The 72089-nt window shown below is 37.9% G+C and overlaps 1 protein-coding gene across 2 annotated transcripts; it reads left to right on the top strand.

Moving 5' to 3' along the window:
- The first annotated feature begins 27821 nt into the window (after positions 1 to 27821).
- PEX2 (peroxisomal biogenesis factor 2) lies at positions 27822 to 48010 on the top strand. 2 transcript variants are annotated; one of them, XM_049633230.1, is made up of 3 exons: positions 27822 to 28105; positions 30390 to 30420; positions 42633 to 48010. In XM_049633230.1, the coding sequence occupies exon 3, from the start codon at positions 42650 to 42652 to the stop codon at positions 43565 to 43567; it is 918 nt and encodes a 305-aa protein (XP_049489187.1). In that variant the 5' UTR covers positions 27822 to 28105; positions 30390 to 30420; positions 42633 to 42649; the 3' UTR covers positions 43568 to 48010. The 2 variants fall into 2 exon arrangements, with proteins under 2 accessions (XP_049489187.1, XP_049489186.1); XM_049633229.1 differs by lacking the exon at positions 30390 to 30420.
- Positions 48011 to 72089: the final 24079 nt, after the last annotated feature.

Raw genomic sequence — 72089 nt, forward strand, 5'->3', positions numbered from 1 at the left:
TCAGAATCATTTTGTTAGGATTTTAATTAGAATTGCAATTAATATATATGTTAATTGGAATATAGTGTTACAGTTGTAACACTAGATATTGTCATCCAGAATAAGGCACACATACCCACTTATTCAAATCACATTCTGCATTTAGGAACTGCATATTTCTTGTTACATTTATTCTGATGTATTTGGCTTATTATTTGCAATGATATTTTTATTATTTGTAATGACAATAGGAATACTTTCCCCCAAGTCACATTTTTGCTTATGGGTTTATCAAAGTTGCTTTACATATTTCATGACCAGTCACGCCTGAATCTTCTATTCTTTCTAATAGTACTTTTTCCTATCGATTCTCTTGGGTTTTTCAATTATGCAACCACATCATCTATAAATAATGTTAATATTTCCCCTTCTTTTCCAATGTATATAATCATTATTTCACTCCTTTGTCTAATTTAATTATCTGTAGCATTTCTAGCAAATATTAAATAATAATGGGGAAACTAGGCACATCTGCCTTATTCCTGAGTTTACTGGAGATGCTTGAAGTGTTTCATTGCCAAGAACGGTGCCAGCAACTGGTTTAAGAAATATGTATAATTTTTCTTACAGTAGTATCATTCTCTTCCTATTTTTTAACATATTTTTCTTCTTTGACCTGTACTCAATTGTACAAGAGATTTCATATTATTAAACATTCTTGCCTTCTTGAAATAAACCCCACTTGGTCATGGCATATTGTAGTATAGTGCTAGATTTTATTTACCGTTTTGCATTAATATTCATAAGTGAGATGATTCATCATTTTCTACTTTGTGATATCTTTGTCAGATTTTGGAGTTAATATCATACTAGTTTGGGTTTATTTTTTTAAGAATTGGAATGCTCTATTTTCTATGCCTGAAACAATTTAAATTGCATAGGAATTACCTGTTCTTTGAAGGTCTGAAAACATTCATCCATGAAATTCTTTCATATTTTCGCATGCAAGGCCCTAACTTAACAACATAATTAATTCCTTCCATGATCATTGTTTTATTTAGTATATCTATATATTTTCAGTCAATTTTGGTTATTTGCTATTCTTTGGAAAATTTAGAAATGTGTTCCTGACTTTTTAAGTTGGCTACATATTGTGTAATATTGGTGTAAAAAAGTGGAAATTCAATATTTTTTCCAAAAAGGTTTTATAAAGGAGATATTCTTAAAAGTATGTTTCAAGGATGTTAATAGAATAATATAAAAAGAGGATCCATGATCAATATAACTGGGAAATGCTTTAAAACAAATTTTCTTTTCTATGGGACTTCTCAGAGTCCTTAATATTATTATGAGCATTTTCTTTTTAAACGAGGCATTGGGCATAATGTATACAACACTGTCCATACTTAACTGTGTAACCTTCCCCCCTCCCTCACTATTTTCTTTCAAAGAGAATCTCATGAGACTTCTGTTCTCTGGTCTCACTTTGGGAAAGAAGTCTAAAGAAATCCAAATAACAAGTTTATTATTGTAGAAATATTTTCAGGACCTATGAGACTAGAATGTTCTGGAACACAATCCCTTATAGAAAACACATAACAATACAATAAAAATATATAAAGTTCAATGGCTCAGAAAGACTCTAGTTTTTATTTGACTCAAACATTTTTCATGGTCATACCTTTGCTTGCAAAGCACTCTGAGAATTTCTGAAGACCTTAAATACTATGTAAAAGATGAAGCTGCAACTATTTGAATATTTTTAAATATTCAAATAAACTTAGCTTAAGTAATGAGGGATTCTGCACAATTTTTATATATATTAACTAAAATATTTATTTAAGCAGGGGGTATTTTACATATCATAGATATTGGCCATAAAATCAAGGTTGTTTCCACAATGTTATGCTGTCTCCAACTTACAGATGAGGCAATGTCTTATTCTATCTAAGCAAAGCCTTTGTGTAACTCTTCAGGGACTTGATCTTTAGGAACAAGCCTATAATGACATCTGGAAAATTTTCAAAAAGCTGAAGAAAGAAAAGTAAGCGCTAATGTGTGACTGACTACACCTTGTCAATTACAGATGCACGTTCAAACCAGCACATGCTCAGAGACTGATTCTTCCTCCTTTTCTGAGACCTATCAAGGAAAACAGAATATGGGCCCCAATTTAAGAGCTATACTTAAGCAGTCAAGAAACAGAATGGATCGGTAAAGCATTCTTGCATTTGGAAATTTTAACATTATTTTTATAAAATTATTACAACCTCAGGCCTCATTAGCAATAAACAATCTTGAACTCCATTGCCTATAATTGCTTGAGGAAATTCACAGAGAGAAAACAAGACAGTATATACAGTTAAAGCAATCTGCCTCACTTATAATGGCTCCTTTTATCATTTTGTTAAAAGTATCTAAATCAAAACAGTAAGTAAGCTTCTCCTGGAAATCTACAGAAGCATAAGAGTCTGGCAGTGGTGTGCTAGAGCTGGCTTGTATAGCTCTCAAGAGCCAATTGTGCACGTCCTTCCTAACTCTGCATTTGGTAATCCCACATTGTGGTAGGATGGGGAAGCATTTACATCATGAGAATTGACAAACTTTAAAATCAGAACTTTTTTCCCCAGAAAGTTGGTTACGAAACATTTACCAGCATAGTACTGTTAATTATCCAAAACATATTAATAATGTCAATATCAGTAACTGAATTATGCGGTTTGTGATAAATATGAAATATACAATAAACCATGAATTCACTCATTCTAAGAGTTTCAAAAAATTACATGTGCACACCATACATTTTATTAGTTTAACATACTGCAAATTCTACTACAATTGATACATATTGTAATTATGATAGATAATGTTATAGACTTGTTTCATTATTATTTATAAAACTTTGAAACAGATTCTAATATTTAACATAAATAGCTAGCTGTCTTTGGTGTGAAAACCAAATTTATCAAACGTTAGGACTTATGTGACTGGTTTGGCACATGTTTTTTATTTATTCTTTTTCCTTATGGTAATGAATTTGCACATCTCAATTTTTCCCAAGTTTCCCAGTGATCTAGTTCACAGAACTTAGACTTCAGAGTTTAGCACATTTGATTTATTATTTGATCTAGATGTTTATTTAGATATTTATAGGAGCTATAGATGATGTTTCTGTCAAGAAAATTAAAGTTTACAGAATTAAATATTATAATTATTCAAGATACTCACATTTCTGTACACTGATTTTAATTACAAATTTCAAAAAGGATAAAATGTGTTCTCTCGGTGCTATAATGATCTTTCTTTTGTGTAAAAACTTTCTTACAGATGTAATGGTAATATTAGTTATTTTGCACCATGTTAGAAAACTTTGGTAATCTGATATGCCTGTAAGTATCAAAAAGTGTCAAGGAAGATATTGTTATTTTTGAAATAGTGCCTGTTGAAATAATTTATCTACCTCTTTCTATACACACACACACACACACACACACACACAATTTAGTTTTAAAAATCACATAATCTGAAGTTAATAATGTAAACTCAAGATACAGGAAGATAAATACATCAAACACACCAACAATGAGGGTAAGTATAGCTAAAAACTTTTGTTCTCATACTTGACCCTGCCCTTCCCAATAGCCAAAGAAAAAGGCAGAGAGAAGGCATGAAAGTTGTGTGTGCCTTACGATTGGAAAAATTAAAATTTTACTTTTTCCAGAGAGACAGTACTTTCTCCTGCTTAATTCATTTAATAAATTCATCCAATAAATATTGATTAATTGCCGACTACATGTTAGGCACTACACTGAAGCTGAGCATACAGAAATTAAGCAGCTGTGGAGGTGGATATAAAAATCAAATAAGTAGAAATAAGTATAATGTGTGCCTTGCTGTAATGGATGTAGAACACTGTGGGGCACCAAACGAGTAATATATTTAATCTAGGGGGGTGACCATAAAAGTTTTCACAGAGACTTTTCCCAGAAAGATTTTAAAATTAAATGTATCTTTGTATGACAGGCATTTCAAGTAGAGAGTGTCACAAGCAAAGGAACAAAAACCCATAACAGCAGGGCACATTCAGGGAACTTCCAGTACTTTTAGTTCTGTTGGAGTATAGAGTTTGGGGAGACGGAGAGAGATTGAAGGTCACGGCGCACAGAGAGTAACGGATAATAGGAGAAGAGAATTGGGGATATTGACAGTGTCTACTCTGAGAGAAAATAAGCCTAAACCATAGGCGGTAAAGAAGGGAGGCTAATAGGGCGAAAGAAGAGATTTCTAGACAGAGTTCTCCATGAGTGAGTTAGGAAACAGAGACAGTGGTGAGAATGTGATAGTATAAGTAGACTTTCAGAAGTAGAGAAATTCGAAATTCTTCCAGACTCAGAGAATTTCTGCGGAGTGGGATGACCCTGATAAAATAGGAGTGATGGTAACTGGAAATGAGGAGCTCAAGAAATTGAGAGTCTAAGATCTGGTTCAAATACCCAATTTAATGGTAGGAACTGGATAAAATAGGAACTGGGAAATAGGAAGCCATAACCTACCTACCTATGCTTCTTCTGACATTTAAAATATTGCAAATTATTTACTATTTAAATTCTTTAACTCCCCCCTCCCCCACCCCTGTCCCAGGCATTTTTGCATAACAATGGTGCTGGAGGATGGTGTGCCTTATTTATCTTTTTACTTATCATTTATGACAAATTGTCACATCCCCTTGGGTGTACATACATGTATGTATGATGTGTGCATGTGTGTGTGTGTGTGTGTGTGTGTGTGTGTGTGGTGGCATGCTCCAGCTTGAGATATACAAAGTATGGATAGAAGAAAAAAGGGTGGCATTTGCAATCAGCAGTGTTCATTATTTTCCAGGAATGGGTTTAGATCCAATTATTATCACTGTTTTTCTGGTAAGGAAACTAAGACTTAGTAAGCTTAAATAAATCAGTAAGAAGCAGAACTGTGACTCAAATCTACACTATCTGACAAAGCCTCCATTCTCCGTATTATACTGGGCTAATTAATTAATCATTTAAATAGGAATAACATCTACCTCATAGAGATAGATAAAAGATTAAAAGTAGAGATTCAAAGTGGTTGCGTTGTTAACTCCTTTTGCCTGGAAGTAAGATTTGTTTATGAATGTGTGCATGTGTTTATGTTTTTATGTAGTGATTTCCCAGCCCATTCAGAAAAAACTCCATAAGTGTTCAATGAGTATGTAGTACATTGAACTACAATAACTGAATTTGATAATGCATAGGCACAAAAATAATTATATTCAGAAATATACACTTTCAAAAATATTTTATTCAAAAAACCAGCACTTTTTATGTATAGAGCAAAGTTCTAAGTAGATCATCTGTGACTTCATTAACTAATTACTATTCATTTTAATATTATTAACATTAACATTACCAAAGAATCAATCAATATGAACAATAATGACCCCTGAGCTTTTTTCATAAGAATTTTCTCTACTATTTACCTGGAGTATTACGGCTGACAATAAGTGGAATGAAGAGAGAATGTGAAAGTTGGGCTTGCTAATTGTTAGTGGATATTTCTACATCATGGAAGAAGAGTTATGGAAAAGGAGGAATACATTGTGCTGATAAAAATTATTCAATGTTTAACAAGATCTAATACAGCAAACAATGTCCAATCAATATCTCATTTTTTGCAACATTCCAAAGTTAGACAATCAGGTTTCAACTGTATCTATTTTCTTTTAATTACATGAGTCTTTTAAAAATTCCTTTTAGGTTTTTTATCTAATGTAGTGGGCTACAAAGCCACTGTTTTTGTCTATGTAGAACAATTTCCCCACATTGCCCTTATTCTGGTAGCAGATAGGCTTTCCTGGTTAAAGAGATTGGACATGTAAGCCATGCCTGGCCAATCATGATCCCTAAACATTTTGGCTAACTGATAACATAGTATACAAACAACAAGAAATTGCTTTATTTTCAAGTTTTTCATGAAGTTGGTAAGCCAGGAACACATGGCTCTGTGGCTACTTATGAACATCTTTATCAGCAGCATGAAAGAGGGTAGTTTCCATTGAAAGAAAACAGGCCACCAAAGAGAGAAGCTGATTCTGGAGATGGAGAAAGAAAGACAGTTCAATGAAACTAAAACTATTGGTATTCACAGATCAAGCATTAATTGCAATCTACCCACTTATTAATGCCATGAAATCCTGAATTGTTTTCTGTTTCTTAGTATTCAAAAGGTCATGGCTAATACTACAGACTTAGATCAAAAGCTGGTTTCTAATTCCAACTAGTTGGACAATCTTGGGGAAATCACATTGTGGCTTATTTCTTTTCCCCCTGGGTGTGAGACTCCTTACTTAATGATTGATATGAACTTAATCCTTTGGTCTTTGTTCTAATTTTCCATGATTCTATGACCTAAAGATACTATTAAATTAAAATGACTCTTTCACACTCTATCCTAGTTTTGCTCATATATCATTCCTTCTATAACCATTTCTCTGATTCCTACCCTGTATTAGTCCTACATAGTGGAACTGAAAGAGAAGAGAGTACAAAAAGAAAGTGTAACCAGTGGTATTTTGCAGGGTTTAATTTTTGATTTGGCACTGTTTTCATGAATTGTATGATCTACAATATGAACTGTAGATAAGTTACTTAAATGAAAATTATTCATTCTCTATGGAAATAATCCAAATATGTTTATGTTTATTACTAAATATTTTATGTTAGAACTTATAATCTAAACTTAAAACCATAATAAAGTCTATACTAATCAGATTTTATTCAGAAAAGTTTATTAGACACTTTGAAAAAATGAAAAAGTACTTTACATATCACCCAAACTGGGTCTCTTTGGGTCTCATGCTTAGCGCTTTGCTCTGCACATTAAACACTCAATAAATGTTTGTAAATTAAATTAAATTAAAGGAGTTGCTTTTACTGCAGCTCACATGCCCTCCCATGATTAATGAATCATCACTAAGTGAGAAATTAATGAGTATGCTTTGTGCATCAGGAAAGAAAAAATGTGTTCTGTTTTAGAGAGGGACAAAATTTCACAGCAGGGGAAGAAGAGAAGCAACTCCAGGAATTAACAAGAAAGAAGCTTGCAATTATAGCTACTGACATGTGGATAAACTCAAAATAGGTACTAACATCACTACCTATGAGCTGACATACACACTACTTCATATTAATCAAGACTTGACAAATCTCTTCCCCATCCAATTCGGAAAGAACAGAAGGCGGAAGAATCTACCCAGGAGAGCTTCAAACAGAAACAACTCCAAAGTTAAGATTTCTCATGGCTGCCTACATCTTTCTACCTATTTCCCATAATCAAAGAACCAGAACACACAGGGACGATCAGACAGTAAAACTAGGCAACCCGAATGAAAAGAGAAAGCCAGCGGGGATGGACCCCAAAACAGGAAAAGGGGGTAATTCTGAATCCACGTGTAGGTATGTTAGAGAACTGCAGCAAATACAGAAATCTAAGCTGTCAGGCAGACAACTAGTATCTGGAAGATCCCTGTAGAGAGCAGCTGATCCTGAAGGTGGAACATAATCATCAATGGAGAACAGCAACAGGCAATAAGAAGTCTGAATAAGCAAGCAAACAGGAAAGGATGCAAAGGCATGGAGGAGCCTGGGGTTAGGTAAAATTGGGCAAGATTCAGGGTTCAGGAGAGCAAGTCATGTAGAAAGTAAGTAGGAGACAGGGAAAGGTCACATTTTTGGTCAAAGGCTTGACAACACCACTTACTGCAACTGGGGCATAAGCAAGGGGCATCCCTTACAAAGGGATGGCCTGATGTTGAGTCAGCAAGTTATTGTCCCAAGGCCCATTAATATTTCTCAACTATGAACTGAATTGGTCTTGGGCCTGGACCAGCAGTAAATTGGTTGAGATAGCTTATGCCAAGTGTCAAACAGAAAAGAAACACTTCACTAACACCTTTTCCTTTTTAATTTTCTTTCAATTATTTTATTTTGGGGCCAGAAACAGAAAAATCACACAACTAAAATACTCACTCTACCTCTGCAATGTATACTCAGTCCCATCACCATCTGAACACTGGGATTCTTAGCATAACACTTCTATTATTTGTTTTACTGCTACTGATAGCACTATGCTCTTATGAAATAGTATGTGTTGTGAACAGAGGTAATGCAAGGAAGAAATAAGCAAGAGAATCTTGCCAGGATTTCAGAATCCTGGCGAAGTAGAGGGGTGCCAGGGTAGCTCAGTGGGTTAAGCATCTGACTTTGGCTCAGGTCATGATCTCGCAGTTGGTGGGTTTGAGCCCCGTGTTGGGCTCTGTGCTGACAGCTCAGAGCCTGAAGCCTCCTTCAGATTCTGTCTTCCTCTCTCTCTGCCCCTCCCCTGCTCATGCTCTCTCTCCCTCTCTCTCTGTCAAAAAATAAACATTAAAAAAGTAAAAAAAAAAAAAAAAAAAAAAAAGAATCCTGGCAAAGTAGCTTCAGGCCCTCTCAGTACATTTAAGGATCTCCACATGCAGGAAGCAGCCCACCATTACTTCTCATGAACTCCACAATGGCTGCTGAGTGTGGTTATTGGAAATGAAACACTGGTTTTCATTCAGAATTACTTGCTGATGTATATAGATAAGGAGAGTAAAAGAACTGATTAGAAAATTATACCAGTGTTTCCTTTATGACTATTCAATTCCAAAATTTTTGTATCAAAACCCTACTTCCCTCCCTCCCTTTTAGATCTGATAAAATATAACACTAAATAATTTCCTCTAGAATTCTGTAGTCACTTGATATCAGTACCCAATAAATACAAGTGGTTGCATTTTTTGGTTAAGAGATGTATGGGGGTGGACTATAGTTTTCAGATTTGACACTGACTAACATTGACATTGCAGTATAATAGCAATTAAGCATAATTCTGAAAAATAGAGAGAATAATGATCTACTGAAACAAATTCCTCCTACCCTTGTCAATTAATTCTAGTCTAACAAGTTTCTCCCTTGCTACAAAGTTATATCCACCCACAGTAATCTTCACATAGCTATAGAGTTTTCAGTATTTGAAAGTTTAGAAATTCATGTGAACTAGTTTTCTTCAAATATATTGGGATTTACTTATCGTTTCTAGTAAGATGCACTCACCAAAACATTTTTAAAAGCTATCTTTATTCTTTACTGACTAGGAACTTGATTTGGTTAAAATTATTATGACATATGTTAATTTTATGCCCCTCAACTAAAAATGATACAGAAATTTAAATCTATACTTTTTTAAAAATACAGACTTGATATGTGATGAAAGAAAACTTATTAAATTTTACATCAAAATAACTGCTAAAAAGAAACTATGAACACATTTAATATAGGACGTTGTAACAATTAGTGTTCACTCCTGCCAACAGGTTATTTTCTCCATTTATGATTTTAGGTTTTACAATGTAATCATCAGGCCAATAATAGCTAATCATGGCATAAAATAAAGTTAAAATGTTTTCCCAGTCTTATAAACATTTGCGCTCCTAGACTTTTCACTAGTTGAAAGCAAGGAGACAGCCTGTTAGGTAGCTGAATATAGAGTATATTGGAATTGCGCCATATGCTGTTTCAAAGAAACATCTGACTTAGCTAAGAACATGCTTTTGATTTATTAGTTGACTTCTGTGCAGACATATGTGATTTCTTGATTCTTTTATTCGTGTCACACTTTTGATGCAATCAACCCTCATGTTCTCTTCTTCTTTTCTTCAATTTCTAGGAGAAAATACATCAATCACTGAGGAAATGTGGTAGGGTAAGAGCCCTTTTTCTAATACAATTTTCCTTTTTTTATCCTGCTGTTTTAAAAAATATGTTTTTGAAAGAGAAAATAAATGAGGTGATTTAGTGGTGATTTTCCTCTCTGCACATTTTCAAATTTGGCCTGCCTTGATTTGTCAATTTTGATATTGGAAATTGATAGAAAATGATAAAATTCCTCTTACTTTTATACTAATTTGTCCCTAAAAGAAGAAAAAAAAACAGTTATAGTTTGTCATCTCTTCCAGTACCTAGAATTCTAAAATAAAAATGGGGTTTTAAAGACCAGACAGGCAACTGGTACATGCCTCAGATGCAGTGGCAAGCCCACTGCTAAAGGTAAAGGAAGTGCATTTTATTATCACTTAGCACTTATTGAGAACATACTAGATGCTGAGGAATACCAATACCCTTTACCTGGATTATCACAAGTAATGTTCCCCACAGTTCATAATTCAAGTATCGGCCTTTGCCCCATTTTGCAGTTAAAGTAACAGAGTCTCAGGACTTCTAAATTACTGTCCAAGGTCACACTGCTGCACATTCAAACAGAGGTCACCTGACTTCATGGCTTGCAATACTAAATTGCCCTCTTTCTTAACAACTTTAAAGCATGGTAAAGCACCTAGACTCTCTTAGCTTTTGTTTTCTATTCTATTCTCTAAAGCATGAGTGATATCCCACCCCTTCAGACATTTGGGAAGAATAAGTTGATTAAAACAAAAAATGCGTGAAGAGTTGAGAACAGTAAGGCATAGACTTCTATGGATGTGAGGAAACCATAAAGACTCTTTGGAGAGATTACATTGTCTTAAATCATCTGCCCAGATAATCTTACAACTAAGAACCTTTGCTGAATCACACAACTATTTTAGAATCGGGGCTCGAACCCAACTGCACAACCAACTATACACTTTTCCCAACCATCTTGAAATGGAACCTGATAATTTCTGCACCTTAAATACTGGTCTGAGCAGTCATTTGATATATTAGGAAAACAAACCCACTGAATTGAAAGGATGGAACAAACTGTTACCATCACTAAAACTACTGAGGGCTAACCTTCATGCTAAGTGGTGAGGTGAAATACAGGCATGGTTTCAGGGATTCTACAAACGGACCAGACCAATGGATGAGAGGGGGACAAAGTACTAAAATACATGTAATTATTCCCATTCTCCCACTTTCTGAGAAGGAAAGATACTCTGGCTACTGGTTTGGCTTATTCCAACTGAGGTGGTTGTTGGTCACCAGTTACCTGTGTGGCTAAAGCAAATGGTCAATTTTCAGTCTACATCTGGCTTAACTTTTCAACAACCCTGAGAACAATTGCTATTTTCCACTTGGCATCCCTTTTCTTGCTTTCTCTCCTCCCTAACGGTTTCTCCTTCTCATTCCCCCCAACTGGATCTTCCTCTTCTCTCTGATACTTAAATGTTGGAGTGTCTCAAGGCCAGTCCTTTCTCTCCTTTTCTATGCATTGTGGCAGAAACAAAAATAACAACAAAAATATGAGTGAGTTTCTAGCAGAGAAAAGCTAAGGCAAATAGGCAAAAGTGAGGAGTTGGCCTAGATATCTGGCTTGTTTGTTGACATTTTGAAAATGCATGAGAGGAAAAATAAAGATATGGAACCCAACAATGGCTGAATGTCCAATTAACAGGATTGTGTGCAACATGGTACTTCTAACACACAAAATGATCTAGTAATGATATTGCAAGGAGGAGGTAAAGACCAAAAGGAGCCCAAGAACTAGAAAAATGAAAAACTGAGCAAACAGAATGAGGGTCCGTATGGGATCATGTGAGCAAATGCTATGTGGCAGAATGAAGTAAAATCTTTAAGTTGGTCAAAATGGCTCAGAGAAAGACATCTAAAGAAGTAGCTCTCCCCTAGAAGAATGTACACCTAAGTTACCAGCAATTAAGTCTAGAGAAAGAGACATGTCTCAAAAGAGTCATGGGTGTGACTATTGGCCAAGAGAGCTAACCAGAATTAAAGATGCAAAGCTATGTTTTTGTGAGAGTCATACTGTCTGCAGCCTGGACTACAAGAGGATTGTGACCATTTGTTACTTAACGTATCCACTGGTCTCCTAACATTCAGAAGCGGGAAGCAGAGGCTGAAAAAATTACTCAGTCCCCAGAGAAAGCATAGTTTCTAAAGCCTTCCTCAGGTGTAGTCAAGGAAGATGACACAGATGGAAGGGGACAGAACTAAGGATCACAGAAAACAGTAGAAAACCGGAAAGTAATCAAAGAACATTTCTGCATGCCTAGGGTAGAGGGTTATGTAAGTCTAGGTCCTCCAGATGCCAAGACAGGATTAAACATGGAACAATTTTATTAGGGAAAAATCCTATGTAAAAAGGGACAGAGCCAGATGTAGCTGAGAGAGCCATCAGACCATGATACAAGTCTGTCCGTGACTGAAGGGGAGAAAGGGAGAACATCGGGAAGCATTCTCTACTGCTCTGCAGTTGAAGCAAAGTCTAACAAAGCCACAAGGGTACTACCAAGTCAACCCACTCATAATTCAAATTCGGGCTTTTTCTTCCTCCTTCCATACATAAATATTGTCAATTGTTCCATATGAATGTGAACTGTTTCTGGTCCTCTTTTATCAATGGAATGGAAAATAATGCATTTTACAAGGCAGCACCCATATCTTTATCCCTGAGGCCTTATTGAAATACTTTAGCAATAATACGATATCTAGCACAGCAGATTCAATTGGGGTTACTACTTGGTTAGACCTACAGTAGTTTATAGCTATTTTCCTGCATCCATCTGGTCTCTGCAGGGGCCAGACTGGGCAAATAACTTGATATATAATAGAGACCACCACCCTTCATCATTTAGGTCTTAAATAGTGACACTAATCTCCACCATCCCCCCTGGGATAAAATACTGTTTTGATTTTCTATCTTGGCTGGGGGTTAGTGGGGATTAGTTTTCGAGGTTTCCATTTGGTCTTCTTCATTATAATATTACTTACTCCATAGGCCAAGGACCCACTGTGGCAGTTAATCCTATTCCAAGTATGTATCAATTCTGATTATGTTCTCAGGACTGGGGAAATGACCACTGGGTGGGTTCATGGAACAAGTGGACACATTGTGAGCTGGATTTTAGTCAGGACTTTATTCACTACCTGGTCTCTATAGCCCCACTCCAACAGGAGGCCAGGAGGACATGTTGGTCTCTGGTTATCAATGTCAATTCAGAGTTGAGTCCAGTAGTCCTCCTAACTCTTGTTATTCTCCTTTCCCCAGTGTACTCTTACCCAGATAAATGACTGTAAGTCTCCTTGGGGAAGGACAGGAGAATTGTCATGGTATATACTTACTATGGGGTTGAAGAGCCCATCCTCTTAGGAACCAAGACACTTGTTTAGTCAGTGAGTTCCAGATCTGAAAATTGACTATCCCTGAGAACTGAGCAAGGGATCTTGGTTTCTTATTGTGCAGGACTATTTTCAGCCTCTTGTTTCTCTATCATTTTCTTTTCTCACTCCCCCTCCTCTCTCTTTCTTTCTCCCACTCCCTCTTCTGTTCTCCCTTTCTTTCTTACGTATTGATGTTAGGCAGCACTATTATTTGCCCCACTATTATTTGTGGGGACACATGCTTTATTTACCATCTCGGCAACTCCCAGTGACCTTGCTAGATTTTAAAATAATTGTGGCCCCTGGCTTCTGGTGGTTAAGCACTACCACCTGGCCTCTACCACTGATGGGCCCCACAGGACATCAATTCATGAAATGAGCACAGCTCTTTGACCCCTACCATCGTCACTGGCCTACATCTCTCTCACCAGCACATTCCTGATGACTTTGGTGAGTGATCTGTCCTCTCTAGTGTTTCATGGAACATAATCTCATTGTAGATTTTTTGGCCTTACATAATATATCCACTCCAGCATGCCCACTTTTCTCAAGCATTTTTGCCCTCTCTCTACCACCTGCTGGGCCAACTCAGGCATTCCTAACTTACTGAGAGTTGGCCATTATTTTTCCAGGTTTCTAAGAGCCACCACAGGAGCACATTGTCCCATGTTCGGGTCTTTGCTATGGTGGTCACCCTTATTTCCCAAGAAAGTGTTCCCAAGTTAATATATCCTGATGTATTCAGACTTACACTCTGGCCCCTTGACCAAGTACTCTTAAAAAATCCCATCCCTAGTTATTGGTCTGACAGCCAGGAGAGGTGAGGAGGGTAATGTGAACAGGGCACCAGTTGCCCTGTAGGGAGAGGCTTCTGCAGCATCATCCAGCACAGCTGAAGTGCCAGTCCTTTCTACAGAAGGGAAGGGTGGTCACTCCACATATCTAGAGGGTCTAGAGGGATTATAGAGTGAACATCCTCAGATCTCTATACCACTTCTTAGGATCCCTGTTTTCCCTACTAGGCCGCTGACTTTCCCATAACAGATCTACCTTGGCTGAGCATTCAACATCCCTATGCTTCTGCAAATCTCACAATTAGTTCTGCTCCCTGCCATTTGACTGTCCTTGCCTTTCAATATGCGAAAACCACCCAGCTTCCTAGTTTTCACACTTAGTCATTAACCATCCATTAATGGCAGGCAAACTTCCATTATCTTTTTCCACTGCCTCATTTTAATATAGCAGGTAGCCAGCCAACTCCACTGTCTTTGTAGGTATGGTTGCCTGTTTTGGTCACCTGTGGCCATACCTAACTCTTTTGGCCAATGACTTCTGTCTTTAGCACAATGTTTGAGATGTTTGTGGTTGACTGGAAAAATAATTTCAGTTCAGTCCAGCTTCAATCTATGTGACCTGTGCAGAGCCTTGCACTCAGAAGGGCTCTGCTATTTGCATCATGAAATTCTCAATGATTTCATATCGGAACTTGTGTTTTGTAAGTAAAGTCCGGTGAGACAATGGTACATACATGTGAGCAGAGGAGATAAAGCAAATGCATGTCACCCTGTTTTCTTTCCTCCCTCCCAATTTAGATGTATGCTCATAAGGTCCACGAGCACAGGATTCCACTGTACTCACAATAAGTTAAAGTTTAGAGAGGCTCAAATTAAGTTCACAGTAAGTATGTTATGTCTACAACTGAGTAAGCAAGGACACCAATAGCCGCAAGTGGCTATGCTTTCTGTTCAAACCAGAATTGCTTCAAACACAGAAAGAAAACAATGGTGTTTTAAGAAATGTGAACAACCAAGAAACTTTATATTCTTTCTTACTCATATCAGTTTCCTGTATTAGTAAACTATTTTACATTTAAAATTATGACAGAGAAGGAAAGGAAAAACAGGACAACCCATATTCCCTTCTCTTTTTAGTCCTTCCTTAATCTCCAGGGAGCCAGAGGTGGAAAGTGTTGGTAAAATGTGTGTGTATCAAGAAGTAAAATAAAAACAGTTGAGTTAGTTTTGTGTATTTTTCACTGTTCTGATAAGGAAAAAAGAAGATGTTCAAATACAAGCTAAAAAAAAAAGATATTCAAGTACAATTTTGGTGATTCCACATACAAATCAAATGTTCTTATATTTGCTTTAAAAGAGATATTGCACAATACAAAGATGAATGGCAAAATTCATGCTAGTATTTTAAACTTTTAATTTTCTTTTACTTAGAACACTGAATGGCAAATTAAAAAATACCATGACAAGAGAGACCATGAAGGAAAGGTAAAAGGCTTCATAGTTTAGTAGCTTTAATGATACTTTTTTCCTTACTTTTTTAATAAGAGGCTCCAAATTTTCATTCTGAAGTGACTTCTGCAAATTATGCAGCCAGCCCTGGCCAGCAGCTAGTTATTTGACTTCTCCCTACCTCACTTATTTATTATTGACTGATTAAGTGAAAAACAGGTTGTGGCTGCTCAGGTCCCAGAATGCGGCTCCAGGCCTCAAAATGAGGGGAACTGATGTGCAGGCTGATTTGTTGGGAGGAAGCATGTCATAGTAATTAAGAACGCACATGCCAGAGCTGAGAAAGGAAGTGCAAATTCTGACCTATTGCCTTTATGATCTGGGGCAATTTACTTATCTGTCTGTGCCTCATTATTTTTATCTGTAAAATGGGATGATGATTATAATAATGCCTACTACATACAGTTATGAATATTAAGTGAGCTAATATAGGTAAAATACTTAGAATACTGTCTGGCAGATAATTGGTACTACATAAATATTAGTCATTATTTCACAAAATAGAGGGAAATAGCCTAACCTTAAGCAGAACTATGAGCCGTCTATACTTTATTATAAATTAGTACTGTATTATATATGTTAACATTATTTTTAAAAATTACACATTAGAAACATTTTCCTTCATTAATGCTACTTACACATACATGGATATGGTATAAGATTTTGATAGGTGAGCATAAATCCATGATGATTACCCCAAAATGTATCTGGTCATCTTAAGCTTATGAGTAGTGCTCAGACACTGCTTCAGGTAGCCAGTCTATAGATAACCAGATGTGTTACTGCTGCATTGTGTCTAAGCTACAATTACTTGGGGATGAGGAGAAATTTATGACATTTTAAGTTAAATGTTTATTTGGTAATTCACTAACCACACAGAAAAAAATAACTCACAACAAAGCTAGCTGAAACACACTGGCCTTGATGTATCCTAGAGACTCCCCAATGTTTGGATGTTCCAGCACACACGGATCATATATTATATTGAAGTAACACAACTTGGACGGTTCAGTACTACAGAGAATAGAGCCTGAATTTAGCTAGAACTGGGAAGTAATGTTTGTAATTAGAGAGACCTAAGTTCTCATTTCTCTAAACAGCTATGAAACTCTTCCATGTTCCAAATCCCTTTGGAAATATGTGAATGTAAGAAGGAAATAAGTGCCCAGCCTCAATAATTAAAAATACCACTGCAACATTTATCTTAAAAGAGAGAGTTGCATGCTGGGAAAAGAAACATTTCAACCTGATTACTAAGTAAAATAATCTTTAACAAAGTATTCACACAATTATTTTATTTAAAAAAAAAAGCATGCATTTTCCCTTTTAATTCCATTCTCCTGCAAAATGTGCCAGACATTTTGATTCTTTTGCTGTTGTTCATATTTTTATTTCTTTGTGCTTTTCTCCTCTCCTAGTATACAAGCTACCCATGGGCAAGCACTTTCTCTTCAGTGTTTAAAACCTTCCAAAGTGATTAATATTCCATCAGATAAGCTGTAAAATTCTCATTTCATTATCATTGAATAAGTGAATTTTAAGATTTTCTAACAAAGATAATTTTAAAATGACAGAATTTGAAAGGAGTAAATACAGAAATCATAGATTTTATGCTATCTTTCTGTAATAATGGCTGAAAAGAACACTTTGAAGTTATTAAATCTCTGTAACTTGAATATTATAAAACAAAACACTTAAAAATGGTATAGCAATAGCAGGCCTAACTCGCTTGCCAATCCTCAGGGCTACTTTTCTCCTCAGAAGTTTGTGGAATTAAAGTGGATTAAAGCTGGGTTTCTATAACTCTGGATAATGTCAAAGCCTACCTAAGCACACCACCCTTTGACACTCACTCACCTCGGTATCTGGGTCTAATCCAAAGTGTCTAGAGGCATGTGGCAGCTGACGTTTAGAATGGCATACAAATTAGAACTAGAAAGGTTCTCAAAATTTATCCAGCCCATGCTTTTCATTTTCACATGTGGTACCGAGGCCCTTGGGAGTTCTATCATTTTCCCAAGGGCATTCAGCTCAAGAGTGAAGGTGGATACAAGAGATCAAGTCTCCTTAACTCCAGGCCAGCTCTTTTAACCTGACAGCACTGCCTTATCCAACTTTCAGGGGATTTCTGTGACCCAGAGATAATCAGGAGCAATGCTTAGTTATTAGATCCTTCTAAAATGAGTCACGGGAGAAACAATGCACAAGTTCAGAAACCCAAGAGAATCAGGACCTCTGGATGCTTCCCAGACTGTTTAGAAATCATGTGGAAATCCCCATGCACCTATATAAATCTTCATTCTACTTCCTACATTTTTGAGGTATATAAGAATATTGACTGCAGACTGGTCCCGAACCTCTAATGTAAAGAGTGAACAGTTCTTGTTTGGAACACCTTATCATGGTTTCCAAGGCTTCTTTTTGAAGAAGTTTCCTGACTCTAAGAGTCACTGAAATCCTCCTGGGTTGGGAGTTGGGCTGGGGATAGACGATATACTAGATGCTGAGGTTGCAGAGTTTAATGGTGTCAGGTTGAATTATTGCCATATTTTTTTTCTTTTACTGACTTCCTCTGTTATAGGAGTAAGATATACAGTACAAATACTCAAATAGATGAAGAAAAGGGAGAGATTTTACAAGGAAATGACTTCAAGCTTATTCCTCTAGGGCTGGTATAGAATTTGTCTGCCTGAGAGGTAGAGGGAGTATCCTCTCCTAAATTATGAGATCAAAAATAACAAGAGGAGCCAAATTGGGACTAGGCTAAGAATTTAGGACTTAGCCTCTCTTATGGATGTAATTATGTTATTGCAGAAAATTTGCAGACATAGAAAAGATGGCTTCAAAAAATACACGGAGCAGCATAGAGGCCTCCATGTTTAAGTGTAGAACTGGCTTGAAACTGCAGGCATACAGAACTGTCCTTCCGAATCCTAATCCATTAAAACAAAAAGAAATCTTAGAGGACATGTCAAACAGATGAGAGATTAAGAAACTGAGACTCATGACAGTTAAGAGACCATCCAAAGGTCACACAACTGTCAGAGACAAATCAAAGCCAGGTCTCTCTATGCTTTTCATATTTGCAATCACCTGCTTAATACTGTTGTGAAGCAGAAGTTCAACCCCAAAATTTAAGAATCAAAATGTAATCTTCTTGAATCTATGGATTGGAGAGTTCTGAGACATGTCAAGGACACCAAGAGACTATGTGGAAAGAGAACACATATTTTCCTTTTGTCATTATTCAATGAGCAGTCCGTTCCTCCATGGCCACTGCTTTTGGCTAGGTATGAGCTATGGAAACATTTTTCCTGGATTCATCTATTCCCTGGAAAGGAAACTCAATCTGGCTTAAGAGAAAAAGTTTCTCTCCAAGTAATGATAAATTGTCTAAATTGAAAGCTCACACTATAAACAAATTTGAACAGTACAGACATCTCACAAAATTAAATTTCCATCTAGTGAACTTGAATGATGTTTTGAGAAAAAGAGAGAATAATATTTTCAGCCGTGTTTTATATGACTTTCTTCCATAGTACTGTTTTTAAGGTCCACTCCCAGGTAATTGAAAACACAATCATAATGACCCCTTTTTTTTTTTTATTTCTATGTGCTCTATTTTTAGTGAAATACTTAACGTGCTTTGAATGTAACCACTAACAGTTTTATTTTTACAAGGGAATAAAAAGGTTTGCAAATGTTGATATTCATGCAGTTTTACTGAAACCAAATACAAACTGAACACATATTTGAATGTGTTAAGAAATTTAATCACCCAAAATGTTCTGTGTGCATTCCTATTTTTTTTTTTTTTCATTTCATTGGAACTAAATTTCCTTTTTTCATACAATCCAATCAGATTCTCCGGATTTCAAACTCAACAGCATATTATCTCTATAATAGTTCGGTTGTATAGTTTAAACTAAAGTGTAGTTGATTTCAACTACTAATCAAAAACCTCAAGAATCATTTTTTTACAGAAAATATTCATAATCTTTTACATAACTGTAAGCAGGCTCCAAATTACCTTTCTAATTTATCTCCCACTACTCCTCATCCTGCCTCAGCTCTAGACACTCTGGTGGTGTTTTCTCATCTGTCTCATGCTTTTCCACCTCTTTTGCTCAACTGATATACTCCTTCCTCTAACAGCCACAAGCCTAAATCCTACCCAGCCTACAGGAGTCAGATCAGATGGCTCCCCAGCAGCCTAGTGTTTCCTAGCACCCTGATCAGGATTAACCTCACTGCTGATAAGCCCTTGGAGCCCTTCCCTCTCTTCCTGCTACATCCATAGCCTTTTGCCTTATAACACAGATCTTGAAGGAATAATTTATAAACAGTCCCTGACTCACAACAGTTCAAACTTACAAGTTTTGACTTCATGATGGTGGGACAGCATTAGACATTCAGTAGAAACCATAGTTCGAATTTTGAATTTGGATGTTTCCCTGGGCTGGTGACCTAAAGTACAATCCTCTTTCATGAAGCTGGGCAGCAGCAGTGAGTCACAGCTCCCAGTCAGTCAGGGAATCACGAGGGTAAACAGTCAACACATCTGTGACCATTCTACACCCACCCAACCATTCTGTTGTTCACTTTCAATACAGTATTCAATAAATTATATGAGATATCCATACTTCATTTTAAATTTTTTGTTTACATTTATTTATTTTTGAGAGACAGAGAGAGATAGAGCACGAGTAGGGGAGGGGCAGAGAGAGAGAGGGAGACACAGAATCTGAAGCAGGTTCCAGTCTCCGAGCTGTCAGCACAGAGCCCGATGCGGGGCTCAACCCACCAACCGTGAGACCATGACCTGAGCCGAAGTCGGAGGCTTAATTGACTGAGCCACCCAGGCGCCTCCATACTTCATTATAAAACAGACTTTGTGTTGGATGATTTTGCCTAACTGTGGGCTGGACACATTTAAGGCAGGCTAGGCAAAGCTATGATGTTTGGTAGGTTACATGTATTAAATGCATCTTTGACTAGGATAATTGAAACTTACAATGTTTTTATCAGGACAGATCTCTATTGGAAGTTGAGGATCTGTAGTACCATGGTTAAGAGTGAAAATTCTAGAGTCATATGACCTGGGTTCACATTCTACCAAAATGTTAACTGGGGATCTTGGGGTGTCCTTGAACCCCTCCATGCTCCAATCTCATTAGTTATAAAATGAGATAATCATAGTACCTATCTCATAGAGTTGATGTAATAATGTAAGAAGACACGAAAAATTATTTTAGGCACACTAGATGTGCCTAACATCTAGTGAGTACTCAATAAATGTAAGTTACTACCAATATTCTAACTGTAATGTTATCATCATCATTATTTGTGGTAAAAAGAGCTTTCATTAACAACAGGGAGACCTACAAAGTTACCTTATCATGTCAATTCTTTTTTCCGCATCTGTACTAAAACAGTATTAATATCTTAGTACAGTTATGTATTGATGCATAACAAATTACCCCAAAACTTAATGGCTTAAAGAAATATTTCCTATCACATATGTTCCCCAGGTCAGGAATCTGGGGATGGTGTAGCAGTGCTCTCTGGCTCGGGCCCATCGCACCAGCCTGCAATCAAAGTGTTCACTGGGGTTGCTGTCATCTCCAGGCTCAATTAAAGAAGGTCCACTTCTAAATTTATGCTCTGGTTCTTAGTAGAATTCAGTTACTCACATGCTATTGGACCAAAGGCCTTGGTTACTTCCTGCCTACTGGCTGGAGGGCACCCTTGGTTCCTCGACATGTTAGCCTCACTATCAGGCAATATACCACACTGTAGCTTTGTTCATCAAAACAAGCTGGTGAAAGGGAAACAGCCTATAAGCCAAGACAGAACTCACTGCTCTGTAACCTAATCCCCAAAATAATATCTTATTGCCATCATCCTGCTCCATTTATTGAGAGCTCTCATTTATTGAGAGTCCACAGGTCCAGCCCACATTCAAAGAAACAGATTACCCAAGGTCATGAATGCTAGTGGTGGGGATCATCGAGGGTCATCTTAAGGCTGCCTACCATATGTTATAAAGTTACTGTGGAAATTAAATGGGACTAATGTATCTGAAATGCATTATAGAGTGCTTAGCCTCTAGCAGATATTCAAATATATGAGTTTACTTACTAAATAAAAGTCCTTGAAAACAAGGACATTGATCAGTGATACCGCAGTACCTTAAAACTCTGCTAAACAGATATGGCTCTCACCAACCACTGAGGAATAAATGATAAATGATACCAACACAACTGCTCACATTTTACTTAATACTGTCTCCGTTTTCAGAAAGTACAACCTATATACCCTTTAGCAGTAATTCATTTTACAGTACAAGGGTATGGTGGGCAGAATAATGGTCCCCTAAAAATGCCTTTACCTGAACCCCTGCCCCCAGAACCTGTGAATAAATTACATGGCAAAACATAGGACTTTGCAAATGTAATTAACTTAAAGACCTTGAGATGGGAGATTGCCCCAGATTATCCATGTGGTCCTAATTCTTACCACAGAAATCCTTAAAAGCAGAGAGACTTCCCTGTCTGCAGTCAGAGAAAGAGGTTCGACTGCAGATTGGTCAGGGATACAACACTGGTGGCTTTGAAGATGGAGAAAAAGGACCACTAGCTAATGAATGAGGACACTCCCTTACTAGCTGGAAAAGACGAGAAAAAGACTCTCTATCTGAGAGTCTCAAGAAAGGAATGCAGTTCTGCTGACAACTTGATCTTAGCCTGGTGAGATTAGTGTTGGATTTTGGATCTACTGAACCATAAGAGAATAAATGTATATTATTTTAAGGCATGAGTTTGTGATAGTTTGTTACATTATAGCAGGTCATAGAAAAATAATACAAAGAGAAAATATGTGAAGTATTCATGAGAGGAATCATACACAGTGATCTCTAAATGGTTAATGAATATATATGGTCATTCTATAAGGTAAGATATTAAAAATCATTGAAAGTTAAAAAATCTCTAAACATCACAATCAGAAAACTCTGGGCTACTTTTTTTTAAATCACTGTATTATAAAGAGATTAGCTATTATCAAAAGCAGTGAGAATATAAACTATGGTATTTATTCTGAAAACATTTCTAGAATATTTACTATGTGGTAGACACTATTATAGACACTTTAGAAACATTAAATCATTGATCTTCTAACCCCAAGAGATGGTTACTATCGCCATCCCTGTTTTACCAAGAAGATACACGGTTCACTAGATGCCCAAGAGTATATAGGGAGTAAGTGGTAGAGCCACAAATCAAAGCTAGGGACTCTGGCTCCAGAGTCCATGTTTTAACCACCAGTTATGTTTCTTCTAAAATCATAACCTTATATATTCCCAGTAAGTTGCTTTATACGCTGTTTTAGGCTTAGGCAGAATTTTTCAATTGTATGTTTTCTGAATTCTTTTCCCTTTGTATCCATTCAACAATTACTAACCACCTCCTCTAAAGAAATAGATAAAACAATGAGCCTCCCCTTCAAGAACTCACAGTTTAGTGACAAGAGACAGACATGTAAATAGATAATGACAAAATAATATAATATATTCATTCAAGCAAAACCATCTCCTATTCCCTGTCAATGAGTTTCATGATTTAGAAGTAAAGTGCTTAAATAAACAATTGTGATACCTTAAATGCTACAGTAGAAGCACCGAACTGGTGTTAAGAGACATAGAAAAAGGAATATTTGCAGGAACAGGGGTATGGGGGACACACTGAAGGGTTTGAAGAAGGAGAGCAACAGAGTAACATGCAGAGTTGAGTACTTTAGAAAGATGACTCTAAGTGAGTAGGGAAGAGAGTAGTAAGCCTGAAGGGAGGTAGGGCTGGAAGCCACAGATCTGCTGGGAGATGACTTAAAGTGCAGAGATGATGAGGGCTTGAATTACCGCAATGGCAGCAGAGATTATTAGAAGACAGGGTGAGGTTTGGAGTGGTATTAGAAGACCTTATGGCCAGGGGCCCAGGATATGCCACAGGCCTCCCTTGAGAAATAGCAAAAGAGAACAGTGAGAAGTTAGCAATGATGGCTGTGTAAGTAGTAGGCAGAGGAATGGCAAGAGGGAAAATTTCAAGTTTGTGTCTGCTGCCTTTCTAAGTCATTTGGACATTAACCTGGGCAAGCAGAGTCTGGACAAAGTGTTTAAAGTGTACAATCAGATAATGCCAGAAAATAACAGTGCTAGAAAGATGCAATCTAGACTGGAGTGGGGAGAAATCAGTGGCTGAGAAAGGAGATAGCACAGAGGTATATTAAAAGAAAACGTTTAATTATATATTTTTTTATTTTAATGAAATTTAAAAAATTGCATTTCATAAAGAGATTCAAGTTACCTAAAGGAAACATTTCTTGTTACAGTGAACTACTGTTTTTTAGGTTGAAATTGTCAGGGCTCCTGGGTGGCTCAGTGGGTTCAGCATCTGACTCTTGATTTAGGCTCATGTCATTATCTTATAGTTTGTTAGATTGAGCCCTGCATGGGGCTCTGTGCTGACAGTGTGGAGCCTGCTTAGGATTATCTCTCTCCACACCCCCCCACCCCCCCCCCTTCTCTTTGCCTCTCGGTCATTCATGTGCATGTGCATGGTGCACGCATCCCCTCTCTCTCAAATAAATACACTTAAAAAAAAAAGAAGTTGAATTGTCACCAATAATTATAGCTAGCAATAGCTTATTATGTGGAGGTGCTGTTCTAAGTATTTCACATATAGGGCCTCATTTAATTCTCAAGCATTATGATTAATTCAGTTTATTGTTAAGTGAGATGCACAGAGGTTGAGTAACTTGTCCAGGGTCATCCAGTAACCAGTAAGGGTAGAATTTGAATCCAGACATTGTGACATGAAATCCTGCACTCATTATTATATCACTAAGCATGTTTAGTAAATGCAGACATTCAGGAATTATTTTTACTGTGTTGTGGTTCAAAGCACAAAGAGGCTCTGGACCAGACTGTGTAAGTTCAAATCCTCATTTCACCACTTAACAGCTGTGAGATGAGACATTACACAAGTGACTTCCTCACTCCACAACTGTTTTCCTATCTAAAAATGGGGATAATAATAGTGCATGTCTCCTAGGGCATTTCTGAGGCCTAAATGAGTAAATGCAGAAAAAGTTTAGAGTAGTGCCTAGAACATATTACACATCCCATAAAATTTACCTGTCATTAGTAACATTATTCAATCCTAAATGCTGAGAATACTGGTAAGTAATGCTGTATATACTGCATGGCCCCAGTTAAGACCTGCAGTAGGCAGAATAATGGCCCCCAAAATGTCCATGCCCTAATCCCCGGCACCCATAAATACGCCACCAAACAATGGCAAAAGGCACTTGCGAGGTGTGATTAAGGTTATGGACCTTGAGATGGAGAGATTATCCAAGATTATCTAGGTAGCCCAATCTAATTAGATTCTTAAAAGACAGCAATTAGAGAGAGAGCAACGTAAGGAAAGGTAACAAATCAGAAGGAGGAGAGGCTTCCAAACCAGCAGTGCTGGCTTTGAAGAGGGAGAGAAATGACCACAACCCAAAGAACACGGATGGCTTACAGAAGCTGGGAACATGTCCTCAGCTGACAACCAGCAATGAACCAGGAACCTACCACAGCAAGGAATTGAATTCGGCCAACCTGAATGAACAAAACACCAAATTCTTCCCTATACCTTATAGGAAGAAACACAGACCTGTGGATAAACTGATTTTGGCCCAGTGAGATCTGAGATGGACCTGTGACTACAGAACTGTTTGACCATACATTGGTGTGGTTTTGAGCTGCTAACTTTGTGGCAATTGTTACAGCAGCAGTAGTAAACATAAGATCCATGCTTAACTTTTTCTTAAAAGACTCAAAAATATTGATTTAAGAACTATGTAATATGCTAAAATGGATTTAACTTTTTAAAGTCAGCAATTTTAAACTGTTAGGGGCATAAATCAATGTCTCCTTTACATTTCTATTATTAAATTCCTTAGAACCTAAAAGTTCCTGAAAGGCTAGAAGAAAGTCATAAATAAGATGATATTATAATTCTTTTCATCTTCTCTTTATATTTAAAGAAATATTCTATTTTTTTCTTAAGTTCTCATAATTAATGGATGAATTCATTACACTTTGATTTTTTACTAATACATTTTAAGCCCATAGCCAAATCCTAATAAGAGTCGTCATTAACATGTTGGCAGGGATTTATAAATTCTAGGTTTAAACAATTAACATGCTGAATTTACAGAGGTAAAACACTTACATGCCAAATACACTATGCCTGGGTTATCTAATTTTTCACTGTCTCTGAATTGGTACTCATTAGCTCCAAGAAAGTAAGGGCCATGTCTGGGTGTTCACCTTTATATGAAAACTGCTTAGCAAAACTCCTGGCCCCCAGCAGGATTCTGGTAAATAAATGAATGAAAAACAAATATATTTTTAAAGAAAGTATAGAAAGTGGGAAATAAAGCTTCCCTGAAACCTCAGCTTACTAGCTCCCTGGCAAATTAAAGAGGTATACTATATCTAGAGGTTAAATGATACAAATTGGAGCTTATTTTAAACATTTTCAACAAAAATCTTACATGTTCTACAGTTTTATATCCTTAATCAGATTCAGTAAATATAATTCAAGTATCTTGATAGCTTGGTACATATATGTATTATTAACAGCTCATGCGATGTTCACATGACATACATAAAGTTCCATGAATTAGAACCTGCTCTGAACATGTCATCCATATTATGGGGGGGGGGGGGGGGTATGTTTTTCCCATTTCCACAAAAATTCAATGAAGCACAGTGTATCTGCTGGTCTACCTGAGAAGTACAACATGGTCTTGAAAAAGACTTTCTTATCCTCCAGAACAGCACCATTCAACATAAATATAACACAGGGAACATATGTAATTTTAAATTTTCACACACATTCTCATTTCAACATGTAATCAGTATAAACTGAAACAGTTTACATCCTTTCCTTTTCATACTAGAACCTAGAAATCCCGGGTGCATTTTACACAGACCTCCTCCATTCGACCTACCCGCATTTCAGGTGGCTGGGAGCAACTACATTGGCCAAGAAAACATTGGCTCTAGAAAAACCTCCCCTCCTAAGCCTAAGTGAGCTGCATACCCTGTGAACTTGCAGCTCCTACTCTATCTCATCTGTACTGTTGGTTTATGTGGTAGAAAGGACTTTTTTTTCTTTGTTTTAACTAATTCAGGAAACCATCAACATCATCCTACTTAGGACTGTTTTTTTCCGAGATCTCCTTAGTGTATGGAAGACAATAAATATTGCCGGTATAAATGATGTTAAATTGTACACCTTGAATGCAAAGATGAATTTGAACACTATTAAAATCCGTTAATAAACGTTCTTTTGTCCATGTTTCATCGTGAGTAATGCCTGTTTCACAGAAAAGTTATTTAAAAAAAAAATAAAAATCTTTCTTGTAACGCTCCTTTACAGGGTAAGCTCTCGAACATGTCACAATACAGTTGTCGTGGGAGTGTGTGCTCCTGGGGAAGAGAGGTGAGGCAACAACTGAAACGTACTTAAGACCTACTATGTGCAGGAAGGTTCACCTACCTGTCTTCAGCTAAAGCAAACCCTCCAGCCGAGACATTGCTATCCACACCACAGAATCAGAAGGCAGTGGAAATTCACGCAGCTACACATAACTGCCTGGTGAAGCTCAAAAAATACCTTCCCTCAGGCCCTAGTCTTAGAAAGTCAAACTCAGCTACCCAGGGGTGGGCGACCTCGCCTTTCCGCGGTTCTCAGAGCTCCTGGATGTTTCAGACGGACCCCGCGGCCAGGTGCTCGCTCCCCCTCGGAGAGCGCGAGCGCGTCCGGCCCGCCGACAGGGCCTCTCGGGCCGCGGCTGCGCAGGACTGACGGCCAACGAGACGGGGTTCCCGGCCTTCCTAAGCCTGCAGGGGTCAACACGCTACCCACCCTCGGCACGCACGCGCCACAAATCTGCCCCAGCCCCGAAGCTGCCGCCCCCGCCCACCCCGTCTCGGGACTTTCCTCCCCAAGAGGCCATCCCGCAGCGAGCCCTCCACCCTGGGCTAGCCAGAGCCCGGCAGGCGCGGAGGCGCCCCACTGCCACTCGGCGGCGCTTGTCCGGCGGCACGCCACGGCGTCCGAGGACAGGGAAATCCTGCCCTCGGAGAGCGCCGACTCCTCCGCGGCCTCTTGACACAGCGGTCTCTTCACCCACGAGGCCCCGACCCGGGGCTGACGGGCTCGCGACTGTCCTGCCAATCAGATACGTTTTTCTCCGAATGGCCAGCCGACCAATCACCGCGCGCGGGTGTCTTCTTCGGCTCTTCGGCTCTTCGGCCCTTCGGCCCTTCGGCCCTTCGGTTCGCCGGCGTTCGCTGTTGCTGGGCCCTCCCCGGCCTTCCGCACCGCTCTAAAGCTTAGTTCTCCTTGTTTAATTTCCTCTTTTTTCTCAGACACTTCCGGGTCCTGCGTCGCTCCGGAAGCCCGCGAGTTCCGGAAGCCTGGGTAATCCAGGTTCTGCTAGCAGAAGTCAGGCTTCCCAGAGAATGTTTCAGAAAAAGTTACGTGGAACGGGGGCGTTTCTCAGACTCGTAAGGTCAGTGTCTGCCGGAGAGAACCGGAGTGCAAACCGGAGGTCTTGGTTACAGCTGGGAGGGCGTGGAGTTTCACGACCTTGTCGCTGTCGCCCTTAGCTTCAGTTTCCCCGTTTATTGGCTTCCTGTCTTCCTGGAAAAAGCAAATCAAAGTGTGATTTTTGGGAAAGGCAATGAAGCAATCCCGAGCTCCTAAAAATGATCTTAGAATCGCACCATTAAAAAGAAAAAAAATAAAATAAAAACACTGCTAGACTTGAGTTCCTGTGCCTTCCTCGAGGTGACTAAGACACTTCGAAATCACCGCGCATTTGGCGTTGGTGAGGTTTAATTCCTTATGAATGGCTTAAGAATTATGCAGTGTTCAAACTACTTAATATCGGATGGCTCATGTAAAGTGTTATATTTGGTACAAAAATAAGTTGAGTATGCCTAAGTTTCTAACATTTTTGAAAGCCTGTGAACTTAGAACTAGTTTTAATTTTCTTGAGGAAGAGCTGTCGCGAATGTTCTTGCGTAATTGCTTGCAATGAGTTTCTTATATTTAACATTGATTTCTGATAACTGTGAGAATAATTGACATTTTTCTTCTGGTATTTTAAAATAAAAGTCATTGTTTCTTTACTTATTTCTTTAGGTCCCATTTTCTAAAACATCACATTTAGTGAAAGGGCTTTTCACGAGACCAAGTTGTGTTGTTGACTGTTCACATCTAACACGTTCTGGTAGTCTTGATGCCCCTTGAGAATTTTTTACCTTAACAATTACAAGCAGTTACAGGGAGATTGAGACTTTATCCACACTACAATTTGCAGTCTAAACATCTTCCCCTAATACGTTAACTTTAGTTAAACCTGAAAAAAATAAACTTGGGATGGCTGACTTCTTTTTCACTTTATCTTCTCTCTGATCTGCCCATATTTTCAATTACTTGTATCCAGAAACATTAGAGTTTAATGATCTTGAGTCAGAAGGAGATTGCAAAGAAAAGAGGTAATGGAATTATTTACAAAGTCAAAAAAAGGGCTTTTATATATACGGAGTATATATTACATATATATATAATATAGATACATATGATAGATACATATGTAATATATAATATGTGTCTGTATCTATATCTATATCTGTATTCCCCCCCCTTAAAAAAAAGGAAGAAAATGGAAATAACAGGACATAGTAAAGAGAATGCTAGACTAAGTCAAAAGAATTGAATGCTAGTCCTGACTCTGGTTTTGTTCGACCCACCCTATCTTGTGGTCTTATTCTCTTCATTTTTAGAAATTAGGAGTGTCAGTCAATCTGTGGTTTTAAATCTGTTCTGTAGAATTCCTGTAGAAATTTCCTGGAACCACACAGGGGAGAAACAAAGCAAGCCGACTCTCAGCCATATTTTACAAGAGCAGCTATTTTATGTGTTGCTTGAAAAAGTGTTTTCTGTTAAGAAAATTAAATTCATGTCTTTGAGGAGATGATCTGTGTTTCCTTCTAGCATTAAGATTCTGTTTCTTAGGGTAGTTATTCATTTGTATCCAATGTGCATTCATTCGATTTGTACAGTTTTTTAAATAGTAAAAGATAAATTCATGGTTAATTCATTACTGAAAGCCTCGAACCTCTGTGTTGTCTCATTGTTTAGTAAGTACAAATTTCACATTTAATTCTTCATGATCAGAATCATAATTCTTTATTTTTCTCTCTTCATCCTACCCTTGTATTTTAATACCAAATTTTTATGAATAAATTTATGTTTTGAGTCCTAGCCCCGTGTTTTCCTCAGAGCGTCACGTCATTTTAAAGTGTCTTTCTCTCTTGCACTCCACTGTGCTCAGGTTCCTGTTGCACAAGGAAGTGTATGGCATATGCACAATCTTTATTTCTGGACAAAATTCTGCTCTGAATCACTTGCTCCTTTTTTTCCTCCCTTGATTATCTTGGGCAACTTAGAAGCAAATTGGATGTCCCCTTTATCTCTTTCCTGTGAAATGACAGCAGTTTCTAAACATTCCATGTTCCTCTTCAGTTCCTTTGGAATGTGGAAGAAACCTCTGGAGAAAAGCTCTGTCCTGCTCCATTTGCCCCATGTAATCCTGGCACTGCAAATACCAGCACTGTCATTTCTCTACATGGAGGTGGAGGCAGGGAAAAGATGTCTAGCACACACTCTCCTTCCCATTGTGCACTGTTTATCAACTTTTCAACCTTTACCGTCTATAAAATCAAAATGCCCTTTTCTGTGTTGCTTTCTATTCTTTTAATATATTTTCCTTTTTTTTTTTTTTTCAGAGCTCTTCCTTCTTAACTGCCTGTCAATAAGGTGAGATAAAATTCCATCCAATCTGTGTTTTCCTCTTACGGTTAAAACAAAAATACCCAAGAGCTGTAGAGTAGTTCTGTTTTGATTATGCATAACCGTTCCCTTCTAGTAATAGATGAATTGGCATTGCCTCTACTTTGCATATAGTGTGTGTTCATAACAGTTAAATGAATGTTCACGCCTCATTTTTTTCACCCACATATTCCCTTTGTTCAGATTTGACTTTCAGTCTCTTTGAATGGTTCTCTGACCACATGTACAGGGTCAGGGAGAGAGAATGTAGACAAGATGCATCCCAGGCAACACAGGCAACTTTACCACGTTCCTTTACTTTCTTTCCCCATTTTACAGTCCTGAGAGCTTGACTAGCAGTCTGGTCTTGTGAATGATCATGAGGGGAAAAAAATTAGCTTTGAGCTCTGCGGGATTGAATCCATACTACTTACTAACTCCCTTTGTGTGTTCCACAGTTTCTCTAGTGTTTACCAGAAATTTCCTGATTGTCAGTCTGACCTTAAACAGGTGCTTAATCTTCTCAAGCCTAACTTTTGTCTTCTTAAAATGGACGTGATAGTACTTACTGTGTGATAAGGATTATATGAGATAATGTAAAGAAAACATAATGCCTTGCACATAATAATGTATCACGTGATACTTCTTCCTTTTCCATCGCTAACAATACCTCTTCTGCTTTGTGGATATTTCCATATTGTCTTGAATGCCATAAAATATGCAATTAAACATGTATGCCAGTAATATGAAAGTCATTTAAAATTCTCTTCTTAGGTTCTAAAGCCTTTTTCTAATTTTATAGCATACTAAAGACCTAGTTGCTTCATGTGTTTCATGTGGCTCTTTGTTTATCCTTGGATTGTAATTTCTGCTGTAGTTCATGCCTACACTCTTAATAGTGCTTAGCCTTTAAAATAGCCCTATTTGTATGTCGTGTTGTGCTCCTGAAGTGTTTATGTTCATCTTTTAGGCCCGTCACCACCTTGTCAGTCGAAGACACTAGTTCAGAGCATGGTTCTGCCACTTCTAGGTGTGTGATTTTACACAAGTCAGCAAATCTCTTTCTCTCTGTGCTTCAGTTTCCTTGTTTTAAAACATAAATGATAAAAGAACCTCTTTGATTAATATTGCAAGGATGAAGTTATTTAATATTTATTTTTTCAAAGGATACTTAGCCATGATAGTTCCTTATTAGCACTTGATAACTGGTAAATGGTATATATTTACTACAGTCGTAAACTCATAAATTGGTAGGGAGTATCTTCCATAATGCTTTGCTGTTTTTTTTCTCTATGATAGTGTCTTTGTCTCACATGTTCTGTTTTGATTTCTCTACTTTCTCTAGCCTTTTTCATACTCATGTCCAACATTACCATTTCCGCAGTTGGAAACGGCTGTCCTTTTTTTTTTTTTTCTTCCTCTTCCAAACTTTCCTAAAACAGTCCCTATGAGGATTCTAAATAGGTAAACTTTTCATAGTTAATTTTTTAAATTGATTCTTATATCTTTTAACTGCTAGAGAGTATAGTGTGGTAAAATGACTTGTCCAGAGGCACACAGCCTGTTGATGAACCTGGGCTAAAATACAGAACTAATCAGAACCAGTTGAACTCTCTTTCCCCATATTCAGTCAAACATCTGCTCTTTATTTTCACAACATGCTTTCTCTCTTAAAGACTCAGAAGTATCAACTTTCTGAAAGAAAAGATTATGAGTGCCATGCTTTTCTCTTAAAAATGTATTTGTAAAGCTAGGCCAACGTATTGGAAATTCTGTTTTAAGGTTTGAAAAAACCAGAGGGAAACTTTTCTGTTTGTTTTAGGTACTTGAATAAGTACATCATAAATATAATAGGGAGAATGCTCAATTGTGTTAAGACTCACTGTAGTCTTGAAGATTGTAGTATTTGAGTTGAGTTTCCTTTTCTTTCTGAATTAAAAAAAATATATATATATATATATATGTGTGTGTAATGTATAATATGTATATATATGTATATATAGCATATATGTATATATATATAGTGTGTGTATATATACATATATATGTATATATATATATATTCTCATCTGCTAGGGCAAGTTGTTCATCTTTTTGAGCAATTTATGCTATTTTGGAGTTTATCCTTCAGATACATTTTAGAAACATTTTGTTGAGTACTCACTACCACTCCCCAAAAGAAAAATCCTGTTTGGATTTTGATGAGGGTTACATTTAAAAGTAATTTAGAAGAATTTAGTGTCCACAACAGAATTTTAAAATTTCACATGTCTTGTCCATACCCCAAAGAGTACAAATGGAATTTGTAGCATTGGATATCTATAAACTATTGAAACTTAGTTTATATTTGATGAAAGAGAGGAACAACAGAATAGTGACAAGTCATTTAGCAAGCCTGTGGCAGAAGTGGGATTTGAACTTCTTGTTGTTGACTTCTAGGCCTATTCACAGTGCCAGAGGTCGCAGTGTCCTAATGGATCTCAGTCATAGCTTTTTCTCTTTTGCTTGTGTTTGAAATGTGCTCTGGGAATCGGTGTCCTGTTAAATCCCTCTTTGATGCATGTCCCACTTATTAGTATTGATTTCAATACAATGGACAGTAAATCTATCTGACTACACAAAGGAAATAAAATAGTAAGGTGTAGGTTCAAAGCTTAAGATCTCCAGTTATAGGACTTTATTCACATAACCTCATAATATGAAACCATTCATTTAAAATTTTTTCAAACCTAAAAGGAAAAATGAATGTATTGTCTCATCCATTTTGATTACTAGAACCTTTGGGATAGAGTGGCAGTGACATTGTCATACTAAAAATTAGTTGATTGTTGTGGATCTGGGAAAGGATGGCCTGGCAGTGGTTGCACAGATGGTTTGATACCTTAGAGATTACTTGGGAATCACATGTTTCTGCTGACAGAGTTTACAGGACTGTAAATTTAAATGTAGAATTTTTGTAGGCAGCATGCATTGACAAATATGCCTAATGGTAATACATCTAGTACTGAGAGTCTCGGAACAGGTCAATAATAATGTGTATATTGATAGCAGCAATGTAGGAGATGTTACTTGGTATTATAGCTAAAAATCCATGTTATCCCCTTAATCATAATTACATTAATATTGACAAGCCCTTGACAATACCCACATTATTATTGATAGATTTCTGTCAATAACATGTTTTAAATAAAATATATTCATTCATAATTTGTACTATACTCAATGAAAGCTCTGAAATACATCCTGGAAAATTCTTCCTTCTTTAGTGAGATGCAATCATTTGATTTGGGTTTGGAATGTGATATAGATGCAAAGTTTTATTTGGGGGAATGGAAAGCATAAAAGGAAAAGAGTAGTTATTTAAGGGATAAGCTCTTAGTAAATGAATTTCGGGTTTTTTTCTTTTTTCTGTGAAAGAAAAGCAGTGTGACTTGTCTAGTGATAAAATGTTAGCAGGAGACCTTTTTAATAGTTTTTAGTGTTAGATCATTTTGTCTTTTTTTTTTTAGATCATTTTGTCTTAAACATTTGTATGTGACAGGTTAATCACACTAACCTGTAGATGCTATACTTTGCCTTGAGCGTCTTTTTCACATACTCTTAACATAGTAGTGTCCTTCACTAGACACATATTGTTTAGTGCCAATTATACTTCTAATTATTTTTAAAAGTCTCTTTGCATGACCATAAATATATCCCCCTGGTTGGCCCTTTAGATCTTAAATTAGTATGGTTTGGGAGGTGGGGATTGGGAAGGGAGTTATAGAATTGTGTATTAGAAGAATGAAATTTCATGTAGAATAGGAAAAGGTATTGCCTGTTTTTAGCATTTTGGAAAAATCAATTTGAATTAAATCTGATGGTGTTTGTTTCAATGCTGAACAATCCCAGCTTTAAAAAAAAAAAAAAAAAAAAGATTGTTTTGTACTTTTTTTTAAACTATTCAAGTTGGAGCCTACTTTTGAGAACGTAGATACTAAACTACAAAACCCAATAATATGGGGATTGTTAAACCTTACTTAAATTAAATTCCTGAAATAGACTGGCTATTAGTTAGGAGTGGATGGCAATCACTATACCAGAGTCAGGAAGGTATTGGTTTACCAAAAAAGGATTGGGGTTTTTTGATTCAAAAATGCAGGGGTGCTATAATCTTCTTTTGATTTTCATTAGTTCTTAACTTTCATTACTTTAGTTCATTACTTTAAGTTGTTCAGAAAGTTATTAACACCTCAGTTAAGTGCCTTGCATTGTTGTAGGAGTCCTAGAACTGGTCTTCATGAACTGCAGCCTTCATTTTCTTCAGTCTTATTGAATTCTGCTATCAGAGTAATCTTTTAAAAATATATCTTGTTATGTCTCTTCTCTTCAATGATTATTCATGTTTATGAAATCATTGCAGTTTCCTTAAAGTGGGCTTTTTGCAGTGGGTTAACTCTTCAGCCAGTCTGTCCTGTCAACTTGTTGTGCTTAGTCACAGCACATGATTTGATTCTTTGCTTGTAGGTAACAAGCACAGCACAGTGATGGGAATTAAATAACCACGGATGCAGCTCACGTTGGAACCCATCCCAATATCTCCCAGATAAACTATGGCCATGTTTCATGGCTTGCACATTTCTGGGGTTTGCACACAACCTGTTCTTGTGTCTTAAATGACCTTTTTTTCTTTTCTGCCTGGAGAGTTTTGTGATCCTTCACATGTCAAGATTCATTCTTTGCTTCAGAGATCAATGGCTAGTCCTGATCATAGTAGCATCCTATTTCTTTAAAAATGATTGACTAAAAGGAAGTTAACTGAGAGTTAAATTTTTGGATTGAATTCCTGGTACCTAGGAAATTGCCTGGCATTTGGTAAGTGCTCAAAAAATGTTGGTTAAATTGAGCCACTTGTCAGAGAATTAGGATTCACTAAAACACTCTCCTTACATTATATTGAGAATAACTTTATGTGACTTTTACAGGTATTTATGACATTTTGCAATGCTTCACACCTGTTATGAACAATTATTGTTGTACAGCAGTGGAGGGAAGAGGATTCATTCTATAGTCAGATTAATTGAATTTCTAGTTATTTCTGTTTTATCAGTTTCTTCTACTCCAGGGCCTTCCCCTTCTCTAAAGCCAACATTCTAGAATAACTGTATCTGCTCAAAAAGGGAAACAAAAGGAAGAGGAATGGAATGTCACATGTTGGTGATGAACTAAGGTTGGATGCCCATCTGGACTGCCTGTACCATGTCCTATTCAGCAAAGCACCCTAGGGTCAGATAATCAGTGTGCATTCCTGAAGTTTTCTTACTTCCAAATGACAGGCATTACCATATTGATGAGGGTTAAATAACCAAGGGAGAGGGTCCTGCTGGGACCCATCCCCATTCTCTCAGAATTCCTCCTCCATCATCTCCTTTTAGATAAGATACAAGAGTGTGATGAGTTCCACTGAACCATGTCCCTGCCCCTTCTCGCCTAGCCCCCATACATGTACACATCATAGTGATGTCAGGTTCACTATTTAACTGCCACAATTATATTTTAATTTTGTAGTCAGTATTTCCTGGGAAAAAAAAAAAATCCCTTTACCACAGGTTGATTGAGGCATTAGTATGAGTAATAATGAAGATTTCAGTCTTTTGAAATAAATTTGCCAAAAACAACTCAGAGTCTTTTTCTTCTTATGCCCATCCCTAGCCAAAGAAGCAATAATATAGTAATAATAATACTTTCCAGTTTCCAAACCACTTTCATAACATTATCTGGTTTAATCTCAACAACTTTGTGTGGTAGCTGTTATTTCCAACTTTGTGAAGAATCCGAGGGTAATGACTTTTTTTTTTTAAGATCACATAGCAAGTAAGTGACAAAGCTGGAACTTGAGCTCAGGTCTGATTGGTTTTAAATCTGCTTTTTTCTACTCTGTCACAGTTGCCTAAATAGGAATGTAGAGCATAGGGAGGGGTATTCCACTTGAACTTACTATGGTGTGTAACGGACAGTGTCTGTTCTATGTTTACAACTAAAAGAAGTCACAAAAATGACTAAAATGTTGGAAAGTAAAACCTAAAACAAAAAAAATAGAGAAATTATTCATCTGGAAAAGCAAAGGCTGAAGAACAGTTTAATGATAGTCTTTTGGTCCATTACGTAGGGAGGAGATCGAGCCCAGCTGTTCTTAATCTACAATGAGGCCAGGCCTGGGGAGAAAAAGAGGAAAGGGGAAAAAAAAAGTTAAACTGTAACAGAAGGGATAAGAAAGAATTTTTCGATAATAAGGATTGTTAAATATTGGATTGGTTAGAGAGTGTGTTAAGTCTCCTTTTCTGGCAGCCATTAAAAATTCCTGTCTTTGCTAAATGTTAAGTATGATTCCTCCAGAAATGAGGTATTTGAAATAGATGATTCTTCTGAGAAACCACTCCCTCTGACCAGTTTTTCACTAAATATAAGTAAGGAACCTGAACAGAGAAGGCTCCCTTCACCATCCAGTTCATCTAGATGCTTTCCTACAGTATTCAGTCAGTACACTCATTAACTACCAAGCTACTCATTCCATTGCACATAGATTCAACAAATATTTATTGAACAGCTACAATGAGCCCATCTTTGTGGTAAACTCTATAATTAATAACGTACTCATCAACCACAATGCAGAACTGATGATGATTCTAGTATTTAAAGCTACATAAATGGGCACAACCGGTCCTCCAACGTAAGCCATAGATTTCATCTGATACTCAACTGAAAAAAATAATCGATCCAGTCCAGTTTTGGGGGTGTGAGAGACGTAAGAGGAGGGAACTGGTAGTGTGGACTTATATCCATGTACAGTAAGGTCAGAGCTTTTCAAGGGTTATTTGACAATAAGAGAGCTTCCCTTATCTTGCTGACCACAGAAGGTGAAATCTGGGGAAGATGCAGAGTTTAGCCACTATTATAGTAGTCACATTTGCCATATGCCCACATACCATGGATGATTGTAGAATTTTGCATGAGGAAAACTTAGCTAGAAATCAGTCGCTTTGTAGGTGGTGGGTGCTTTGAGCAAAAAGTATAAGATAAGGCACTTTTCCTTAACTGGTTCAGGGAAAGAAGATGCACTGACATGACTGAAATTACAGGACAGGTGGTTGAGGGCTCAAGTGAGTGGCACAGACCATCGCTGCCAGAGTTGAAGGTGGTGATAATAGGAGTTGGAGATAGTTTTGAAAGTTTCACAAAAAAATGTTGAAATAGAGTTGGAATGTGAAGGGCAGAGAGTTGAGGGCAGCGGGGATAGTTGGGAGAAAAGGTAAGTGTTTAGGGGCCTGAGAAAAGGCACAGAGTCAGGACTGAAGGATGGCATGGAATTAAAGAGCTGGAGACACAATTGACTAGGTTAGGTCTGAGAAGTTTGTACTTTATTCCAGAGGTAATGATGAGGTGAGAAACCGGTGATTTGGTAAGTGTAGGCAAATACACTTTTGGTTTTGCTTACGGGTTTTTTTTTTTTAAAGTTCTAGTTTCTTTCCTCAATTACATAACTGATGTAAGTTAGAAAATTTGTAAACTGCAGAAAAAAGTGAAAAAAATCTTACTGATGATTTTTTGCATGAATTTTGGAATTCTTTTTCTACTGAGATAACTTCGAAGTGTTATATATATTCTCTTTGAGGACCTGTGATATCATATACCTCTGTTCCTAACCTAGTTGTCTGTTTACTTGCTTGCCACCCTTGCTAGACCTTGGTTAGGGTCCTGAAGTGAGAATAAGGATTTAAAAAAAAAAAATTTTTTTTTTAAGTTTATTTTTTTATTTTGGGAGAGAGAGAGAGGGGGAGAGAGAATGAATGAATCCCAAGCAGGCTCCTCACTGTCAGCACAGAGCCCAATGCAGGGGTTGAACCCACAAACCGTGAGATCATGACCTCCGCCGAAATCAAGAGTTGGACACTTAACCAACTGAGCCACCCAGGCACCCTAGGATGGTTTTTTTATCTCTGCATCCCAAGCACCTAGCAGGTCTAGGATATATCGATGGTCATAAGAGTGTGTGATCTCTATTCTCACAAGGTCTACTTTAACCAAAGAAAGGGAAAGCCAAAGACCGTGCAGGATTTCTAATATCCACTGTGGATGTAGAAATGAGAACTAAACAGAAATGAGTGAAAGGGCAGGCAGGCAGCACGGCGCCATATGGATGATAGATGTGCCAGAAAAATCACGAAGTTTGCTTTGGAATGGACCAGCCCACTCGTTCTCAACATCACCAGGAAACTGGTTAGAAATGCAAATTCTTGGCTCTCGTTCCAGGCCTACTGAATCGGAAACTCTGGAACTGAGACACTGTAGTCTAAGAAGTACAAGCAATCATGATAAACACTCAAGTGTGGAAACCACTAGCAGAGAAGAACAGTGAGACTACAGGACTGATGTGAAGACCACAGTATAGGAAGATTGAAAGCCCACAGATGTGTGTGATGTCAGTGAACATAACCATTGAACAGCCATGGTAGCTGGAACGGGAAAACTAGGACAGTAAGATTATGTTGTTACAAAGAAAGCTGAGTATGTTGTAAATGGACAGGATCTACTGATCTTGTTTAGTTCACTGCCTTCCTGATCTTAGCATTTAGGTAGAGCAGGTAGATTTAAAATAGATTAGTCCTAGGAGAGGGACCCCACATTCAAAATCTACACTCAGATTTTCTCTCCTATATCTCCACACACCTGCCTACAAACTCTAGCTGTCTCATTGGAGCCTCAGATCTCTAAAACTACTGTGGTCATTACCTTTCCCTTCAAACCTGTATCACTGCTTGTGTTTCCTATTTCAGCAAATTGGGTTATCATCCACTCAGTTCAGTTATTCTTGGCTTATTTCTCCCTAAATCGTGTCAATTCTGCCTCTTCGTAGCTTTAAAGATACCTATTTTTCTCCAGCCCTGCTGATATCTTTATAATTTAGACCATCATTATTTTCTCATTGATCACTTTAATAATCATTTAACAGTCATCTTAACTGGTCTCTAAGCCTCAAGTCTTTTCACCCTCAAATCTATTGTGAATATGGCCAGAACAGGCTGTCACAAATGCACATTTGATTAGTTCTTTTCTAAAAACTCTCCAGTGACATAAAATAAACATGAACATAAAATAATGTTGATAAAATACAGCTTCCCCAACTTGGCTATTAGGGGCTTTACCACTGGTCTCCTGTTTCCTTTCCAGCCTGTTGTCCTTGCACCTTCAGGCCTTGCAGCTGCTCACCCTTTCCTTGGAATGCCATTCTCACCGTTCTCTACCAATCTGACACTGCTAGTCCTTCAGGTAGCCACTTAGATAGTACCTCTCCACGAAGCCTTCTCCGACCTCCTGAGGTCTAGTGTTAAGAATAATGCCTTGAATTTCCCCTTGCGTATCCCTCGTTGCACCTATTATTGCCTGTTTATTATTTTATATAGTGCATTCTTCCCCGCCCCCCACCACACTACATTGTAGTCTCCGCAAGGGTTGAGACTGTGTCAGTTCTACCATTACATCACAAGCTCTGACACATTAACTGGCAAATAGCAGATGTACAACAACCATGTTGAAATAAGTAATAATCAACAATCTGGATATGGCTATTTGAAATCATTTTGAAGGCTAATGGGTAGGAATTTGTCTTTTCTATCCTTCACCTACCCCTGACTTTATCCTATTCATCTAGCATGTGTAGCTTACATCCTGTGTACCGGGCACTGTGCAAGTTGTGAAGATTCAGCTGTGACAAGATTCAGTCTTTGCAACAGGCTTTATCCTCTAGTGGAGGAAATAGTTTTAAAGTAGTGTGTGTATAGTACATAAAGGCCAAGAAGGTGAAAGAACAGAGTGCTAAGGGAACAACTAGAAGAGGCACCAACCCAAATTTGAGGAGTCAGGAGGAAGTTATGCCTACGCTATTAATTAAAAATTTAGTACTTAAAAACTGAAAACTGAGTTTTTCAATTAAAGAACAGGAACATACTGTTCCAGATGGAGGGAACAGACCATAAATGTTTACTAGGGAACTAGAGAAGGGGGCACCTTATGACTGCGGGTCATAAGATTGTGTGTTCAGAAGACTTTAGTGTGGGGAATGCACTGAAAAAGCTAAAAGGTAGGATAGACCAATTAGATGTAATCCAGCAGAGAGATAAGGGCATCCAGAATTTAGGAAGAGGCTTGCAGGGGAAAGAGTAGTGAATGGATTAAAAAAATATTTGGGGCAAAGAGCAGACCTTGAAGATTGATGCGATTTATAGAGAGAAGAAAGGGAACTCTGTCCTAACCTCCTTCTTTTCCTGTAGTTCCTGGCTAGTATGAGGCAAGGATTTTACAGAATTTGCAGCAAAATCCCCACTGCCATAGCTCTGGGCTGTGGAATTTTGAGGGAGCTGCAGGAAGTGGGCAAAGGTGAGATCACCCCAGAAGGCAGATGACATTTATGGGATAGAAGTATTCCTGTCAAATGTCTGGTTTGGGAGGAAAGCAGCACTAAACAACCTGTTATTTAATAGGCACTTTTGTTTTCTGTACCTGAACTTGTAAAGCATGCAGTCTGCCACTGAGTCATCTAGGATCTGTGAGTAATTTAAAAACATCCCTCTTAAAAACCTCTTTAATTGTCAAAACAAACAAACCTCTTTCATTGTCAAAGATATTCCCTCTTTCAAGAGGTGCAAACTCTATTATAGGATGTACTTTCAGTTCTTTAACTCCTAGCAAATTACATGTAATATCTTTTTAGTAAAAGTCATAAATAGAATTTGAAAGGACTTCAGAGGTCAGTTTATCTCAGCCCTCAGTTTTGTAAGTGAAAAAAATAAAGCAGAGATTAGGTGAAACAACTTGTCCAAGATCACCACTGCCACACCATTGGTGACAGTGAATTTCAGTGGGACACCTGCCTCCCTCTGTAACTTAGTGTTCTGTTAGTACGCCAGGCTTTTTGAAGGCCCAGCGATCATTCATGATCAAGCTCCATGTGTTCAGGGCCCATTTTAGAAACTGAGTTTAAATAGATTGCTTGTCATAGTTTGGATTTACCAGTTCTTTAACAGTAAGTAAAATATCTAAACTGGTCTGTACATTCCTTGACAACAGCAGCCACTGGGTGGCTTGTACATAATAGGCATTTAATAAGCCAGTCATACCTAATTAACTACTAGTCAGTTTTTTCTATTTCTGTCCCCCTAATCCTGCTAAGGGGACTTTTGTCCCCTTAGCACCTATATGATTCTTTAGTGTATTTGTGAAATGGTCCTAGTATATATTTTTACATCATAGTTTTCTTAGAAAACTGTATGGGGGCTCCTGAGTGGCTCAGTTGGTTGACTGTCTGACTGGCTCAGGCCATGGTCTCATGGTTCGCGATTTAGAGCCCTATGTTAGGCTCACTGCTATCGGCAGTCTGCTTCAGATCCTCTTCCACCCACTCTCTACCCCTCCCCTGCTCATGCTCTCTCTCCTTCTCTCCCTTTCAAAAATAAATGTTAAAAAGAAAAAGCTGTATGATGTGTACCTTCTTAATATCTTAACAGCATTTCTGTATTCATGTTGCTTTGTGCTAGTATGTATCTTCTACAGTAGTGTGATAGCATAATAAACCCTGATTGTGCATTTTAATTTTTTCTCCTAACTTCCTTTATGGACATAAAACATATTTCAGAAAGATTAAATGACTTGTTAAAAAATATACCTTTGGAGTTAGTAGAAGTGCTGGCAATTAAACTGGGGTCTTGACTTACATTCCTTGGAATGTTCCATAGAGTTCACTGTATTTATTAAGTTCATGTATTTGTCCATTACTCATGTTATTATTTAGCGTCATCACTGTTAGCATCAGGATTTTATGATCTCTGCTAAAATATCTGACCAAGGAGAATACTTGGAGGTAATTTGTGGAGAAAAAGGTGCAACTTGCTACCCCAGTTATTCCTTTAATGAAGGGTCAAAAAAGGAGGGGGAAAAAAAAAAGGAAATGAAAAGAAAGACAAGCAAGGAAAAGAACAAAAGGAGAAAGTAAAAGAAAGAGAAGGAAGAAGGTTGCAGTAAGAGGTGATCGCTCACTGCTCTCTGACACCTGCCAGCCCCGTCTGTGTGTCTTGGGTCATTGGTGTACCACAGTCGTAGACATGTAAGTTGAGGAGATGGTATGAGCTCACAAACGTCTGATGTTCCCTAATTGTACTTTACCCTAGAGACCTTCAGAGAAGACATGGCTTCCAGAGAAGAGAAGACAAAGAGGACAAACAGAGTGCTAAGAATAAGTCAGTTGGATGCACTTGAACTAAACAAGGCCCTGGAGCAGCTGGTCTGGTCCCAGTTTACTCAGTGCTTTCATGGATTTAAGCCAGGGCTGTTGGCCCACTTTGAACCAGAGGCGAAAGCATTCCTGTGGCTCTTCTTGTGGCGCTTCACCATCTACTCGAAAAATGCCACCGTGGGACAGTCCGTTTTGAATATACAGTACAAAAACGACTTTTCCCCGAAGCAGAGGTACCAGCCACCGAGCAAGAATCAGAAGCTGTGGTATGCTGTGTGTACAATCGGTGGCACGTGGCTGGAGGAGCGCTGCTACGACCTCTTTCGAAACCGTCATCTGGCGTCATTTGGGAAAGCCAGGCAGTGTGTGAACGTCATGGTTGGACTTTTGAAATTAGGTGGGCTGATTAACTTCCTGATTTTCCTTCAGAGGGGCAAGTTTGCAACCTTGACAGAACGTCTCCTAGGCATCCGTTCTGTATTTTGCAAGCCCCAGAGCGTGCGTGAAGTTGGCTTTGAGTATATGAATAGGGAACTTCTCTGGCATGGTTTTGCTGAGTTTCTGATTTTTCTCTTACCACTTATTAATATCCAGAAGTTGAAAGCTAAGTTATCCTCGTGGCGTATTCCTCTGATTGGTGCTCCTAACGGTGACAGTGCCTTAGCCACCAGCGGCAAACAGTGTTCTCTGTGTGGAGAGTGGCCCACCATGCCTCACACCATAGGATGTGAGCATATCTTCTGTTACTACTGTGTTAAGAGTAGTTTCTTATTTGACATGTACTTTACGTGCCCTAAGTGTGGCACAGAGGTACACAGTCTGCAGCCACTGAAGTCGGGAATCGAGATGTCAGAAGTGAATGCTCTTTAGAAACTAAGACTGTGTCCTCTGAGGAAAACTGTATTGTCTTTAAGTCCTTAATATTAGTCATGCTAAGCATACCGTTCAGGTGTTTTTTTCTGAGGGGAGGTGCTTCTCTGCCACTGTCTTCTGTTCCTTTCCAGGCATGACTAAATTCTAATCACTAGAAACCACATGATTCTAAATACATTATGTAAACAATAATGTACTACTTTCTCTAAATCATTGCATTCAATTTTTAGTGTTGAGAGGAGTGGACAGTTTTTGTCAGTATACTAAAAATGCTCTCTCATTTTGCTACTTCCTGGAAAGAGGTTAGATTCTAAAACAATTTTGGAGACTCTGGGGTGAGTGTGTATTTATTTTCAGAGATGGCGTTGTAACATCATAATCTGACATTGATAAAGCCCTGTTGTTTTAAACCTTAGGATCTGATGCCCCAGTTGTAATTTTAAGCTTTTCTTTAAAACCCGATTGTAGGGGGTTCGCTTGGCTTCATTCGCAGGCAAAATGAAGGCCACCGGAAGCTCTAGGCTGATGTTCTGCCAACTTTCTGATCCGCCTGAAGTGAGGGCTTCCTGCCTAATAGTTCTCGCGAAGTCTAGGACTCACTGTCATTGGTCTGCCTGGGACTATGTCCACATTTGTGAACCAGGATAGAAAACTACTACTCTTGATTACTCAGACGTGGGTGACATCCTCACGTGTGTCACATGGACCCGTAGTAGGAGAGTAGGCAGTTCACCACAGGAAACTGAAGTGGCTTTGAAAGAATAGTGGACATGGGGTAGGTAAAAACAACAGATCCCTATTAGAGTTTACATTTGCCCTTTTTACCAAAAGTCTGCATGCAGTTTTTAATTTTACCGGTGATCTAAGTTGATGAGGACATAACTGAATGATTAACTTACTAGATTGCAGATTTGAAAGGATTAAATAAATAAAGTCAACACATTTTGTTATAATAACAATTTGGTTACAGTGTTATTTTGGTAAAGTGTGTTCTGAGTAGATGCCCGTACTATCATAATTTTAACATGAAAATAGTATTTTACATATATGCTAACTAATAGAGTTGTCAATATTATGGGGTTTTGTGTTTTTCCAGACACTAATGGCAGTACAATGTATTTTTTTAATTTTTTATTGTTATTTAACATCTCCCACCTCACTAAGTGATTACCCACATGGAGTCAGGGAGTATGACTGTTTTGCTCATCACTGGATAACATACCTCTCCAATAGAGACATTCTGTTAGCTGAACAACAAAACCTAATAATCACAGATCGGGTTTTGTAGAAGCAGATGTTGCAGGGGTTTTGAAGTTCTTTGGCCTGGATTGGGCCGAAGTAGTCTGACCTTCTTACCTACACCTCTGGGTCACTGGCCATGGGCTTCTCTGGGAAGGGTGTGGCCTAGAGCATGGCGCCTCTCTGCAGCTGAGGCAGACCCTAAAGGAGCTGACCCCATCCTCCAGCTGGGCAACAGATCCATCCTGGGAAGAGCTGGGTGTCCAGCCTAGTGTTTACCACACCTAATACTGTCTCTCCATTGTTTTCCTTCATAGTTTTCCATTTTTGTTTTTCTTGCTTGCAAGCATGCAGACATCACACAAATGGCAGGTAGCCGTTCAACTTAAAACCATTGGGTTTAGGACTGACTTGTGCACTCAAGTGCTTCAGGGAACTCCAGCTCACTGCAGAGACCTAGGCCTGCTGGCTAAGTTGCTCTGACAGTCCCAAACCCCATTCAGTCCCTGCCTCGCTGTGCACTGCCACGAGACTTGCTTTAACATTGGTGCTTCTATTCCTGTTCCCCAGTGGTCTTAGGGCTCAAGGTGCAGTATAACTGGGTCATATTTAGCTGCATGATGTATTTCTGCTTTAGCCTCAAGAACCTAACTATCATCTGTGAGTATCTCCCCTTGGGAAGATGAAAACTTTTACACTAACATTGTTTTTCCTCTCCCATGTAACTTGTTCTCAAATCAGATTTGCTACTTGTGTATATAATGTATCCAGTTGCTTCAGTGATCATATCTAAAATAGGTACCAGTCAAAACTAACCCAAGGCATGTCCTGCATCCTTGCTCCCAACAACCCCCACCTCAGAACTCAGTTCTTTAACTCCTCTGAGATTCAGCTTGAAATGCTTGCTTCCTGTGAAATGGACATTCAGTTATATCTACCTTTTAGGACTGTGATGGGAATTAAATAACATCATTCTTTTAAAAATTACTTACGAAGCCCCTACAGGCATTCTTCTATATTCAGAGATTTACTCATAAATAAAAACCCCTGCTCTCATAGAGTTTATATTCATGGAGGAATAATAGACAATAAAGACATATGGAAGATCGTTTCAGATGTTGGAAGTACTCTGAAGTATAAAAGAAATGGAGAGTGACAAGGGATTCTGTTTTAAACTGAATACTCATGGAAGGCCTCTCTGAGGAGTTGAAGTTTAAAAAGACATCAGAATGAGCTGAGGGAAAAAGCCAAGTAGGGGACAGGTGCTGGGATAAAGATAGGGCAAGTGCCCAAGCTCCTAGATGAGAGTCCATTCCTGGTTGAGGAACAGTAAGAAACAGAGTGACAAGAGAGAGGGGTAGGAGGTGAGTGAGGTGAGGGGGCCCAGGGTCAGGCCACGCAGGCCGTAGTGAAAAAAATACCTGGATTTATTCCAAGTACGAGGAAGCCACTGGAAGATTTTAAGCAGAGAAGTTACAAGTTGAGATTTTTAAAGGATCCCTGTCATTAATCTATGGAGAGGTATGAGGAAAAGCCAGAAAACCTAGTCAGAGTCTACAGCAAATAATCATTTGGTATGAACAATAGTTATTATTATTTCCATTAGGTTTGTGGTACATTAACAGTGTCACTATCTGAACTGGTCAGGAACCTGGAAGTAAACAAAGCTGTAGGAAACCAAAATACATTTTCATGGATTCCACACAGCAAAGCTCTACTCGAGGTATTTCCTTGAGTCCCCATTTAGAAGCTGCTTTATTTTGAATAGAATTCTAATGAACTTTCAACAACAGAAGAAAATAACAGGTAAGAGGGAGGGAGAAGACTGATGAAAGCAAGCATGTTCACAGTAATAAATAATTAAAAAAAAAAAAACAAAAAAACTTGTATCAGTGAACAACAACAAACAAAAAAACCCTATAATCTGGTGGCAGAGCAGGGACACACAGGCTCTGAGGACCAAATGAATAATTATAATAGTTTAAGAAAATGACCTTGGATCATCAAGTATACCTTATATTCTGTATAATTTGGTTAAGAAGGCAGGGACATTAGTATTCTTATATTTGAGGATGCCTTCAAGTTATGTTGGCACTTACAGGCAAAAACTTAATTCACTCAGAACATTTGCTTTTAACAAAAAGCTGTTTTTCCTAACAGCACTTAACAAGTGAAGTGTTACTGAATTAAGATCTTTTCAGCAACAGAACAATTCCAAACACATTTTTTAGCCAAACCAGTTGGCCATATTATCTATAGAACTGATGCTCCATGGTTCTCTCCAGCTAAAACTAGTAGATAACAGCACGTTTATATTCATCACAAGTAAGTTGACAAGTATTTCGCTTGTATGTCTGGGGTTTTTATTGCTTCAAAAAGCATTAAATCGTGAAATAAGACACTATGCCTTCATGTTTCCAAGTAGTCACTTGTTTTCTCTTGATATTTTTGAGAAAAAGCTGATGATTTGAAAATGTCATTTTTCTTGAAAGTAAGCATCATTATCATTTTGTCCAATGGCCTTCATCGAATACTGCCTTGAGTTGTTTTGTGGCAATTAGGACAATTCAAACAAGATTAATAATACGGGTAACTCCTGAGGCCAGAAAATCCAAAAGCATGGTATTCAATAGGTAGTTCACTTTCCTTCTCATTAGTAATAATTTCTCACTAACAGATTCAACCCATCCATTGCTGATATTCCAGAGCCAATAAAACTGAAATCTGTTAAGTAAAACTGATTTTAAAATCAAATGGATGTGGACATGTTTATATGCATCGACTTTAGAATTTATCTCAAGGAAATGGTAAGAATTTGGATATAGACTTATTGAAATGAATTTCACCATAGCATGATTCATAATAAACATGGGAAGCAGCAAAAATGCTTAATAATAGGGAAATAAATAAAATAGTATAGCCATTTAATTGATTCAATGTCATATATAAGTACCTTGCAAAATTTGTGCAAAATTATATTAAATGGGAAAAGTGCACACAATGTAATACTGAAGGAAGTTGGATATTAAATATGATCTCTCAACACCCATATCTGTATCTTGAAATGAGACAAACAGACACTTACCATGAGCTAATAAGCAGACACATATGTATATTACAATAAATGTCTTAGGGTAATTCAACTATTCATTAATCTTTACGTTGTCTTTTATTTCCCAAATTTTCTACATTGAGCATATAATATTTCTTGATTACACCAAAATCAGCTGTTTCTTTTTTTGTTTGTTTGTTTGTTTATTTATTTGGTTTGCATGACAGTAAAATCCTGCCTTTCTGGCCAACCATAACTTGAAATAGTCTGAATTATTTCATACATTTTGAATTAAATATTAAACTTGATTCCACATAATATATACATTTCTTAACCAGCTAGAAGTATATAGGCAACAGAAAGGTAAAAAGTGCCCACTCCCTTTTCCAAAAGTATTTGCTATTTTTATATAAATGCATGGTATTTTTAAATAAGTGTAGTTTACTTATTTTAAAATATCTAGAACTCATACACCGGATCAAAACAATTGACATGAATATATTATCAATTCGCCTAAGCCTGGAAGATGCCTGTGTTTCTTCAACTGAGAGTCAAGACCCAGGATCTGACCCAAGATTCTATATTCCTCCCAGATATGGATACAAAAATGCTGATATTTCTGAGGTATTTTTGGGGGTTGGTTACTAGTAAGACATTGCAAACTTGAACGTCAGTTGAGACTTTATCTTAATAGTCAAAATTGTGAATTAGTGGAAACAGAGTTTACTGCCCTGAGAGGTGTCCAGGATGGTTCCCTAATAACCAACCGTATCTCACTAAGCATTCAGGAAATAGTATGCCTGTCCTGACAGCCTCTATCCTTTTAAATCCACACCAAATTCTAAGAGCGCCTTTTTAGTCAACAAAAATTATAAAATACCACAGTATGGTCAGTTGCTTTAAAAATGCTTTGCTCCAGACCAAATACAAAGAACAAAAATACATTCTTTGAGAGCAAGCACCCCCTATCCAATATTGCATGTGATATTTCTTAGTGCCCTTTCTCAAACCTACTAGACTATTCAGTGTCAGCTAGAGAACTCTCTCAAAAGCAACATTGACTATGAGCTCAGTAAGGACAGACTCTTACCTCTCTCTGTCTCTGTGTCTCTGTGCCCCCGTGTCCCCACTCCCACCTCTCCTCTCTTTTCTTCCCTCTCTCTCTCTCTCTCTCTCTCTCTGTCTCTTTCTCTCTCTTGACACTGCAGCCAAAAACAGTGACTAGCACAATACAGTTGCTTAGTAAGTGTTTAAAGAAGGCCAGAGAGTTGGGGGTTTGATCATGAAGCGCCTCACAAACACTGAGCAGAGCAACTAATGGAATTATTGTGGGGAAATTTCTACAGGCACTTCTTTAACAGTGTAGAGAGGACAGCACCCCCAGTTTGTCTTTTGTCGTGTATCTTAGGAGTGCCATTTTTAATTTAAAATGTTCTGTGGCATTCTTGCTTTGAGGGAAAACACAGTTGGAACTCAGGAGCACAATAAGAGAATTAATAACTTTTCATTGAAAATACATGCAATTTTGGAGCTGTCAATTTCAGCTATGTCTCTTTAAATACTTTTTCTTCTAGAATCCAACTGGGTAGATGAGATTTTTTTTTTAATTCCATTATAGAAGTAATAGCCCTGTTTTGGTGTTTTGTAAGCAGATAATATTCTGCTAGTGACTGTCTTTGCAGTAATGCATTGCTCTGAATTCTGAATTCTATTATTTTACATCTACAGGAGCTTAAAGTGTATTTTTTTATAAACAGCAAACTTCACCTCATAAAAATTCATTACATAAGGGCATAAACAAGTGCTTTTCCTTCTAGTCATTGGCAGTAAGTGATTCATCAGTTTTCCACAGAAAACCAATTTCGTTGCAGATGTTCTGTAATTTCCAATCTCCCTGAATTGTGGAACCATATCACACAATCCCAATGCAAGGGATGTAAAGATTTTTTTTTTTTTTTTTTAAGGTCTGTGCTTAGCCTCTTTAAATAGGATTGAATATCATTTGCTGTCTCATCAGTTTTATTTTTAAAAATTAAGTAATCAGGCCCCTATTCTTTCCTTTCTTGCCTGTGTTGATTCCACACATGGATGGATAACTGGAAGAAGACTCGAAACCCCAAAATGACTTAATGTCTGAAAACTTATTTTCCCAAAGTCAAACTAGAAATATTAGAACAAAATTTTTCCCAAGTCTAAATTCTTTTTTTTTTTTTTTCTTTCTAGATATTTACTTTTATTCTTTCAAGCCCACAGTGAATGAGAAACAAAAGTAAGGGCTATGGAAGGCTGAGGATACGTCCACCTTTCTATTAACAATACAGCCCCTAACAGATATCCTTGGGAAAATCACCTCCAAGACTCGCTTGAGTTTAGTTTGGTCCAGTGTTTCAAAGTTGACATATGGGAAATGGGCATTCAAGTATTAAATACGGAGTTGAGAGGGAAGAAATGCCTATAGATTCCATGATAGTCTAAGGCCATATAGTATAAAATAAAAAAATTCTCAGAAATGCTGGCAAAGAAAAGGTTAAATATCTTCTTAAAGTCCAGTCTTTTTAAAAACACCTCAATCTTTAAATTGAGAGTTTGAATCAAAAGCATGGTAATTAAATTTACTAACAATACAAAGCTATAAGGTATAGCAAGGGTGAAGTGACAGATTTTCAAGACCATCAGTTAGATTCTGAAGCTGATCCTTATTCACCTCTCTGCCTTGCATTGCATCTCTGGTTACCCACATACTTCTTTTAATGAGTTACATAAGGAAGGGCCGTGGACTTCTCTCAGCAGGGCCATTTTCCACAGAGGCCTCTGAGTGTGTTTTGAGAAGCATAAATATCTGCATGAGTCTGCCATGCTCCCTGGAATCCCATCATCAATGGAGAGTAGTGTGTTATAAGGGAAGAGCATCATCTCTAATATCTAATACACTAAATTACATGGAATGTGCTGCCACCTCTAGTGTGTTTCCTGCTGGCACCAAGCAGAGACTAGAAGCAGCCAGAGAAAGGGCAAAATTGGCCACTATACATGCAGCCATAAACTTTGGAGACATCATATTCTATCTTGGGACACCTGGGTGGCTCAGTCAGATAAGCGTCTGACTTCAGCTCAGGTCATGATCTCACAGTTCGTGAACTCGAGCCCTGTGTTGGGCTCTGTGCTGACAGCTCAGAGCCTGGAACCTGCTTCGGATTCTGTGTCTCCCTCTGTCTACCCCTTCCCTGCTCAAACTCTCTCTCTCTCTCTCTCTTAAAAATAATAAATAAAGCATTAAAAAAAAAACCCTATTCCGTTTTCTCATCCCCTGAACTCAATTATTGCACATTTCATCTTTTTACTCACTGTTCAAGTGCATTTTAAACTGGCTTCTCCTTTATACAAACTGAAATTTAAAGCAATAAGAATGATTAACCATAGCCTTCCCCCTCCCTTCAATTCAAAAAATGATTATTGAACACTTTCTTCAGTATGTTGAGCACTAGGAATCCCAAGATAAGTAAGAGATCAGAGTCTACCAAAGGAGAAGAAGATACTGAGAGTGATTAGACAAAATGCCTGGAGAGCCTTGAGATGTGAATAGTTTATTCCATGGGGGACCTGTAAAAAGCCTTGGTAGGAACACAAGACATCTTCGGGTGAAACAAAAGGGCATTGACATGAAAAAAAATAAAAAATAAAAAAACACTCTTGAGAGTTAACACATAAATCCTTAAATCCAAATTCAGATGAATACTCATTCAATAGATAATCATTAAAGATCTACAGAGTACCAGACACTGCTAGGTAAGCACCGTGGATGGAAAGAGACATAAAACACAGGACATGTTTCTGCCCATAAGGAGCTCACAGTTTTCTTGAAAACCACTGTGGAAAACAAGATCTGGTTAGAGCAAGGGTTTGTACATGAGCAGGGTGAAGGCAGGTTCATAACATAAGGCATCATTTTGAAAAGAAAGCACACATTGGTCATCTCAAGTGGAGAGCCATGGGGCCAACAGGAAAGCTAAGGATGCCTGGGAAGACACAAGTGGCAAAACAAGAGACAAGATCCATGACAGGAGACAGACCGAGTAGCAAATGAGGTTTGACTGAACCCAAAAATCTTTAGCTCTGCTCATTGGCTGGTACTCTTCTGGAATTTTTTATTCGGTGAGAGGAGTGTTATATAAATCACACTTCACAAAAGAAACAATGAAGTAATTTGTCCCAGGTTACTGTGCAAGTACGGGAACTAAGATCTTTCTGACTCAAAACCCACCTCTTTCTACAATATCAAACTGCTATTCAATTTTATTTCTCAATTGCTCCCAGAGGCTCATTGTGCAACTGGTTTGTCCATAACTTCTGCATTACTTCAGTCTCAACAAAAATCAGGAAAGTATCAGAAAAAAAGGTTGAACTACCCTTTAGAGTATTGGCCACAATAGAGCAGACACTGGTTAGAATGTCCTATTTGAGAAACCATACTATAATTGAGAAATAGAGAAGGTACAATGTATTCTTGAGATACTTGGATACTTGAGAGGAAAAGTCTATGTAAGAATCTCTTTTCATCCAAGAAATGAAGATGATTCAGAAAGGAGGGGGTATTACTGTTTTCTCAGACTCCACACTGTGCCTAGTCTGTGATGGTATTCACCTATTATTTAAATAAATAGAAGAATAAATGTCAAAAGGTAAAGCATCACAGAAGCTTATTTTAACCTACAAATTGTCAAAGTCATTTTCTGGTGGTGCTGTTTTTAATAATCATACCAAGTATTGTTGGCAGTATACAGAAATGAGCATCTTCTTATATTACTATAGGACTGTAAATTGTTTTGGGGAACAGATTGGTTATATGTATCAAAAGCTTTAAAATATGCCTCCTTTTTCATGATAAATTACAGTGTATGTGTGTTTGTGTATGCACATGCATGCATGCTTGTGTGTGTGTGGAGAGAGAGAAAACGAGAGAGAGAGGGAAATTTTAATTGGCTTACATGATTACAAAGGCTGGAAAATCCAAAATCCGCAGAGTAGGCCATCAGGCTGGAGACCCAGGAGAGCCATTGCTGCAGTTCCAGTCTGAAGGCCAGCAGACTGGTGAATTCTCTCTTGCTTGGAGGAGGCTGGTCTTTTTGTTCCACTCAGGCCTTCAGCTGATCAGATGAGACCCAACCACAGATTGGAGGACAATCTGCTTTACTCAGTCTGCCAATTTAAATGTTAATCTCATCCAAACACCCTCACAGAAACACCAGGATAATCTTTCACCAAGTATCTGGGCACCCCATGGCGCCAGCCAAGTTGACACATATTTTAACAAATACAACCTTGTGATGGAGGGCTGTCAGCAGAAGATCAAGGAAATATTCTTAGGAAGATCCTCATTAAACGTAGGCATAAGCAATGTGTCTCTGAGGCCAGAGTGGAGTGAGGGGCTTTTTTCTAGTTGTTAAGGAAAATGTAGCAATGATCTGATGCAATGAATGCTTAAAGAGTCGAGACAGTTTTGTTACCTCAGGCATTTGCATCTCTGGGAACTGGCCCACAAGGCCCAATCTTCAAGTGGTAATTTGTTACGCAGCAATAGATAGCTAATACAATAATACTTTATAATACTGAACCTGATTTTAGACTGTACTCATGCCAAATGGCAATAAACTATGAAAGGTAGCCACATAAGTCAGAGTTAACATTATTTTCATTTTTCTTCTGCATGTTGAAATAAGGTACTTTTAATTAAGTAGTAGTGATAGTATCCTAAATTCAGTAATACCTGGTACACCATAAAGATGCACATTTCTAATCACTTAAAGCTACTTGGATTGAAATATTGTTTTAAGCAGTTAGCTTGTTTCGTCAAATTAATGACAATGACCGATTAAAAAAAAAAAAAGGCATTGGGTGGTTTCTCTTGCTGCTATTGCTGTTTTCATCTTGACTGCCTGTCACATGGTAGGCGTTCTATAACTGAGTATTGGTGAACGGGTTTCCCATAAATTAAATGAGAATTCATTTTTTTTTAATGATAAAGTATTTGAGTTTCACCGAGTTCACGGGTTTACTGTACCACTGATCTTTTGAGTATTTATTTTCCTTTATTTCCTATAATTCTGATTACACAGCTATCATTAAAAGTAGATATAAGGCATCCCTGGATTTTCTAAAGTTCACATGATGCCTGTTCCAGTCATTTTGGGGAAAGACCTACATTAGTACCTGTTTTCGCTAAGCTCGATAAATCCCAAAATAATCTTTGCTATTAAGAGAAAAAGGTGGAAAGCAAAAATAGCATTCAGCATTTTGTTTGAAGCAAACCCGTATGAAGGCATCATGCACCCCAAACAAGAGTGGCACCACCAAGCTCCTTACCTGGCTGGGAGCTACATGCTGCATCTCAGCATCGAGCCACCATAGCTTTGCAGTGTGTCTGTGAGCATCTGTGCTTTATCTTGATTTATGTTGTGCATTTGTTAGCAAGATCTGTCCTAAAGTCTCAGAAAAGCCTCGGAGAGGTTATTTTGGGGGTCTGGGAAGGCTCAAACATTTTTTGCCATATAAATTAACGGTAACTACATCTTCATTTTATGCCATTTCGGCTTATGAGGGATTTCATGGGAATGCTCTGCTTCCAGATAGCAGGGCAACCTGTATTGTTTATGTGATTGCTAGAGCCAATATTTTACTTTGCTGAAAACATTAACTCCTAGGCCCTCCCATCTGTTAGAACTTGTTTCTAGTCTCCAATGAGGATTAATTAGTTGGAAGATAGAACATGTTCCGAGATGAGCGGCAACCTCCTGAACTAGGAAACTGGATTTTTATCTTCTTCTATTTATCCTTTGAAAAGGCAGAAGTCACATTAGCTGTGTAACTAACCTGCTGGCTCAAGTTCCTCTTGTCTCTCTTAGTGAGCTGTTTTCCTTTGTCTGTTGTTTTGTTGTTTTTTTTTTCAACTTTCTCCATTGCAAAAGTCTTTGAAAAGAAACTTGACTTTTATCAACTTACAGTCTTTTTCAAACAAAGTTTATTTTCCTTAAATTCGTTGGATTCATTAATTTAAATTAAAACGAGATCTGTGATATTTATCATCGTTACTTTCTTGCTTCAGTTAAATATAGATACTTTATATCCAAATACTTATTTATAGTCAGGCCGAGTAGCCGGGGCAGGGGATCAAGAGCAGCTGGCTCCAGGGGTTCCCAAACAGACCAGGTTGGGTCACCTGCTGCTGACAAAATCCAAAGGCAGTGAAATGAGCAGTGGTGAAACAAGAAAGAAATTTCTTTCAGTGAGGCCAACACCGGGAACACAGTAGACTAGAGTCTCAAAGACTGTCTCCAAAGTGCTGAAAATACTTCCGGATTTACATAAGGAAAATGTGGGGCAAAGGTTAGTGGGTAGGCTCAGGTAGATGGTGAAGGTTAAATGGATCATTGTCTTGGAGTCAATTACCAGTGGGGTTTTGCTGGCTCAGGGCAGTTCTTCTGACTGAGAGGGTAGTTTTGGTTCCCATCAGGGGATGCTTTGCCCTCAGGGTCTTCCGCCTGAATGGAGAGAGGAGCTGGAAAGAAGAACCCACCTAGAAAAGTTTGAGGTCAAAATGGAGGCAGCCAAACTCCTCTTTCAGCATACTGAACACCTCCATTTTGAGATAAAATTGATGTGGGAGATGTAAAATATATCAAGTCAAAGCAACTGAATTCAGAAACACAGACAACAAACACCAGGCTATGCAATTGTTTACATTAGAAAAATCTGGGGAATACAGACAAACAATCTAGCCAAATTTAAATCAGAATTTCATCCACCACAACTTGTGCTAGAATAATCACTCCATTCAGGTAGGACTTTTAGGCCAAAGCAAATCTAGTACCTTTAGCAGAGTCGTAGTGAACTGTAGAGCAAATATTACACAGCTATGCAAATATTAAAAGTTAAGTATCCTCTGGGGCTTTTATATTTTCTCCCAAATCTTTTTATTTGAGGAAATATTCCTATTACAAGAACCAAACCAAGTTCTGCCTCCCCCATTCCAGTCATAGGTTTACTGGCCATGACACTCATTTGGCAAGTAATTATCAAATCTCAGGCTTGAAAGAATTTTGCAAGAATTCCTCCATACAATTTTTATCAGGTGGATATCCAGACTCTTATTTTGTTACTTCCAATGATTGGACTCACTGTCTCCCGGGAAAGTACCAGTCATGCTTTTGATCCGTTTTATTTGCTTAAAAAGTGTACGTGCTATTTTGAAATAGGTGCCTGTTGGTCAGAATTCTGCCCTGTAAAATCATTAGAAATAAGTCTAATCTTCCTTCCCCAAGAGAATCATGTATCTCCTTAAAGTAAAAACAAAACATGGCTCTCTTCCTTTTCTCTTATCTAATCAGATGGCTCCAGGCTTATCTCCCCTCACTCTGGCACCAACACCCATACACCCACACTGCAAAGGGTAGCTGGGTCAAGGTGTAAATTGGAGGCAAAATTCGGGCCACACTCCCAGTGCTAAGTGTTGAACCCCCAACATGGGGCTGTAGCCTCCCATAGAAGGGGTGCCTTTTATAATACTTACAAAGGCACCCCCTGTCAGGTTCACCTGCCAGGCCACTTGCAGAACTTGGTTTATCTGCAGAAATTACCTTCTTATACAGACACAGATGTTGTGTAGTTGGGGGATCTGTGTTCCTTACATGACATGACATCAAATCTCCCCTCTGTGGGAGATTTTTCTATTGCCAAATATTTCTATTGCCGTCGCCATGCCTGCATCACCAGCTTCTCTAAGATGAATTTTTCTTAATCTATGTTTTCTTCTAAAGTTACATATGTATGGGACACCTGGGTGGCTCAGTTGGTTAGGCATCCGACTTCGGCTCAGGTCATGATCTCGCAGTCCGTGAGTTCGACAGCTCGGAGCCTGGAACTTGCTTCAGATTCTGTGTCTCCCTCTCTCTCTGCCCTTCCCCCACTCATGCTCTGTCTCTCAAAAATGAGTAAACATTAAAAAAAATTAAAGTTACATGTGTATAGACAATAAATTGTACTTTCACATCCTCTTTAGTATTCCATAATTTAGCTCTTCAATAGCTCTTGTCTAATTACTTCATCAAAGTTGAACTCTTTGACCTGATTTTCAAAGACCATCATAAATTGGGTCTAACTTGAGACTTTAACTCTGACAGGTTCAAAGCTTAACTATCATTATCCCCAAACCCACTTCTTTACTATGTTCTTTTCACTGTATCACCTTCTATCCAGTCACCAGGAAAGGAAACTCGGGATCTGTCTCCATTTCTGCTCTTCCTTCACTCTCACATTCAACTGGCTCCCTAGCCTGGGGGAATTCTACTTTTGCTTTCTTACAAGTCGTTTCTACCCACTACCATTTCTACTCCCTGCCTGAGTTTAGATTGTTCTCTCTGACTTCCTTGCCTCCAGTCATCCAACCCGTCCTTTACAAAGAGGATTGTATCCAAATTTCAAATTCATCAGGCTTCCACACTTCTCAAGTCTCTGATGTTTTTTTCTTTTTTCTAAAAGGAAAAATAATTAATTTGGCACTGCATTCAAGAGTCTTTGATTCTATCCCCCATTTGCTCCCCACAATGGAAACACCATCAACTTCCATGGTTGTGCACTTCAGATGATTCAGCTCCCTTTATGACTAGTGCTTCCTAATTCTTCCCAAATGCCAGCAGCCATCAAGGCTATAAGAGCCTGATTATCTTTGTTCTAGTGCATGCCAGTTAGCAGACTTAAATAATAATCACTCTTAATAATCAAATTAGGAACTAATAGTAGGGATTAATTTATTGTGACAAGAATAAGTCCCCTCAGAATGATACTTCAGATTTTAACATGATTTCTACTGTTATTCTGTCCTTAAATGTCTGCTATAAACGTATCACTTCCACTCTTAGTAGACTCTGCCCTGCTGTAAATGACAATGTCGTATTTGAGTACTAGTTATTTGTACCTTTGCTTGTTATCTTTCACTTTGTGATTTTTATATACTTTCATACATTTTTCTTACATTTCTCTTCCTTCTCTGCAAGTCCACAGAATATGAAATCGTCACATAAGAGCAGGATCACATGGGGATGCCTGGGTTGTTCAGTTGGTTGAGTCCGACTCTTGGTTTTGGCTCAGGTCATGATCTCGTGGCTGTGAGTTCAAGCCTTGCATTGGGCTCTGTGCTGACAATGTGGAGCCTGCTTGAGATTCTCTCTCTTTCTCTCTCTCTCTCTCTCTCTCTCTCTCTCTCTCTCCTCTGCTGCCCATGCCTGTGCGCATGCTCACATGCACTCTCTTTCTCAAAATAAATAAATAAACATAAAAAAAAAAAAACAACAGTAAGACCACAGACTTTTAACTATGTTGGAAAAAATATTTACTAATCATTTCCCCCCGCAAACTAATAACTTAAGAGAATTTTACCCTGTGAAGAAGTTAAGCCAGAATCTGTTTTAAATTTGCTCTTAATATGTTATGTTGAAATACTGAGATAGTTTACTGAAAAAAAAAATTAAATAAAAGTTCTTATCAGCAGAAAGCTGACTTGGCTCCTTGTCATCAAGCCTTCCTGACAGTTCAAGTAGATACAGGGTAGAAAAAAAAAAAAAATCTCTTTAGAGCTTAAAATAATCTGAAACCCATAGATAGGAGGGTGGTTGAGTCAGATCCAAACCTAGACTATACCAGGGTATCTAGATTTCCTACATTTTTCAGAATGGATGGAAATCTGCTGTCTCAAGCCCAATACCCTCTTGCTTGATCAACATAGTACTTAAAAATAAACAAAGAATCTGGTGAGTGGGAGGGAGGGGAAAGTGGGTGATGGGCATTGAGGAGGGCACATGTTGGGATGAGCAACCAATTGGTATGGAAACCAATTTGCCAATAAATTTCATATTAAAAAAATAATAAAAATAAAAATAAAGAATCAAAAACAACCAAAAGGAGGTGAAGATGTTACATTGACAACATTCTTCTCTTTGAGAGCAGTTTCAAACTTTCAGGAAACAGGTTCATGGTGGAAAGACCATGAACACAGGGAGAAAAGGTTTTGCTACACAGTGACAGATATCTAAAGAGTGAAGAACCTTTCTTCCAGAGAACTTTAGTATTGGGTTAATCAAAAGGTCAGCACCTAACTGGCTTTCTGTTTATCCTGAAGGAGTCAAGCCTCAAGGAGGAAAAGCTGCTGGACAGGTAATACCTCCTGGGGATGGGTCACAGCCAGACGGCTCCAGGAAGCTGGAAATAAGAAGTGAAAGCTGGGAGCCCTAGACTGAAGAAGACCATGCATGAAAATGGAACCTGGTAAGGCAGTCTGAGCCATCACAGATTAAAAAGAAAGAAAAAAAAAAAAAAAACAAAAAAAACCCCACAATTATTTCAAAATTGGTATCTCATTTTCTTTGTCCTTTCTATGGAGTATCTCATTAATATTTATGATGTTTTAATAGTATTTGCCTCATTTTGAAAAAGACAATTCTCTAGAGTTGGTTTCCATTGTTACCAATCGATGAGAAGTCTGGGGTAGGCTTTTAGCTACCTAGGAAGACAATGGAACCACCCAATTGTGATTAATCTGAACCATAGCCCCAAAGTCTAAGTCTTTAAGCATGCGTTTCAATCATTTTAATGCAAGCATCCCATTACCTTGTCTGAACTCTAACATTCTTCAAATGAGTGTTTTTCGAACTACAGATCAAGACCCATTAGGGGGTCATTAAATCAGTTTAATAGCTTGGGACCCATATTTTTGAAAACTAAAATCAAATAGAATTAAGAAGAACAGAAAACAACTTCCCTCACATATGGAAAGGGCAATGTATGAGTCAGGATAAGATAACCTATCCTCATATCTAAGTGCCTTTAACACAATAGAAGACTTCCCTATCCCTCATACAAAGACAGCTCAGGTTAACTGAGCCTCCTCTGTCTTACAGCTTCCAAATATGCAGCATGTAGTCTCCAAGTCAGAGTGTTGCCTCCAGCAGCAAAGAAGTCTTTTGCCCTAATAAAATGGAAATGTGCAAAAGTTCCTAGAATGAGAAAAATCATCACCTTATTGGGAAGAATTTTTGCTCTGGTGAAGAATCCCTGTTGCACTAGAGAGTACTTGTCTGAGCTTCACATCCCTTTTGCTCAGCCTCTGTGGGCTCTATCCATTGTCCCTTCATCTTCTCAGCCTTGGTACCTAGCTCTAACTAGGTGCTGCTATGGACTGAACTGGCCCACGCCCCCACCCTCCAATTCATATGTTGAAGCCCTAACGCCCAATGGGACTGTATTTGGAGGCAGGGATTTTAGGAAGCTATCAAGGTTAAGTGAGGTCATAAAGGTGGGGCTGTAATTCAGTAAGACTGGTGGGCTTATCAAAAAAGGAAGAGACATGGGAGCTCTGTCTCAGCACGCACATATAAAGGAAAGACCATGGGAGCACACAGAGGGAAGCAACAGTCTTTGAGCCAGGAAGAGAGCTCTCACCAGAACCTAACCAAGCTGGCACCCTGGTCTAGGACTTCCAGCTTCCAGAACTGTAAGAAAATGCATTTGTGTTGTTTAAACCACCCAGTCTATGCTTATGGCCACCCAAACAGACTAAGACAGGTGCTGACCTTGGATAATCAATAATAGCCTATAAGTGTTAAGGGTCTCCTCTGTGCAGTTTCCCCTCACCTATCCAAGCTGAGTTCATTCCTTCCCATCTTAGAGGAGCGTGTATACACACTGCCTACATCACATTCTATTGTTACTAATTGTGCACACATTCTCTCTTCTGCTAATATGTACATTCCTGGAGAAGAAAGAGCGGTCCAAAGATAATGCCTGATGGTGGGTAAACATGAAATAATTATAAGAGGCATTAATTATTAAACATTATTAATTCCATTTTGCAAACAAGAAAACAAGTTCTGGTATTACCCTGAGGTCTTGCTGTAAGTGGTCAGTTGAACTGAGATTTGAATGAATGTATGTCAATTTCCAAGTCACATTTTCTTTTATTATTAAGTTACAGCCCTCCCCTCATCCCTTTCCCTGTATCTTACCAAACTTTTGGACTTGGTCCCATCTCCACTTTCCTCACTGACTCATCTCTTCCTTACTCACTTCTCTGCTTTTCTACCATCTCTGCTCCTTCAATCCTATCAGTTTTCTGTGTCCTAGATCTTTAACCCATTGTCATCTATCTACATTATTGGACTTGACACCTTGATTAAAACAATGCAATATTATAATATTGAGTGACTCTATATTTAATTATTTAACAATGCTTTCCTTAGTGGGCTAGTTATAATAGCATAGCTAATGAATCAATTTAATTAGATATAAACAAATTTGTTCTGTTTTCCTTTTAAAATTAATCTGATTCTCTTTTTCATCATATTTATTACTACAAAATAACAAATGCAATCCTTTGCTAAATTGCTTACATCCGTTGGTTTCATATTATCAGGCACAGAAATGTTTGCCATCACAAGTCTTTAATTACTTTTCCCACTCATAGTAGGCACTCCCAAGTACTATATAATATGAATTTACTAAAGAATTATAAAACAAAGAAGAGCAAAACGTCAGGCTTCTGAAAAGCCTTATCATCAGAAAAGCCTTATCATCATCATATTTTGATGATTCAGACAGAGCAGCAATATAAATAGATTAATAAAACTAAGAGTGATTCATATTTGTTCCCTGGTGCAATTAGCTTCACTAAAGAGAGCATGATGCCATTCTAAGGCTGAAAGAAGACCTTGTAGCTGAAGTTTTAAATATGCCACTTTAAAAAAAGTGCTTTATTTAAATTTGATTGACTGTCCTCAAAGCATAAGGCCTTAAAATATTTATGAGTCATTTTGGGTTGAATGCAACCCACAGCAAGCCATAGTGGCTATAAAAAGCACATTAAAAATACTAGTAATGACCCATAATATTATTTTCAAGATAAGTCTTTTCCTGATCAGTGATAATGCTGTCTCATTCTTTGAGTTACCATCTTTATTTGTTAAAAAGTCTTGAAGTTTCAGCTCAAAGATGTTCTCACAACAGGGTTCCAAATAAGTTAATAGCCTGTTTTAAGAACTATTGGAACTAGACAGTAAAAATTGAAGCCACCATTGCAATTGAGTTTGCTCAAGTCTAGCTTATAGTTTTTTCCAGACTCTGGGATCAGCGGTTTCAGAGAGAGAGAGACAGAGACAGAAATCAAGACCCCCAAATTTCCAAAGAGCCCTATCCAATATATTCACTGTATTTCAATATGCCAGAAGAAGATTCCATGGTGTAAGATAAGCTCCTAAGGCAGTATAATATTAAATGGATGACAGCCTAGACCCATTGATTCTACTGCTTAAAAAAAAAAAAAAAAAAAAAAAAGAATGAGTATAAAGGAACTGGCATTGTTATTGACTTCTATTTATTTTTATAAGGGTTGTTAGTCCCAGGCCAGTTGCTCCTTAATTGCTCAGCAAGGTCTTGGGTGGCTTTTTGCTCAACTTGTGTGTTCCCATGGAATGCAGTCTAATTGCAAATATTGGCGATCCATGAATCATGTAAATCTCATTCTATGAAAAGCCACATGTAAGCTTCTCCTACTAGGAATACATTCATTCCAATGATCTGTTATTCTAGATTATTCACACTGCTGCCCTTGTTCAGTCATTCAGTGTATATCTTTTGCATGTCTACCAGATGGCTGCTGTATTTAGCATGGGAAAAACAAAGTGATAAGATAAAGTTCAACAGGCACACAAGATGGCAGACAATTGTTCGATGTTTCAGGAATTACTGGGTTGTAATCCTTAGAACGACTGCCTAGTAGGGTAGGTGTCACCATCTTCATTTACACATGGGGACAACGGTGAAAATAAACCTGAGCCTCAGAGAGGGTAAACATTAAGTCCAAGGTCACAGAGCAAATATGTTCCAGAACTTGCCTTCACATCTAAGGTAGTTTTATCTAATCCCCAAACCTATGGGCCTTTGATTATTGTTTTCTGCTTTCCTTTATCAGTTTAAATGTACGGTTTAAATTTAAAAATGAATTAATTTTGTTTGTAAGTCTTCCTCAAACCATCCTTGTTCATTATTCTTAAACACTGACACTTTACTATGTAGTAGGCTAAAACTGTGATACGTTTCATCTCTTTAACAAAAATAATACTATTTAAAATATTTTAAGCACTCAAATATCATACAGCGTCTTGTGCCATATATATGTTTTTACTTCCCCCACATGCAAAGAGAATAAGTGCACAGGGAGCAGGCCCAAATGAGCCCCATCTTCAGGCCAGTCATAGGGGTAAAACAGCTGAATGTAGAAAGAGTGTGGTCATGAAGAAGCATGTCCTGAAGAAGAGCCAAAAAGGACTCACAGTCATTCTAGAATTTGAGGAGTGATTTTTAACACTCCAAGAAGAAGTGAGTCAGTAAGGAAGAATGTAAATCAAATGGGTACCAGTGAAAGGAAAAACACAGTCACTTTTATGTAAATCAAAAGATCTGCTTTCGCCAAAAGGAAATTCTGGGAAATCTCTCTCCTACGCATCAGCAAAATGCAGGCAAGTTCTCATTTGTTTTCCTCCCTCTGTCAGGAACAATTTTCCCAGCCCAGTGGGGCATATAGGACTAGAATGGAGACGGATGGATTGAAACTTATCTTTGCTATGAAATCACGAATGGTACAAATACACCATTTTTTTTCCTTCCTTTTTGAGAAATTTTCAAGACTGCCATATGAGTCAGACCAAACTCTGAGCTAAAACTAAGTCTTTCTAGACCATATCTAGATTTAAATAGTAGACTGGAAACCAAGAAATCAATCATTTTTCATTTTGTTAATCTTCTATAATAATAAAAATTAACCCCCTTTTATTTTCAAAAAAAGTTTTTGTTCATAAAAAATAATGGTTTGTGGTGGACTTTTTGACAGTATCATCAATAATAAAATAATAAATAAAATTTTGATAGTATTAATAGATTATAAAAGGTTTTAAGAACTAATTGTCACACCAGCATTTCACACTTTACATATTATTTAATTTCTATTTTAATGGCATATAATTTGAGATCTTTTACCCCCAAGTGACTTTGTGAAAGTCTGTGTGGTACTTAAAAAGTAAATTGTCCACACATTTTTGGAAATCTGAGAAATCTTTATCAATATCCTCCTAAATATTTTCAGTTTTTTTCTAAAATGTTCCATCCCCTATCAGCAAATTACTTAAAATCTCAATTTATTCCTACAACAGTCCCTGTGTTTGTTTTTTATTGCTGCTGTAACAAATGAACACAAACTTAGTGGCTTAAATGACGTGAATTTATCATCTCACAATTCCACAAGTTAGAAGTCCAGCATGGGTCTAATGGGGGCAACAAAGTGCTGGCATGCTGTGTTCCTGTCTCGAGACCCCAGGGAGAATTTGTGTCTTGCTCATGGGGATATGGACAGAATTCAGTGTGGTACAATTTGCAGGACTGAGATCTTTGCTTCCTTGCTGGCTGTAGCTAGGAGGTATCTTAGCTTCTCAAGAAGACCTTTCTTTATAGTCTTTCCATGTGGCCCCTTACTTCCCAGAACCAGCAGTGGAGGGGGAGAGGGGGAGCAGGTCCTCCCCATGCCATCACCTTGGACCATGACTGGAAAATGTTTCAACTTTCAAGGCTTCATATGATTAGATCAGGTCCATGGAGATAATCCAAGATAATTTCCCTATTTAATGATCCTTAAACGTAATCACATCTGCAAAGTTCATTTTGCCTTGTAAGTGATATATTCACAGGTTCTGGAGGTTAGGATGTTCTGCCTACTATAGCTCCTCTACTATAAAGAAAGGCTAGATTCCTTCAGATGGTCAAGCTTTTCCAGTAACTCTCAAATTAAGATGGTTCATTGCCCCAAATTTATATTTCAGAACCAGAAGATAACAGTCAAAATCCACCTCCATCCTGTTGCCAAATCGTCTTTGCTTGCCCAGCATGATTTAATTTTTCTTCCTTATTTTTTATATGATTCTATTTCTATTCTTACCATGATGATTTTACTTAACTTCAGGGTGTTCCCTTTATGTTTGGAGTTCTTGAAACCTGTGCCAGATTTCCTCTAGACCCACCTTTCGTCATTCCAGTAGACCACCTGCCCAATAAACAGATATTATAGTTCCTGGACTAAATCCAACATATTTTACCCCCATCCAATTTTTAAAAAATGTGTATTGAGAGGGGTGTGGGGGAGTAGAGGGGCAGAGAGAGTGGGAGAGAGAATCCCAAGCAGGCTCCTCATTTCAGCACAGAGCCTGATGTGGGGTCCATCCCATGAACCATGAGATCGTGACCTGAGCCAAAATCAAGAGTTGAACGCTTAACCTACTGAGTCACCCAGGCACCCCAACTCCCATTCAATTTTAACTCAGCCACACCTTAGTACCTATAATTAAAAAAAAAAAGAAACTTTTTTTAATGTTTATTTTTGAGAGAGAGACAGGACATGAATAGGGGAGGGGCAGAGAGACAGGGAGACACAGAATCTAAAGCAGGCTCCAGGCTCCGAACTGTCAGAACAGAGCCCAATGTGGAGCTCGAACTCACTAACCTAATCGCGAGATCATGACCTGAGCCGAAGGTGGACGCTTACCCGACAGAGGCACCCAGGCACCCCGTTAGTACCTATAATTTTTAGAGTTTTTCAGTTTTAAATATTAAATTCTAAATTCTTTCTCTCTGGTATTTACTATTGAGCTTTCCACTGCCAGTCCTGCATGACTACCAAATCTTCTCTGTCATTCCATCCAGTCTTCCAGGTCCAACTTCTCTCTACACTAATCGTCATTTATATTAGACTCATTAATTTTTATCAGAGCAACTTAATTCACTAATTTATTGATCAAATAGTTATTTAAAACTACTATTCTCTGCTAGATATTGTGTTGGTCAATGCAGATTTTACAGAGACATTACAGTTGTCCCTAATCTGTTTACAATCTGGTTTCAGTCTCCTTCCTATTCAGCCCGATCCTCATGAAAAGTTTCAACTGTTTATTCACAAGTATTCAAAATTTTCTTGACTACTTTGTACTATTGCCACTGTGTAATTAGTTCACCCAAATAAAGGTTCTGTGCTTTTCTAAGTCATTAATTAGGCAAAACAATAAGTATTAGGTGGTTGAATAAATAAACATGGGCAAACCCTAAACTCTACTTTCTCTTTTGAATTCCCTGACTTTTGAATGAGTCTGTCAAGCCTTTGCTAGACCAATACTGCTCACTGATTCATTTAATTAGTTAATTTACTACTCTCTTTACATTGATGATTTCAGAATTTTTCTGCTTTTCTTAAGCCATCCATATATCCCTGTTAACAACCTGTTCTATACATCACAGAAAAAAAAAAAAAATGAAGATCACCAAGTACAAATTCTCTTGATTTCTATCACTTACTTCTCTCCGAACTTACTTATAATGGTAGTCCCTACTTTCTAGGCTAACTCTGCACTCACTTTACCTCACTTTGTGGACAATGCTACGTCCCAAGTGTCTGGATATTTGTTTCATCAATTATCTAGCTTCTTCTGCATCTTCCATGTTTTCTACACCATTGGCTACAAGTCTGATTGTCTCCTATTCTAAGAAAAACTTTCCCATTCATTTCTTTTATTCCCTTAACTACTAAATATTTCATGAAAATAATCTTTCCTCTATCTCATTTCCTTCTTAATCCCTTAAGATCTTATGACTGCCCATAAAATATCATTGCAACAATTATTTAAAAGGTCATTTAGAAACTATTGGTCACTTCTCTGTTCTCATCCAGCTTGACCTCTCTATAAAAAGATGCTATTAATAATCCTTCTATATCTGAAGCTCTCCCTTGGCTTTCATGACAGTGTTGTACTTTTCTGATTGCTCATCTGAGCAGCATTCTACACTTATGACTGCTCCATCTAAGCCCTTCACTGACTCCTTTCTTTCTGTCTGTCCTACATCCAGTCCTCCATGATGACTTCTTAGTCTATACTGGGTCTAGAGGACACTTCTTCCTTATATATGGTGTCAGTAAATACCTTTGTCCTGATTACTCTCCAGTCTCTATCTCCAGTCCTGATATCTTAACAGATGCCCCATATCAAATCTTTAAGCAAGCCTTCTCTCAACCTTTGCAGGGCTTGGTTCAAGGGTACTAATGAAGCTGGCATATCATCTGTCTAAATATTTGAAAATTATAAATCCATCTAAAAAACTGATAAAATATATGTATTATTGATTCTTCTATTCTGACAAGTATTCCTCCATAAAAACTTGGAAGTCCAGGTTCAAATTTAAACCTCTTGTGTTTCTGGGAACTTATCTCTAGAACATAACAGAACGGGGCAACCATTCTAGACGTCTCACCTCTCCTTTTCCTTTTTACCTTCTGGCTCTATTCAGTACCACATAGGGCCTTGTGTATAGGCATAAGGACCCCCATGCCTCAGGTGCAGGCTGCATCCATATCCTTGCAAACTTTGAACCATCTTTTGGACCTAAGGGAAGTATATCAGAGGATGTACCCAATGAAGAGGGCTACATCAATCCCAGAAGTGGACTTTGGGCCATTTAATTATGGTATGAAAGGGTCCCAACCCAGAGTTGATCTATTAATTGCCAGTGGATTCCAGGGCACATACCCCTTAGACCTGTGGAGTCCTCAGCCAAGGGGAAGCATATCCAAGCCAAGCCAGGAGAAGAGTAGAGACCTCCAAATTGTGGGTCCTAGGGCAAGGACTCCTTTGCCAGGATCTGAGGACAGGACCACAATTACTACCTGCCAATCATCTCTAAGAATGTTATACTGACATATCCAATTTTCTTTTCTTTTCTTTTTTTTCCAATCTGAGTTTATTTCACCAGGATTATTCTTTCTAATCCTGATTCTCCCCCTATGGTCCTGTATATGTATCCAATCTACCTAGCCAGAGATTTCTCTAGTCAGAGAAATCAAACTCATCTTCAACCTCATCACTTTCCTCTACCCTTATTCAAATGGTCACTCAGCACTATTGCACTGGTCTCTGAAATGCATTTGTCTCTTTAATTCTTTCCAACTTCACTTTCACTGCCATAGCTGAGACATTCATTTTCTTTCCTGAGTAGCCTTTCAACTAGTTTTCTCTTGGTGATCTCTTGACTCTCTAGTCAGTTCAAGTTCTTTCAACAGGTCAGATAATGACAGGTCTCTCTTCTAACTCTTCATTGGTTTCTCACTGCCAATCAAAACTATTTTTACGATGTCATCATATGCTTTTTACTTAATCTGTCACAGATTCCTGCTCTGGCCATACTGGCTAACTTATGATGCCAACATCTAAAAACTTTTATAATTTTACTTTTTAAAACTTTTCTTCCTTTAGCTTAGAACTTTCCCCTACTTCTGAGTCTATTAGGTTCAGCTCAAAAACTATCACTTCAAGAAACCTATCTTGATCCTACTTTCAGAATTAAATCAGTTCTCCTACTTTTAATTCATCTTGATAATTCCTCTACTCATTCATTCATCTTTTCCTCCATCCCTCCGTCCACCAAGTCATTCCACAAATGTTCACTGAAAACCTACAATGAAAGAAGCTGTCTTCTCTGTCTTGTGAGAGTTTCTGCTCTCATGGAGCTCTGATTAGTGGGGAAGAAAGATATTAATCAAATAATGACCCCAAAATATAAGGATAAACTGACATGAACTAAGAAAAGAGCTCTGAAAGAGAGGAACGTGTTTTGTAAGAATGCATGACTAGTTTTTACTGAGCAGTTGAGGAACTGATGGGCAAACTGAGATTTGAAAGACTGGTAGGAGTTAACTGGATGAAGAAAGAAGAAACATCCCAATAGAGGGGCTGAGAATATAAAAAGCTTCATGATGGGAGTGACCTTGGCTTATTTAAGGAACTGAAAGAAAAAGGTTGGAGTGCAGAAAGTAAGGGCTGAATGATGTGACAGAATCTGTTGTGATAGAGAGGGTCCATCCAGATTTTGTCTTAATTCTTTTATTTTTAAGTTTATTTATTCTGAAAGAAAGAGTGAGAGAGAGTGTTTGCACATGAGCAGGGAAAGGGCAGAGAGAAAGGGAGAGAGAGAATCCCAAGTAGTCTCCTGGCTATCAGTGTGGAACCCGGAGCCTGATGTGGGGCTTGAACCCACAAATCATAGGTTCATGACCTAAGTGGAAACCAAGAGTCAGGTGATAAACCAGCTGAGCCACCCAGGCACCCCAATTTTGCCTTAATTCAAAGTTTATTTTATTTATTTATTTTGAGAGAGGAAGAGAAGGGGAGGGGCAGAGAGAGGGAAAGAGAGAATCTCCACACTGTTAGCACAGAGCCTGATGTGGGGCTTGAACTCACATACCATGAAATCGTGACCTGAGCCACATCAAGAGTCACATGCTTAACTGACTGAGCCACCCAAGCACCCTTGTCCTAATTCTAAAAGAAATGGAAAACCTCTGGTGAGTTTTATGCAGGGAGGTGACACAGTTGTGTAAAGAACTTTCTGGTGGTAATATGGAAAATTATCTGAGGATGACAGAAGTGAATGCAGGCTATTCAGTTGTAAGACCATTGTTGTAGCTCAGGTGAGAATTGGTAGCTTGGGCTGTGGTTGTGATAAAGAGAAGTGTACATATTTGATAAATACTTAGATGTTGAAATCATCTAGACTTAGACATGGTTTGATATGGAGGGTGAGAGTGAGGGAGATGCCAGTGTTTTGAGACTGTGCATAACGACAGGTAGTACCAACCACCAAGACAGAACATTGGAAGATCAGGTCCAAGGGAGAAGATCCTTCTAGTTTGGGGAAACTTCTGTTTAAGGTAAACGTAAGATCAGGGGAGAAGTCTGTGTTTGATGTAAATTTGAGATTCATTGACCTAGAAATCTCTTAGAAAATATGTAGCATTAGAGAGGATAAGAGCCAAAGACCCATCCTTGAGGAACATCACCACATAAAAATCTTTAAGTGTGTTTGTGTGTGGAAAGGAGGGGTATAGCACCGGGAGGGAGGGGGAGGGGGAGATGCACCTGCAGAGAAGTCTGGGAATTTTTTCTGCTTTGGTTTATACTTACTTATGCTTTGTATGTCTCTCCCACTGAAAATTCCTTGAAGATAGAGAGGGTATCTTACTTACACTTACAGTTCCCCAGAGTGTAAGGAATACTGTGTTTATATGATGCTTGAACTGAATGTTGGTGACTTTTTGGCAGCAATTATTTTCTTCCTGCGGAAAACCATTGTCTTTTAAATCTGAAATCATTTGTATTCATTTCATGTTTTTAAACTTAATTCAAAACTGTTTAGGCTATGGTTTAGGTAATTACTCTTAAAGAAAAGTTACAGTTTCATCCTACTCATAAGAGAATAAAGAGAAGGTCCTAGAATTACCTTTCTCTTTGTTTTGTTAGTGAGCAAAGAACAGTCTTCTGTACTGATTTTTAATGTGGCTGTCACCAAAACTTGAAACTATCATAAACTAAAAACATAAAATCTAACAATTTAAATTTTCCAGAAGTTATAAACTTCATTCTAGGTCAATTCCATTGCAAAATAACTCTGAAAGGTGAACTTTTTAAACATTTTCAGCAACAAAATGGTTTTCAGCTTGAATAGGTTTAGTTTATACACCTTCTATGATGTCATCTTTTCAGACATATAAAAATTTTTTTAACTCTGGTGTCACTACTTGTATGGCAAGCCAAAAATAAGGAAATATAATTGAGATTAATTATAAATCTGCTTAAACTATTCTCTTGTCACCTTAATCTTCTTTCATAATTTCCATACACTGATCTTAATGTTAAGTTTGCTTCTCTATTTCCACTTTTTATCTGGCTCCTTCCTACAAAAGCAAAATTATATGCAAAAGGAGATGCCTATCTGAAATCTCTAAAGCAGAATGACATGAGTAATATTTTGCAAAGCATTCTGTTGATGACAAAGATTGAGAGTGACATTATATGTTTTTTGAATTGAGCTGAAACTTTTCCTCTCCTTGGTAATTCTTGATCAGATTTATATAAGAATATAAATAGCGTGTATTCACTTTCAAGGTTAACAGTTCCCTGTCCCCAAAGCAGATCACTGACAAATGAAGGCAGTATTTATTACTTTGTCCCTGGTAGAAACTGATAATTACCTATGTCCACTAAGTGCCTATTTGCAAGAACAATAGGCTTGTAAAAATTCAGTTTCTGAAGAATCTGTTCAATCTGTTCTTTATCCCATGTGTGTACTCTTACCATATTTTCAGTTCGCTAAATGCAGGCCAGGGAAGTCACGACACCTCCCTTTTAATGTTCTGGTGAGGGGCTCAGTGTGAGTCTGAGAACACCGTTTAATTACAAGAAGTTTTCAAAAGTGGGGCGGAGGGGGGGATCAAGAAGCTACACTCGTTTCATTATCTGTGGCGCGTATGCTGAAGGAAAAAGGAAAACAGATTTTTAGTGGTTAGTGAATATTGACCTTAAATTACTGGCTCACAAATTAGACAATAATTAGAGACTTCCACTTATATTTTGCTTATATTTCACTTTATAAGACTTTAATGGCTCGTTGGTTTTTCCTACATGAAATGGCAAACATCTTGACAACCATGTTATTATTCCAAGCTGTTCTGGTCTAGAAAGGACCAGGCCTGCACTTCCAGATAATCTCTGACTCTAGTCTAAGCCTTTGGAAATGCAGCTCATCACAGAGATTAAGGGAAAATTTGAGCAAAACAAAAGATAAAAAATTATTGAGAAAAACATCACATAATACATGAAAATTATAAATACTAATAAAACAGTACTTTCATAGTAAGTGTGTAGAAGTCTTGGGCTTCCTGGGGCAACAGAGCAATTTCTGGGACTCAGAGAGATCTGCATTCAAATGTTTTTCACCTTTTACCAAATGCTTTATCTTAGGCAAATGATTTCATCTTTTTTGCCTCTGTTTCCCCATCTACAAAATGGTGATAAGAGTATTTCTGCTAACTTACAAAAAAATCTATAATTGTTTCAAGGATTAAAGCAAAAAAGAAATGTATCAATGGTTAGCACAGTGCAGATAGTAACTATTCAATAAAAGTAACTATTATTAAACAGTGAATTAAAACAGTCAGTTAAACTTTATAATAAGCAATTTGCACATGTACCTAAAACCAAATGACAGAAAAAGACCCCAAATTAAGGCATAACCAAAGATATTACTAACAAAAGTATTAAACAA

Source organism: Panthera uncia, chromosome F2 (assembly GCF_023721935.1).
Source record: "Panthera uncia isolate 11264 chromosome F2, Puncia_PCG_1.0, whole genome shotgun sequence".
In the NCBI taxonomy this organism is placed as follows: domain Eukaryota; kingdom Metazoa; phylum Chordata; class Mammalia; order Carnivora; family Felidae; genus Panthera; species Panthera uncia.

Bases quoted from the DNA above. Each gene is read 5' to 3' on its own strand.
- PEX2 (XM_049633230.1), top strand. From the start codon at position 42,650: ATGGCTTCCAGAGAAGAGAAGACAAAGAGGACAAACAGAGTGCTAAGA.